The 64,792-nt window shown below is 40.2% G+C and overlaps 2 protein-coding genes across 2 annotated transcripts; one reads left to right on the top strand and one right to left on the bottom strand.

Moving 5' to 3' along the window:
• Nucleotides 1–9,373: 9,373 nt before the first annotated feature.
• LOC117501523 (coagulation factor XI-like) lies at nucleotides 9,374–16,824 on the top strand. The gene is made up of 7 exons (XM_034160414.1): nucleotides 9,374–9,486; nucleotides 10,109–10,212; nucleotides 10,319–10,481; nucleotides 14,526–14,641; nucleotides 14,720–14,852; nucleotides 16,289–16,480; nucleotides 16,701–16,824. The coding sequence occupies exons 1-7, from the start codon at nucleotides 9,374–9,376 to the stop codon at nucleotides 16,822–16,824; spliced, it is 945 nt and encodes a 314-aa protein (XP_034016305.1).
• Nucleotides 16,825–23,345: 6,521 nt separating this feature from the next.
• heyl (hes related family bHLH transcription factor with YRPW motif like) lies at nucleotides 23,346–28,188 on the bottom strand. The gene is made up of 5 exons (XM_034161563.1): nucleotides 27,691–28,188; nucleotides 25,658–25,724; nucleotides 25,468–25,551; nucleotides 24,557–24,638; nucleotides 23,346–24,462 (listed from the first exon to the last, which is right to left on the bottom strand). The coding sequence occupies exons 1-5, from the start codon at nucleotides 27,768–27,770 to the stop codon at nucleotides 23,762–23,764; spliced, it is 1,014 nt and encodes a 337-aa protein (XP_034017454.1). The 5' UTR covers nucleotides 27,771–28,188; the 3' UTR covers nucleotides 23,346–23,761.
• Between the last annotated feature and the right edge of the window lie 36,604 nt (nucleotides 28,189–64,792).

Genomic DNA, 64,792 nt, shown 5'->3' with positions numbered 1-64,792 from the left:
ACATGAACAAATTGTAATCTATTAGACAAATATGATTCAAACCACCGCAGCGCAGTGCCTTTAATACCTATGGCATGCTCTAATCTCTGTAATACAATTTTATGGTCAACAGTATCAAAAGCAGCACTGAGGTCTAACAGAACAAGCACAGAGATGAGTCCACTGTCTGAGGCCATAAGAAGATCATTTGTAACCTTCACTAATGCAGTTTCTGTACTATGATGAATTCTAAAACCTGACTGAAACTCTTCAAATAGACCATTCCTCTGCAGATGATCAGTTAGCTGTTTTACACCTACCCTTTCAAGAATTTTTGAGAGAAAAGGAAGGTTGGAGATTGGCCTATAATTAGCTAAGATAGCTGGGTCAAGTGATGGCTTTTTAAGTAATGGTTTAATTACTGCCACCTTAAAAGCCTGTGGTACATAGCCAACTAACAAATATAGATTGATCATATTTAAGATCGAAGCATTAAATAATGGTAGGGCTTCCTTGAGCAGCCTGGTAGGAATGGGGTCTAATAAACATGTTGATGGTTTGGATGAAGTAACTAATGAAAATAACTCAGACAGAACAATCGGAGAGAAAGAGTCTAACCAAATACCGGCATCACTGAAAGCAGCCAAAGATAACGATACGTCTTTGGGATGGTTATGAGTAATTTTTTCTCTAATAGTTAAAATTTTGTTAGCAAAGAAACTCATGAAGTCATTACTAGTTAAAGTTAATGGAATACTAAGCTCAATAGAGCTCTGACTCTTTGTCAGCCTGGCTACAGTGCTGAAAAGAAACCTGGGGTTGTTCTTATTTTCTTCAATTAGTGATGAGTAGTAAGATGTCCTAGCTTTACGGAGGGCTTTTTTATAGAGCAACAGACTCTTTTTCCAGGCTAAGTGAAGATCTTCTAAATTAGTGAGACGCCATTTCCTCTCCAACTTACGGGTTATCTGCTTTAAGCTACGAGTTTGTGAGTTATACCACGGAGTCAGGCACTTCTGATTTAAAGCTCTCTTTTTCAGAGGAGCTACAGCATCCAAAGTTGTCTTCAATGAGGATGTAAAACTGTTGACGAGATACTCTATCTCACTTACAGAGTTTAGGTAACTACTCTGCACTGTGTTGGTATATGGCATTAGAGAACATAAAGAAGGAATCATATCCTTAAACCTAGTTACAGCGCTTTCTGAAAGACTTCTAGTGTAATGAAACTTATTCCCCACTGCTGGGTAGTCCATCAGAGTAAATGTAAATGTTATTAAGAAACGATCAGACAGAAGGGAGTTTTCAGGGAATACTGTTAAGTCTTCTATTTCCATACCATAAGTCAGAACAAGATCTAAGATATGATTAAAGTGGTGGGTGGACTCATTTACATTTTGAGCAAAGCCAATAGAGTCTAATAATAGATTAAATGCAGTGTTGAGGCTGTCATTCTCAGCATCTGTGTGGATGTTAAAATCGCCCACTATAATTATCTTATCTGAGCTAAGCACTAAGTCAGACAAAAGGTCTGAAAATTCACAGAGAAACTCACAGTAACGACCAGGTGGACGATAGATAATAACAAATAAAACTGGTTTTTGGGACTTCCAATTTGGATGGACAAGACTAAGAGTCAAGCTTTCAAATGAATTAAAGCTCTGTCTGGGTTTTTGATTAATTAATAAGCTGGAATGGAAGATTGCTGCTAATCCTCCGCCCCGGCCCGTGCTACGAGCATTCTGGCAGTTAGTGTGACTCGGGGGTGTTGACTCATTTAAACTAACATATTCATCCTGCTGTAACCAGGTTTCTGTAAGGCAGAATAAATCAATATGTTGATCAATTATTATATCATTTACTAACAGGGACTTAGAAGAGAGAGACCTAATGTTTAATAGACCACATTTAACTGTTTTAGTCTGTGGTGCAGTTGAAGGTGCTATATTATTTTTTCTTTTTGAATTTTTATGCTTAAATAGATTTTTGCTGGTTATTGGTGGTCTGGGAGTAGACACTGTCTCTACGGGGATGGGGTAATGAGGGGATCACAAGAGAAATTTAACAGCTGTTTCAGGTCCAAATTTAGTCCAAAGAATGCACCACAGGGCACTTATATTCTCAAAAATTCCTGGGGGGGTAACCCCCCCGCTTAGTTTTCCAAAGGCCTACGGCTTTCTGGGTAACTTTTGCTGTCTCGAATATTATAGATGAATCACACTGCTGTCTTTTTTTTTCTCCTAAGCATCCATGATACTGATTCAGGATTGTTTTTCGCCATTTCTTTAACATACACTCTATAAACAAGAAAAAGTGATGGAACAGTTCGCATCAATTTTTAGTTATTTTAGTTATTTTTAGTTATTTCAACTTAACTAAAGTTTTTTCAAGGTAATTAACTCAATTGAAACATTAACTTAGTTGAAAGTTAAAATACATACATACATAGATTTACATTATGACCAACATATTTTCAATTTTCTTTCGCTCTTGTAAGAGCTACATTTATGTCTTTAAGCCTTGTTTCTGTGTACGTAGCCTTGACAACCCATTATTTATTAATGTCTATGGAAGTTTCCATGGTGTCCGATGTATGTGGGTTCGGAATTGTCTCAAGTACATTGATTTTTTTTTTTACTTTTGTAGTGGATTTCGGAGAGAACCTACACTGTGTCAGGAAGCTAGCTATGCTATGCTAGCAAGCATTGGACAGCTAACACCTTTAATTCCTTTGCTTGACTGTTGAATAGTGTATAGTTGTATAAGTTCTACTATTTTATATAGCGCCAAATCACAACATAAGTGGCCCCAAGGTGCTTCACAGAGGTAAGGTCTAACCCTAACCCCCACAGCACGTATAGGCTACAGTGGTAAGAATTGTTTGATTGTAGAAAGAAGAAACCTCAAGCAGACCAGCCTCAGAGGAGTGACCATCTGCTCTGGACATGCTACCAATAACAATCTGGCAAATACAGTAGTGTTCAGAATAATAGTAGTGCTATGTGACAAAAAAGATTAATCCAGGTTTTGAGTATATTTCTTATTGTTACATGGGAAACAAGGTACCAGTAGATTCAGTAGATTTCTCACAAATCCAACAAGACCAAGCATTCATGATATGCACACTCTTAAGGCTATGAAATTGGTCTATTAGTAAAAAAAAAAAGTAGAAAAGGGGGTGTTCACAATAATGTAGTGTGGCATTCAGTCAGTGAGTTTGTCAATTTTGTGGAACAAACAGGTGTGAATCAGGTGTCCCCTATTTAAGGATGAAGCCATCACCTGTTGAACATGTTTTTCTCTTTGAAAGCCTGAGGAAAATGGGACATTCAAGACATTGTTCAGAAGAACAGCGTAGTTTGATTAAAAAGTTTATTGGAGAGGGGAAAACTTATACGCAGGTGCCAAAATATTATATAGGCTGTTCATCTACAATGATCTCCAATGCTTTAAAATGGAAAAAAAAAACAAAAAAACAGACGCTTGGCAGTAAACGGAAAACAACCATCAAAATGGATAGAAGAATAACCAGAATCGCAAAGCCTCACCCATTGATCAGCTCCAGGATGATCAAAGACAGTCTGGAGTTACCTGTAAGTGCTGTGACAGAAGACGCCTGTGTGAAGCTAATTTATTTGCAAGAATCCCCCGCAAAGTCCCACTGTTAAATAAAAGACATATGCAGAAGAGGTTACAATTTGCCAAAGAACACATCAACTGGCCTAAAGAAAAATGGAGGAATATTTTGTGGACTGATGAGAGTAAAATTGTTCTTTTTGGGTCTAAGGGCCGCAGACAGTTTGTGAGACGACCCCCAAACTCTGAATTCAAGCCACAGGTCACAGTGAAGACAGTGAAGCATGGTGATGCAAGCATCATGATATGGGCATGTTTCTCCTACTATGGTGTTGGGCCTATATATCACATACCAGGTATCATGGATCAGTTTGGATATGTCAAAATACTTGAAGAGGTCATGTTGCCTTATGCTGAAGAGGACATGCCCTTGAAATGGGTGTTTCAACAAGACAATGACCCCAAGCACACTAGTAAACAAGCAAAATCTTGGTTCCAAACCAACAAAATTAATGTTTTGGAGTGGCCTGCCCAATCCCCGGACCTAAATCCAATTGAGAACTTCTGGGGTGACATCAAAAAAAGCTGTTTCTGAAGCAAAACCAAGAAATGTGAATGAATTGTGGAATGTTGTTAAAGAATAACAGCTGAAAGGTGCCACAATTTGGTTGACTCCATGCCTCGCAGATGTGAAGAAATCATGACAAACTGTGGTTATACAACTAAATAATAGTTTAGTGATTCACAGGATTGCTAAAAAAGCAGTTTGAACATAATAGTTTTGAGTTTGTAGCGTCAACAGCAGATGCTACTATTATTGTGAACACCCCCTTTTCTACTTTTTTTTTTTTTACTAATAACCCAATTTCATAGCCTTAAGAGTGTGCATATCATGAATGCTTGGTCTTGTTGGATTTGGGAGAATCTACTGAATCTACTGGTACATTGTTTCCCATGTAACAATAAGAAATACACTCAAAACCTGGATTAATCTTTTTAGTCACATAGTACTACTATTATTCTGAACACTACTGTAAACCAAAGCACAACAAATAACTGTCAAACATGGAAAACAGAGAAGATGCAGTGAAACATCTAGTTATTCATAAAGTCCAGTGTTCATGTGAACCGATTGTCCAAACAATCAAGCAGTAAAGAATATTGACTCCTGAAATGGAACACAATAGGGTTCATCAGTTGACAGTTCTGATTTTTATGACATCTCCGAACATCCCAGTTCATCAGAGTCCACCACGTTCTCCAGGGTGCTGCCAGTCCCCATTGAAGGCACGGCCATTTACACGATCAGCATGTCCCAACAGACGGCGCTCCATGGGTCCACACATCATCAGGGGTGGATTTATGGCAGTCCCTGTCAGCACAGTAGCTCTCCTGGGTCATCGTTGGTGGTCGTCGAGTCTCTTCACAGAATAAAGCAGAAAACAAGTCTGTGTGAGACAGAATTCTTGCTGGTTGGTAGGGGGTCAAATACTTATTTGCAGCAGTAACATACAAATAAATTATTTTAAAAATAATTGTGATTTCTGGATTTTTTTTTTTTTTTTTTTTACATTATGTCTCTCACAGTGGACATGCACCTAAGATGAAAATTTCAGACCCCTCCATGATTTCTAAGTGCGAGAACTTGCAAAACCGCAGGGTGTTCAAATACTTATTTTCCCCACTGTGTGTGTGTGTGTGTGTGTGTGTATATATATATATATATATATATATATATATATATATATATATATATATATATATATATATATATATATATATATATATACGAGGGCTGTCCGTAAAGTATAGGTCCTTTTTATTTTTTTCAAAAACTATATGGATTTCATTCATATGTTTTTACGTCAGACATGCTTGAACCCTCGTGCGCATGCGTGCGTTTTTCCACGCCTGTCGGTGACGTCATTCGTCTGTCAGCACTCCTTGTGGGAGGAGTCGTCCAGCCCCTCGTCGGAATTCCTTTGTCTGAGAAGTTGCTGAGAGACTGGCGCTTTGTTTGATCAAAATTTTTTCTAAACCTGTGAGACACATCGAAGTGGACACGGTTCGAAAAATTAAGCTGGTTTTCGGTAAAAATTTTAACAGCTGATGAGAGATTTTGAGGTGAGACTGTCGCTTTAAGGACTTTTCACGGTGCGAGACATCGCGCAACGCTCTCAGGCGGCGTCATCAGCCTGTTTCAAGCTTAAAACCTCCACATTTCAGGCTCTATTGATCCAGGACGTCGTGAGAGAACAGAGAAGTTTCAGAAGAAGTCGGTTTCAGCATTTTATCCGGATATTCCACTGTTAAAGGACATTTTTTTAATGAAAGACGTGCGGACGGGTCCACGCGTCGGGACGCAGCCGACGCGGTGCGGCGGCACAGGAAAAACACCTCCGTGTTGATAACCATTTGTAAAATCCAGGCGGCTTTTGATGGCTTTCAGTGGAGTGAGTATATGAGAAATTGTTTAACAGCTGGACATGTTCCAACTTGTCCTTAAGGCTTCCAACGGAGGTGTTTTTCCTGTGGTGGAGCGTCGCGGCGGCTGCGAGCCGACGCTGCAATCTGCCCGCACGTCTTTCATTTAAAAAAATCTCCTTTAACAGTGGAATATCCGGATAAAATGCTGAAACCGACTTCTTCTGAAACTTCTCTGTTCTCTCATGACGTCCTGGATCAATAGAGCCTGAAATGTGGAGGTTTTCAGCTTGAAACAGGCTGATGACGCTGCCTGAGAGCGTTGCGCGACGTCTCGCACCGTGAAAAGTCCTTAAAGCGACAGTCTCACCTCAAAATCTCTCATCAGCTGTTAAAATTTTTACCGAAAACCAGCTTAATTTTTCGAACCATGTCCACTTCGATGTGTCTCACAGGTTTAGAAAAAATTTTGATCAAACAACGCGCCAGTCTCTCAGCAACTTCTCAGACAAAGGAATTCCGACGAGGGGCTGGACGACTCCTCCCACAAGGAGTGCTCACAGACGAATGACGTCACCGACAGGCTTGGAAAAACTCACGCATGCGCACGAGGGTTCAAGCATGTCTGACGTAAAAACATATGAATGAAATCCATATAGTTTTTGAAAAAAATATAAAGGACCTATACTTTATGGACAGACCTCGTATATATATGTATGTATGTATGTATATATATATATATATATGTATGTATATATATGTATGTATATATATATGTATGTATATATATGTATGTATATATATGTATGTATATATATATATATGTATGTATATATATACGAGGGCTGTCAATAAAGTAACGGTCCTTTTTATTTTTTTTAAAAACTATATGGATTTCATTCATATGTTTTTACGTCAGACATGCTTGAACCCTCGTGCGCATGCGTGAGTTTTTCCACGCCTGTCGGTGACGTCATTCGCCTATGAGCACTCCTTGTGGGAGGAGTCGTCCAGCCCCTCGTCGGAATTCCTTTGTCTGAGAAGTTGCTGAGAGACTGGCGCTTTGTTTGATCAAAACTTTTTCTAAACCTGTGAGACACATCGAAGTGGACACGGTTCGAAAAATTAAGCTGGTTTTCAGTGAAAATTTTAACAGCTGATGAGAGATTTTGAGGTGATTCTGTCGCTTTAAGGACTTTTCACGGTGCGAGACGTCGCGCTGCGCTCTCAGGCAGCGTCATCAACCTGTTCAAGCTGAAAACCTCCACATTTCAGGCTCTATTGATCCAGGACGTCGTGAGAGAACAGAGAAGTTTCAGAAGAAGTCGGTTTCAGCATTTTATCCGGATATTCCACTGTTAAAGGAGATTTTTTTAATGAAAGACGTGCGGACGGATCCGCGCGTCGGGACGCAGCCGACGCGGTGCGGCGGCACAGGAAAAACACCTCCGTGTTGATAACCATTTGTAAAATCCAGGCGGCTTTTGATGGCTTTCAGTGGAGTGAGTATATGAGAAATTGTTTAACAGCAGGACATGTTCCAACTTGTCCTTAAGGCTTTCAACAGAGGTGTTTTTCCTGTGGCGGAGCGTCGCGGCGGCTGCGTCCCGACGCGCGGACCCGTCCGCACGTCTTTCATTAAAAAAATCTCCTTTAACAGTGGAATATCCGGATAAAATGCTGAAACCGACTTCTTCTGAAACTTCTCTGTTCTCTCACGACGTCCTGGATCAATAGAGCCTGAAATGTGGAGGTTTTCAGCTTGAAACAGGCTGATGACGCTGCCTGAGAGCGCTGAGCGACGTCTCGCACCGTGAAAAGTCCTTAAAGCGACAGAATCACCTCAAAATCTCTCATCAGCCGTTAAAATTTTCACTGAAAACCAGCTTAATTTTTCGAACCGTGTCCACTTCGATGTGTCTCACAGGTTTAGAAAAAATTTTGATCAAACAACGCGCCAGTCTCTCAGCAACTTCTCAGACAAAGGAATTCCGACGAGGGGCTGGACGACTCCTCCCACAAGGAGTGCTCACAGGCGAATGACGTCACCGACAGGCGTGGAAAAACTCACGCATGCGCACGAGGGTTCAAGCATGTCTGACGTAAAAACATATGAATGAAATCCATATAGTTTTTGAAAAAAATAAAAAGGACCGTAACTTTATTGACAGCCCTCGTATATATATATATGTGTATATATATATATATATATATATATATATATATATATATATATATATATATATACACATATATATATATATATATATATATATATATATATATATATATACTGCCGTTGGGATCTCAACGTCGGCATCTCCTTCTGCCTTTCTGTCGTATTCATTCCATGATGAGCTGGATCAGTGCCTGCTTGTTTGACTCATTTGACAAGAAGTCCTCCTTTTCCCCAACAAAATTTGTCACCTCTATAATGTTCACCTTGTTTGCATTCAGCTTTTGACTTCGCCGCTGATGACTGTTAAACACAACAGCTTCAACCCTGACGTTGACACCGCTTTCGATGTTTGCACAGTTGATACTGTAAGCTCCTTTTTCTCGAACCACCACGGTCTCCTCACAATCCAAATCCTGTTCGCATAAAGGATGGGTTTCGTTGCTGGCTGACCTCACAGACGTGAAATTAACAAGATTTTATCGACATTCTGGCCTCCTACAAACACCGTTTTCAATACTGCTTATGTAATTTGTACTTTGTAATTTGTACAGATGATACCATTTAGTCGCTGAATGCATCAATCAGTTGTGCAAACAGAGCAAAAGTACAAATATCAGTTGTGACAAACATTTTTTTGGTTCACTTGCAGTTGCAGAGCTGCCACCACAATTTTCATTTGGATCAGTTGGTTCTCTGTTTTGAAGATGAACAAATGTACAATTTTACTGGGTCTCCTCTACCTCATCGGGCTCTCTTTTTGTGAAGGTGCGTATACAGTGTTTAATTCTACATCTGTGGCATATTAGTGTTCAGATCATTTGAAATAAGATTCTTTTAACTGACTGTTATGTTGGTGTTGAAAAAAATGAGGTTCCTCTATGGGGTATCTGAGTTTAAACTTGGGCATCTGGTGAGGATTCCCCCTGGTCATCTCCCTAGGGAGATCTTCCAGGCACATCCAACTGTTGGAGGTCCTGAGGAATACCATTGACAGTTTCTGAAGATTATATATCTCAGCTGGTTTGGGAACACCTGGAAGAGTTAAAGGATTTTGTTGAGGAAACATCTGGTCTCAACTTCTTACTCTGCTGCCACTGTGACCTGGACCCAGATAAGAATCAGTAATAAAAGAACGAGAAACAGTCCCCCCCCCCCCCCCCCACATCTCTAGCATGTAATTGAGAACTTCATGAAAATGTGGAGTTCATAGGAGGAATGGTTCAATTATTCTACTCTCCTGATATTGAGCATTGTCGTCACCTGTGCACGGAGCACCACGCCTGCAAGTTCTTTACCTTTATTCGACCCGACTCGACAACCGATAACAGGTAAACCCCAAACTGGGCATGCACACCATACATGAGATCTGTGATTTTAAAATAATGCCTCCACTAATCTCAACCTTTTTGGGTTTTGGATTCTGGTTACCTTCCACAATCCAAGCTTTGAAAACTGAAAAAACTGAAAAATACAGCTAATTTCAAGTTGCATGTAATTTTAACCACACCTGCTCCTAATTTCCAACATGCATGTGATGATGATGTTAGCTGTGATAAGCCAAGACATGTTAAGGCGTGCAGCAAGTGGAAGCAAAATCTATATGACATTAGGAAAAAAAATAATGTTTTGATCTGTTGCATCAACATTAACCAAAATTGAATCCATTTGTTGTGATTATACTGTGCTCCGTCCTTACTGACTGATTGTTAGCTGTGACCAGGGGTGCCGAAAAGTGGAGAATAAGGAGAAAGATTGGAGGGGCCAGTGACTGACAGGGGCCCAGAGAGGACCGAATACAGTTATAATACTGACAAAATAATATAGGGGGTGGCTCAGTTAGGTTTTTTTTTCCATGGGGCCCGAAATCCCTGGCGGCACCCCTGGTTGTGACTTCTGCCTACTTCCTCGATGTGTCGCTGACCTCAGTAAACCTTCCTGTCTCTCCACCAGGCACTTCTACTGCTACATGAAGATGACTGGCTCTGGAATTCCCAGTGATCGGAAGCCACTGCTGGGTGTCACTTCTGGATTTTCTCTCAAATCCTGCAGTCCAAGTCCTTGTATGCAGCGTTCAAACATTTTCAATGATTTTTATTTCCTTGGTGAAGGTTTGCATAACCAACTCTTGCTTTTTGTGGCTTTTTTTCCTGTTGCAACCAGTAACTTGTGTGTCTCAGGTGTACCAGAACGTGGACTTCTCCGGAGCCGACTACAAAACGCTTTTCATGCCAGATTATGAGGAATGTCAAAGAATCTGCACACAAGAGCCCGTGTGTCAGTTCTTTACATTTGTTAATGAAGACTTCACACCACAGAACATCAGGTAAGGCAACAACACCTGACCCCAAGCGTGGAACTTTCTTCACTAATATACATAATAACAGAAATCTTAAATTCAGAATCAATAGCCTTTATTTGGCAAATATCCACAACAATACAAGAAATCTGACTTTGGTTTGAGCTGTACTCTCTCTGTACAGAATGTACAAATATACAATAAACACCGAATAATTCATAGTAAAAAAATGTGCAGGTAAAATAAAATGTGCAATAAGAAAAAAAAAGTGTGAAACAGACCAACAGATATTCATATATTCACATTGTAGTACTATGGTACTACAATGGTATGTTGCAGGGTACCTCTGATATAACCATGGTACATAAAATGATACTGTCAAAATACCATGGTTACACCACCATAATACTGTATGTACCACAGTACTGGGAAAAAAGGGCAATCAAAAATACAGTTTTTACAATACAGATTTATAAGTAAAGCATAAATAAGTACCAAACAATTCTGACTAAACTGAAGGTTATGCTTAATACACTTATGCAATCTAAATCATACGTCAGCATGGTTTTCGTTTTCACTGTTATGCTGACGATGTCCAGCTCTACATTTCTACCAAATCCATCACTGCTTCAACTCACTCCACTCTTACAAACTGCTTACTGAGATCAAGTCTTGGATGCAAATGAACTTTCTCAAACTCAATTGTGACAAGTTTGAAATAATCATCATCGGTCCCAAAACGCTCACCCGCACCACCCACAATTTCTGCCTCAACGTTGATAACTCCATCCTGTGTCCCTCCCCTCATATCCGCAACCTTGGAGTCATCTTTGATACCAACCTGTCTTTTGAACACCACATCAATCACATCACTAGAACTGCTTTTTTCACCTCAAGAACATTGCCCGTTCCATCCCTCACTCTCCTTTCCTGCTGCAGAAACCCTGATCATGTCTTTATTACATCCAGGTTGGACTACTGTAACAGCATCTTTTATGGTACATCTTCGAAAGTCCTCAGATTCCAGTACATTCAAAACTCAGCTGCTCGTTTGCTCACCTACACCTGTTCCCATCAACACATCACCCCTATTCTTAAGAACCTTCATTGGGTTCCTGTCCCACAGTGGATCCATTTTAAAATCCTTCTTGTTATGTTAGGGGTCCAGATGGAACCGGACCAGTACTTGGTGATGGACTTACATGCTGAGAGCAAAGAATAGAACTGGTTATGAACGAAAAGAGGTTTATTTACAATAAACAAAAGGACAATGCTGTGTTGGTTAGACGGCCCACTGAGTGGAGAGTCAGCCCACTCGTAACTGTGGAAATTAGGGTGCTGCAGGTTTCCGTTCTGGAGCTGGGACCAGGTGGGACGCACAGAGCAGAGGACAGGAACTAGGAGAAAGATGGTGAGTGACTGCGCTCGTAACACTGGAAACCTTTAACAATTCACAGTTCACTGAAGGCTTAAAACAGAAATTTTCACAATTCATGAATATCTTCAGAGGTCAAGTGCTGCACGTCTTGTGACGCAGTTCCAATTAAGCAGGACTTAACTTTAGAAAGGACTTTACGTTCTTAGTGGTGCAATATCAGAGTTCATACAGTTCTTGGAACATTTCTTGCATACAGTTCTTAGTCATGCACAGTCACTGGCAGGAATGTGTGAGAACAAAATCCCACAGAACATGAAGGAACTTAACTGTAGTGGGGTAGAGCTTTGCGCTCGGAGCTGAGAGCCAGACAGCTCCAAAGTGACGTGGTGCAGATAACCGTGGAGCCAGGAGTAGATGCAATGTGGAAGCCGCGCAGGATAGTGTCTGGGAACAACAGGAAAATCAACACCATCTAATACGGGAATTAGAGTTTGCCACGTTACCTTGAATATAGCTGGGGGGAAGCTCCGTCATCAGTGCGCATGGAAGTGTCAGGAAAGGCGAGGTCAGAATCTCAGACAGAGAATCTGGCTTCATGGCAAGAACATCGAAAAACCAAGAATCCAGCAGTGAATAAGCTGAAAGCCTGGGTTTAAGTAGCCCGCTGCTGATCAGCCGCTATGCACATCAGGTGTGTGGATAAGCCACTTATGCTTGTCAAGTGTGTGGCAGTGATAAGCAGCAGGTGTTCCTCAGCTCAGAGTGCGCTATCTGGGGGAAAAACTCACAAACTACACTCAAGGTTAAAAACAGACAGGACAGGGAGGCAGACAAAGGAAGACCATGACACTTCTCCTCGCATACAAAGCCCTCAACAATCAGGTTCCCTCCTACCTTCCTAGCATGTTTCACTGCCATACTCCTTCCCATTGCCACCGCTCCTTTGATGCCAACCAACTGGCAGTGCCACTCAGGACCAAGCGGGACAGAACCTGAGTTCATCTGGAACTCTCTCCCCAAACAGATTCATGACTATACCAATCTGTCCACCTTCAAGACTCAAGTTAAAACCCATCTTTTTAGATGTGGTTTTAATTTGTGATTTTATTTTTAATTTTTAAAAGTTTTTTTTCCTTTGTTTTAAACCTATAAAGCGTCTTTGAGCATTGTTAAAAGTGCTATATAAATCAAATGTATTAGCTATTATTAGTGCTGACACGCCAAGCTAGCTTAACGAACACAGCCATAATTACCTCCGCCAAGGAGGTTATGTTTTTGGTCACGTTTGTTTGTTTGTCTGTCTGATTGTCTGTTTGTCAGCAGGATAACTCAAAAAGGTTTGAACGGATTTTGATGAAATTTTGTGGAGTGGTTGGAAATGACAAGAGGAACAAGTGATTAAATTTTAGTGGCGATCCGGTTCACGATCCGGATCCTGATGCTAACGTGGTTGCATGTCTATGGCATTTTCAATGTTAAAACTTAGCATTAAGCAGTTGTAGCTGTCATCACGTTTGGGTGCATTTTTTTTCAAATTGTAATATTTCTTAAATTTATTTTTGTTTATATATTAACAATCTAATGATTATTATATACAATTTTAGAGAAAGAGACAAAAAGAAATAGATCACTGTGCCAAGGAGGGAATCTCTTTAGGGTCAGTGACCCTATGGCCTTGTTTAGAGAAGTGTTTCATAAATGTTAAAAAATTCATATATTTGCAGTTTAGTTGAATAATAAATTGAATTTTGTCTCTTATTTGTTTTTGTCTATAAGCACATGCAATCAGTGCTCAGATGACAGTAGCTTCTGGGAAAGGTGCAAGTTGCAATAAACTGTGATGCCAAGCGCTAAGGATACATGCTATCCAGTCACAGCAGATGAAACTTTTTTTTTACTACTGAGCAAACATCATTGTTAGACTTTTTTAGGTTCAATGATTCCATGGCGTGTAGATGTTATGGCGTCAGTGACTCCATGGCCTTGGCGGAGGTTTGCACTCTCAGTGCTTCTAGTTATCTTTTCAGTTACCTTTATATTCTGTTAGCTTTATATGTGGTTACATTTACATCTAGTTAGTTATAGTTGGGAAGCCTTAATAAGTACCAAAAAACAAAAATTATGAATTAACTGCATATTGTGCCTAATACACTTGTGGAAGCTAGTGCCGCAGATGCCAAGCTAGCTTAGCGAACATGCCACTGTTAACTTTTCAGTTACCTTTGTATTCTGTTAGCTTTATATGTGGTTACATTTACATCCAGTTAGTTATATTTGGGAAGTCTTAATTGTAAGTAGTTATCTTTTCACTTACATTTATACTGTGTTAGGTTTACATTCAGCTAGCTTTTAGATTCGGTTAGCTTCATGTTGACTTCATGGTGGTGTAGTGCTCAACACCATAAACATCATGGGTTTGGTTCTTTGTTTGTGGTGTTTCCACAATGTTGCTGTGTGTTACTTCACTTTCACGATCAAAATATGCACATTGGGGAGCCAACTGAGGACGGTTACCGGGGTGTTGCTAAGGTATCATCATCCCCATGGGTTTGCTGTAACACACACCAGGAAACATCAGACGACTTGCTTGCTGAAAAACTGCATAATATCCTCCTGATAAAATAGTTAAAGCAAACACCTGTCTTTGCTGTACTCTCCCTTTTTCTACCTGTGTTATCTTTTTGCATTTTCAGATATAAGTGTCACCTTAAATTCAGCTGGACTGTACCAAGGACCCCAATAGTAAATGCAAAAACCGGTGTTGTGTCTGGGTTCTCACACAACATAAAAAGTCCGAACACTGGCAAAGGTGTGCAAAAATTGTAGTATTGGCAAAACCTCCAGGTTGTGTGTGGTCTTGTGCTGTAGTATTTTGTGTGTTTTACAGCATGTGAGAACAAACTGTTTCCGAGCACTGAGATCACAGGAGACACCTTCGAAACTCTGCCTGCTGCCTCTCCTGAACACTGTCTCAGTTTGTGCTCCGCTCATCCTCGCTGTACCTTCTTCTCTTATGTCAGGTACCGTTTTGTGTATATAGTGTCAGAATATTCAAAATTTTATCAGTGTTGTTATGGTCCAACTTTTGGCTGTTTTTCCATTGTGTTTAGTGTCAACTTCAGTTGCCAGTTGAAGAGCAACACGGAAAACATGGTGCACGCAGCTAAACAAGGCGTCACGTCTGGGTTATCAGCAAGCTAGATAATAGTACGTATTTTCCAAAAATCTAAAACTGACACTGAAAGGTGACACATTGGGCCCAATGCAAGAACATTTTTGTAAATTTCTTGTACCTTTTTGTAACTATGGTCTTGTAGCATTCAACAGTCGTTCTTCCAGCCAGAGTAACAACCTCCAGTGCTGAGAAATGAAGCCAATGTGGAAGTGTCTGTGGGTCCTTCAATGGCCACTTGATGCTGGCTCCTAAAGGGAGTCACCCACTCTCAACACCCATGTTAAAAAGCCCAATTTTACAGCAAAAATAATCATGTTTACAACCTAGGATCACAAAAAAAAAAAAGAAAAGAAAAGCTTTGTTCTACTTTTTTGTATATTTTGCTATAACCTTTTCATGAGAATAGGCTGTTTTATTACAAATAATATGCCATGTTTACCAGTACAAACAAATGTTTTAAAAAGTTGGTGCTCCAGTACAGTACCCACAGATAGGTCACCTTAGCTACATTGATGATGGCTAATCAGGCCATCTGCAGGTCATAGCTTTAATACCTGCATCTCAGCTGTTCATTGTGAAACTCAACCACCACCCAGTCCACAAAAATATATGTTAAATTAAAACTCCTGAGCCAAGTTACATAGCCTGATAGCATTAGCTAGCTTAGTAACTAAGAGCAAGGTGGGTGTGTTTGGGCTTCATTCATCCAACAGTGGTCATGCCGATCTTGCCCACATTATAATGTCAACGTAATTCTGAAAAAAAAAAAAAGCAAACAATGAAATTAGGACATGTAATTTATGTCGGATTTTTAAGATAAAATTGCTACAAAGTAATTAAAAATTCAATCATTCATTAATACATTTATTGATTTCCTGTCACTTATCTGGGTACAATTCACAGAGGCAGCCATCCAAGCAGCTCTTCCCATGCTTCCCTATCCCTAATCAATCAATTACTAAAAAAACATTTGGATGGCAGCAGAGTATTTGTACCACTCCAACTACAGGTCTGGACTTGCTCATACATGCGAATAAACTCAAACTTCAATAAAATTGGACAATGGGGGAGGTTTTTTCAAATCGCTCATACATTTTCCAACCAATCTCGTTACTACGAGTGCTTTATTTCATGAAGCCCATTGAACCACGTGAACGTTTGAAACATTTCGTATTTGGTTGCTTTCGCCGATGACACTCTTTATTTAGTCTTTTGACACAGGTGACACCACGTCGCAATCGTCACAAAACCTCATATTACCTTGAGTTTGTTTGAAACTAGTAGTAAGTGTAAACACGACTCTCTGCCAACAGGCTGGGTTAAGGTGGCTCAGGAAGGAGTAGATTTCCAAGGATCTGATTTTAAATTTGTGCTGTTGGATGACGCCAACAAATGCCAGGAGAGTTGCACCCGCGATTACAACTGCCAGTTCTACACCTACGTCAAAACAAGCTTCTCTGACAGGACTTATTGGTACAGTATTCATGATCTGCTGCACAAATTGAACCTACAAAATGGGACTTTTAGGTGCAGCTCAAAACTATTCAGAAATCCTTTAATCAAATATTGATTATCTATCGGGTATTATTGTTGGTATAGTACGATTGTCCCATTTTGTAAATTCAAAACAAGGCATTTTTCATTACGATATTGCTCTCCGATTTAATTTTCTTCTGATGTTTTTGTCCTCTAGGCAACACTGTTATTTGAAGCGTGTCGTCACAATGCCCGCTCCCCCGAAAGTCGCCAAGTTGGCCAACCTTGTGTCCGGATTCTCACTGAAGAACTGCAATGTTCCCCCGGTGGGTGCTCATTGATCACATAATCAATAAAGATTAGCTGGAAGCAAACTGCACAGATGAGTTAGCCGACTATTTGAAGCAGGTATTCCTTTAACCTCCAAGATGGTTATTTTTTTAAACTTGTGTAAACTGGTTGATTTAACTATTTGTAGGATTATTAAAAACAAACAAACAGACAGACAAACTTCTGAAGATTTATTTATTTATTTATTTTTACTTATTCAAGTCGTGGAACATGAGCCATAAGAAAACCTTTACATTTTGGACAGATCCAGGACTAGATACTGATTCAGGATTGTTTTTCGCCATTTCTTGAACCGCTGTCTCAACAAGAAAAAGTGATGGAACAATTTGAATTGATTTTTTAAAAAGTTATTTCAACTTAAAGTTTATTTAAGCTAATTAACTCAGCTGAAAGTTAAAATAACTAAGTTGAAATAACTTAAAAAAATTTATGCAAACTGATAGATCAGTTTTTCTTGTTGAGACAGCGTTTAGAATGTAGATTTACATTCTGATGAACAAATTTTCAACGTTCTGTTGCCCTGTAAGATCTACATTGATGTCTTTAAGCCTCTTTTCTGTGTACGCAGCCTTGACAACCTGTTACGTATTAATTTCTGTGGAAGTTTCCATCTTGTCCGATGTATGTGGGTTCGGAATTTGTCTCATGTACATTGAATTATTATTTTTTTTACTTTTGTACTGGATTTTGGAGAGAAGCTACACTCTTGTCAGGAAGCTAGCTATGCTATGCTAACAAGCTTTGGGCAGCTAACAAGCTAACGCCTTTAATTCCTTCACTTGACTGTTGTTGGCTGAATAGTGTAGCTGTATAAGTTACAAGAAACTACTTCAGTTCAATTCTATTTATTTATATAGTGCCAAATCACAACATAAGTCACCCCAAGGTGCTTGATGAAGGTAAGGTCTAATCTATCTATATATACACATACATACATAAATTAATAATATTTTGCACTACATGTTTTGATACTAGAAGTTCGTAAACTAAATATAATATGATATATGGATGGTTGGACAATATTATAATATCCATCCAATGGATGGATATTATAATATTTTAAAAACAGCTCCAGCCAACTCCTGCCTTTCTCTGTTTAGCCAATAGATGGCAGTGCAGTGTACAAAAAAGTCACTCATCTTCAACCCCTCAGGGTCACAAGAAGCCTGTCCCAGCAGTCACGGGGCGTGAGGCAGGTTACACCCTGAACAGGACACCAGTCTGACATACAAACAGTCACATTCACCTTGTAAATCTTGAACATTAAAACTAACTTTAAATTTACATCTAAGCAGTAATAATGAATTCATCAATCAACTATATGCCATACTCTGTAATCAGATTTTTTTTTTCTTGCAGGTGTAAATGTCACTTTAAAGCTGTACTGCCTTTGTTTTTTTTTGTTTTTTAAGATTTAAGTCATAAAAATAATTTTCTTTGGCACCAGTATAATTTTATTCCCTAACATTTAAATAAAGGAATCATATGTCATTGCCAATATGATCAAAATGCATGCTGTCTGGAAATAATTTAGGGGGAGAAATTCAAGCAATCAGATGCCATGACCTACATTTGGTAACAACATTATAGATCATGTGATCTGCACGAGGGATTTTGAGAAGGACACAGCGACAGCCACTCAGAGTAAAGAAAGGCAGCGTGATGTCAGCTGGCTCCTCGTTCGAACAAAATAAACCAAGATGTTTTAAAATGCTCAGAAGTAGCTTATTTCTGTGTACAGTAAACTTAATGTTTCTCATATGTTTTGTCAAAGGTAGTGAGACATAAACATTTCTAAATTTAAAAACACTGTTTTTGAAACCAGATAACACCTCTGAAGTGATTTACAATCTTGTGGATGTTAGCGTGCACGCTATGGGAACCTGCATTAAGCAAGTGGGTCAGGTGACAGGTAATCTCAAAACCTTATGCACAGACATGCACTTCCTCCTGCAGTTCATCTGCCGGATGGCATGAACTTTTTGAAGTTCGACTATCCAGGAGGGACTCTGAGTAGAACCGCTGCTTCTTCGCAGCTGAGGTAGTTAGGTCATCTGGTGACGATGCCCCCTGGTTGTCTCCCTAGGGAGGTCTTCCAGGCACGTCCAACTGAGAGGAGGCCCCGTGTAAGACCCAGGACATGCTGGAGGGAAAATATTTTCCAGGTGGCTTGGGAACGCCTCAGGATCCCCCAGGAAGAGTTACAGGACTTGGCCAAGAATAGGAAAGGATGGAATGAGCTTCTTGGTCTACTGCTACCACAACCTGGACCCGGAACGGCGGCTAAAAATTAATGAATTATGTACAGCTCACAGTATGACTTGGATGTTAAATAGAATGAATAAGACATTTTTTAATTTGATTCAGTAACTTTAGCCAAACTCAAAACTATCAGATTGGTGCACCCCTGGTAAATACAGTAAGTCCTCAGTCAACCTATCGGTTAAAGATGGATCAGAACAAACTTTGCTTCCTTTTATGCTAATGGCTGTGCAAAGATCCAAAACTGCCAGTACTGCATCTGTTCAAAGACCTTCTCTGAACATCCCCTGTCCCCCCAAAAGTCTTGAAATGTCTAGTTTCTCCATTTGGACTTCTGTGCAGTACATGACGCATACATTTTAATGTCACACACTAAGTCTAATAAAATCTTGGTTGTAATCACTGGCTGTGTTGCTGGTTGTTTCTTCACCTAGTTTTCAGGGTTTGTTTGTTCCACTGCTGCCATTTCCCTCCAAACAAATGCTCCCACTGCTGCTTCCCTTAATTCAGCACGGAGTGAAGGAACATAGCCTGCTGGCTCACAATGCTGTTCAAAACCTTCACCTGTAAATACACATGGTAAGTTTCTTGTAAAATGTCATGGCCAGCTGTAAACATTAAATGGAACAAAGTGTTGTGACTGACAAAAACATTGTAGGACAAATGTGCTTAATTCACTGTACATTTAAGTACATGCCTGAAAAGCACTTTGATAGGGTTTGGCAGGATTGACCCCAAAAATGCAGACATTCACCAGACAGGTGTACGGGAAAAAAGTCAACGGTTTGTTTACCCTGTGCTGATGAGTCCAAAGGTATTGAGCAGTCCAAACAGACAGGAGCACAGAATGAGAGTCAGCAACAACACCAGGGTAAGTAGATATGCACAAATGCAGAAAAAACTAACCAAACAAGAATGCAATGGAACAGAAAAACCCAGCAAGTGAGGACCACACTGTGACAAACTTAACTAGTGACAGAGACGAGTAGACGAGTGACAGGTGGTGTGATTGGGACTGTGAAGCAGCTGTAAGGGAGAACCAGTGACAGAGACACACACACAAACACACACAGTGCTGACAGAGTGACACAAACCACAAAGAACTCTGGGGGTGAGTAGAAACAAACACATACCATAACTAAATACCAAACTACAAGGGGAACCACAAAGTAACAAAGTCCCAAAACCAAGGAATAAAAGCTAAAGTGGAACTGAAAAATAACTAAAGCATGCAAAACAACACAACTAACAGATAAGACACAGTCAGGGGCAGACCACAACACACAGGAACATACAAGACAGGCAGCGTTGCCAGGTCTGCGACCCCCCTTCCCCCCAAAATATTTGTGTTTCTTTTGAAGTGTTGTTGCTGCCTATTTTTGGTCACTGTTTGGGTAGACATATTTTGCACAGATTACCTATCATCTATTAAGAACAACCATAATACCTAACTTGTGTCACCGAATCCAACCTCAAGATTCTTTAAAGTTTTGGCATGGTATAATCAACACTAGCAAGTTTCGTCACAATCCAAGAAGTCCTTGTGGATGTGGTTTGGCAGGGACATGTTTTGAGTTCTGGTACTGGGCTGGTTTGAAGTTGCTCCAAGCAACCCTACACACAGCAAGTGAGCAAGTGGCCTGTAATTTGTTAATAGTGTTAATTTATTTAACTTACACCTTTTTACATAACCAGTAACTGCATGAACAAATGGAGTATGTGGTGTGCACTTACATGGCCTTCATACTTTTGGGTACGTCAGTCTGTGCCACTGTCCTTTTTTTGGGCAGTGCCTTCTGTGTTGAATTTAGAATGCACTTGTACTGAGTCAGATGTTACTGGGCACATTACCTGGTTGTTGGCATGCTTATATGGTCAGCACCTCTTCGTCTATGAGCCAGTCATCAATTTAGACCCAGTTGGTACCACATGGGGTGATGAAACAGCACTTAGAGTCCAGCCTCAGTGTACCATGGCCTACAGAAAAATGTATGATAACCATCCGAGGGTGGTAGCTGTAGCCAGCTAGGGGCCAGTGAACAATTACACAGAGGTAAAAATGGTTCAAGAAATTATCTCCACCTACAGGTTGTCTCATGCGCATCATGCAGTGGAGAACACATTTGGAATCTTGTGTCAAAAGTAGTTATTTATAATATATATTGTAATGGATTGGTAAAACAGTTGCACTTTCATTCCTTCTGATGAGTTAGATAATGTATCTGTAAAATTATGTTTATCATAGATGTAACATCACGTCATAACAGTTCAGATGCCCTGCGTGCAGTGACACACAGTAACACAGTGTTTTCGAGTTGAGTTGCGCAATGTTCACAACTAGTTCACAAATTAATGCATGCCAGAAGTTTTGAACATTTCAAAATTTTCTTTGCATAGACATGCAGCCACGCACAGTTTACAACAGTTTACAGTGTGTTTTGCGTGCCAGTGCACAGATTCAATTTGTGCAAGTGTTAGGTGCCTTAACCCTATTCCTATCGTTCTATCAGTTTAATTGATGTCACTGTACATTTAACTTTAAAAGTTTCTGTCCCTATATGTCACCACTATTTGTCCAACAAGACTCATTCTTGAAAACAGGGAAATGTTTGGCACTGACTCTGCACAAATGCATAAAAACATTTAAAAGTACAAAAACACATACTGTTTTGTCACAAATAAAGTTGTATTCAGTTGATATGTTGCATACAAACAGAGGAAAAAGGGTGAACTACACCTCCTGAGATCAGGACGGGTGTCTTAAGGGGGACTTTTGCCAAAAAAAAAAAGAAGCTGAATTAGTATTTAAGTGACATGCTATTGATGTTTGTACCGAAATAAAAGCCCCAGGATCTCTGAGTTCTTTGTAAAGCCCTGCGCCTGCACACTTCCCACTTCCTTCCTTCTTGCTCCTTCCAGTCTTCTCCCTCCCCCGTGGGAAATAAGTCACATGACGACTGTTGCCGTCTTCTCTCGAAGCTGCAGCAGCGACTCGACTGTCTCCTCCCGCTCCGAGGCTCCGGGCCAGTGCCAGCATGTGTCTGTGTGCCTGCCCCCTCCACAAACATTCCACCACCATACTGTCCATCCGACCACCAGCCGGCCTCGCACGAGAGCCACGCCGCCACCGCGGTTCAGTCCTGACGCCAGTCCTGAAGACTTGCATATTGCAGCTTGCACACAACACCGCAAACAAAACACTCAGGGCACATGCAGACACACACAGGGCACTTGATATTGGCTTAAGCGCACACGAGCACCACTTGCTCAAATAAACAATATGCGCTTTGAAGAATGCGCACATTTGGAGACCGCAGACCACAGATATTGCATCCTGACATAGATCAAAGCATGCTGTGATAGTAAACACACACACACACACACGCACACACACACACACACACACACACACACACACACACACACACACACACACACACACACACACACACACACACACACACACACACACGAGCCTTTGGAGTTGGCTCATACTTCTGGAGCTCTTTTGGTGATGCATGGCACAAATATGCTGATCGTCTTGAGAAACAAGTCATTATAATTGTCATTTTTAATCATTTGGGGTTTCTTAGGCGCGCACAAGACTTTTAGTGGTTCACACCATTTCTCTTCCTGCACTTTCAACCTTCAGTCCGTCTCATCCCCCCGCCCCGCCCCCCGACTCTATATTCCCTTTCTTGTTGAAAGTCTCAATTCAAGTCAACCACAACCCTACAGATCTTTGTTTTCCCTCTGTGCGCAGCCACACTTTTGCCCTTTTGCTCACTGCATCCATTGTTGAGGAGACAGCGGTGCAGACGTATAAGTGTGGGGGGGCGGGGGGGAGATATCCGCTGGTCTACCGCAAGATTGGAAATCGAGACGGCCAAGGAGAGGAACATCCATCGACTGATATGAGCTTAAAGTAAATTACAGAGTCCTGTCAATTAGAGAGCAAAGCGATGAGTCTGTTTGCCTCGCCGTGGCATCCCAAAAACATCACCAGCTTCCACCATATTTATCCTCTACAGCCACAAAACCACAGCTCTCATCAGACATCAGCGGAGACAGCTCCGATATGGGGTCGGTGGTTATGGCTGGAGAACATGCAAGCGCCATTTGCAGACGTGTGATACGCATAAGCGATGAACACGTCGTTTTCAAGTGTTCATCAAAGCGGTTAAAGTTTCTCTGCGGTGACATGCAGCCCACACTCAGAAAATTCACTCAGTAAAAACATGGACAACGGTGAAGGCACTTAGTGTTTTATAAGGAGATTTGCAAAGTATAATCAAAAGTATAATACGAAAAGAAAAAAAAAATCACAGTTAAAACATCAGTTAGAACTCAACGTCTCGGTTGAGAACTGCATATGGCTCCATTGGACACGTCTGTGTGTGCATTTGTCAAGCATCTTCACAAATATAAATTTATCCAAAACTTTTTTTTTTGTATCCATCCACACTACTCATCATTCTTCCATTAATCTTTCTGTGATTATCTGAAGTTTTTCCAAGTCTGTTATGGCTTGTAAAGTCTCTCAAAAGCAGATGCAATCATCAAACGTCAACTAATTCTTCCTGCCAAGGTGTCCTAGTTGCTACACGGTGCGCACTGGTGCTCCATTGTAAAAGTCTGTTTGGAAAACAAAACTGGGTTTGACCCTCAGAAAGCTCCAATCTCAGTGCTCCATCCCTGGGCAGACTTGGCTGATCTAGCCAAGCCTCTTCGCTGTGCTGTGGGAGACCCCAAAGGAGCGAAAGGCCTGAAAGAAATTTGCAGAGGAGAAGAAGTGGATGATGATGAACTAGAGGAAGAGGAGGAGGAGGAGGGAGAAGAAGAGGAAGGAGTGGGGAGAGGAAGAGGCGAGGCTGTGGAAGTGCTGTGGGGAGATGGTTGGTTTGGTCTGTGGGCAGCAGAGGGGGCTAAGGCCTGGGAGGGTGTGAGGGTGGGCACCCTGTGCACGGCGGTCAGCGCAGTGGGTGTGAGGAGTGGTAGTGTGCCCTGCTGGCAGCCAGTCAGGGGGGCGTGCCGGAGAGAGGTTGGTGACTGATAGCTCCCAAGCAAGGCCAGATCCCTTCGCCCACTGGGGAAAGTGGGTGAGGAGGAGGCTGGAGAGGAGTGGGAGATCTGAGCGAAAGATGCCCACGGCCAAGGAGAGAAGGGCAGGACGGAGGCTGGATGCGACTGCAGGAGGAGAGGGTCGAGCTCGCTTGCACAGTGGGACAGGTGGGAGACCAGGCGGACTCCAATCGGATCTGGAGACTCCCCTTCCAGGGAGCTGAGGTACCGCACCACCTCCCCGACACACTCCCTAAATCCAAGCGTCCTGTAATCGACCGCCAAAGCCCTTGCATCAAAGTACCCTGAAAGAAAAAACAAGGAATGAAAGAACAATTTAGCATTCTGGATCTTCTTGTGTCACTGTGTCACAGAGAACTGCACCAACTGGTTCCTCACCTTTACCCCCCATGGCATGCAAAAGCTTGAGGTGGTCCACAGTCATCTGCAGAATCTCCGCTTTCTCCAGCTTTGATGATCCCTGAAGAAAGAATGACAGACACCATCAAATCTTAAAGTTTTTCAAATCTAATCTCAAAAAGGTCTTTTACTTTCTGTAGCAAGGATAAATCAGAAAATGAAATATGTTTTTACTAGATTAGCTAGTATAGATTCTTCTTTGGATACCTTGCAGAGCATTGTTCTTATGAGCAGGAAGTCCGGTGTTTGAACCCTACCGGAGCCCCAAGCGTATGCCACTTGGTTACAATTGCCATTGTTGGCAGTATGTGCCAGATGGCCATATGTAGTTATAAGTGAAGGAACTTAATGCTTTAAAGTACCTGTGACCTAGGGACAAGGTCAAAAAAATGGCAGGGAGATATGTAGGAACGATAAATCCCAATTGAAATACGTTCCTACTAGTTTGGCTAGTATAGATTCCTCTTTGGATACCTTGCAGAGGATCGGTTTTGTGAGCAGGAAGTCTTGTGTTTGAACCCTATTGGAGCCCCAAGTGTATGTAACGTGGTTACAATTGGCATTGTTGGCAGTATGTGCCAGATGACATATGTAGTTACAGGTGAAGGATCTTAATGCTTTAAAGCACCTGTGACCTAGGGACAAGGTCACAAAATGGCGGGAAGATATGTAACAAGGTAAAATCCAGACTGACACATGGTTTGGTTAGTGTCGATTCCCCTATGGCAAACTTTGTAGCGCAACACTCTTGTGAGCTTGACATCTGGTGGTCGAACACCAACAAATCCAAAACAATATGCCACCCGGTTATTTTTCTCATCCAAATAATGGCATGAAAACACCTAATAAGAAATCCCGTTCATGATTTTTTATTGCAGTTAGCGAACTACCTGCTTCTCAAAAGCACTGGGCACCAGCCTCCTGAGCTCCGACAGGCTGTGGTTGATCCGGTCCCGGCGCCTCTTCTCTATGATCTATATGTGACAAAGAGCAGAGAGATGAAGAACTACGAATTAAGATCCTTTCAAGTTTTTGGCAAACCTGACACAGAAACGCAAGTCCAGCTTTTAATCCACTCACCCCTCTTCTCTTCTTTCGTGCAAGAACCTGCGAAGCGGTGCCAGGGGACATGGACCCAGTGACGGGGCTGCACGATAGACACACACAAAAAGAGAGAATGTGGCATTGGCACAGACAGAAACAGGATAACTCTTGCATATTGTTGTTATTACCATCCCTAATATGACACAGAGGCACGATGGCACGTCATATCCCCTCAATTGAATTTGCGTACAGAACAGCGTAGGAAAACGCGGGAGAAGAGATTGTTTTTGGTTTAATGCATTTCTGGACATTATTGTCAGCGAAACGTCATGCTGCTCTTCTTTCCATCTGAAGAACGATGATTATATGGCCGCCCGAAGGCGATGTCGTTCGCTCGCGCGGGGCTCCATGCGGTACGTTGGGGGGCTCCTCTTAGCTTCTCGGAGTTTGCTCAATATGGATCGTGTTTGTTTGGGAACTCTAAACTTTGTAGGCCTGGAAAGAGGCTGACAGCTTGGAGACGCCTTCAAACCTTCCCAACGAAGACGTACTGCATTGGAATTTGATTACATTTCAGCGTGCAGGCTGCCAGCTGTGTGTTTTTGTTTAGGTCTCACGTTTGAAGATGTGGTCTTAAGAAGGGCAGTGCTGTCTTCTGTTTGCATGTTGTATGGCAATTTGATTTACCCAAACCATCTTTGGTATTACTGGCTTGCTGGGTATTTGAAAGTGATGTAACTAGTTTTTGCTGTACATACTTTTGTTTAGACGCACTGCTTCAAATAAATGCCAGTGAATATTCTGTTTGAATTTTTGTTAAATTCCAGGAAAGGACGGCGGTTAATGCACCTAAAATGCAAAAAGTTATGAGGAGCATGAAGTTTGCAGAATTTTACTTCATGTCACGTTTCCTGCAGGTCCTGGGCTTCAAAAGATTTAGATAAGCACACTTCCTTATTATTACTACTATTATTAATATTGTTTTTCTGCATATAATTTTATACAAGAAATTTGCATTAATACGTATAAACTGACTGCCTTAATGTCACATATTTCCTGCAGGACTTGAGCTTCAAAATAGGATTCAGATAAGCACACTTTCTTATTATTACTGTTATTATTATTGTTTTTTCTGCATAGAATTTCATTCATGAAGTTTGCATTAATATGAACTGACTGCCTTAATAAAGTTTCTGACCGTGAATGATGCCACTCATATGAAGCAAAATCAATAACTTTACACTATGGATATTGCATATTTAAGATTATAGTAAATAATTTCAATAATTATAAAATGCATCTTATATTTAAAATTAGGTTACACGTTCTCACTGCCTTTTTAAAACAAAGCACATAGTCAGTGATGAACACAGAGAGAACATTTCCATTATTTGCAAATTAAAAAGTACAAATTTTGTTTGATATTTTTGTATTTTATTAAAAAAATGTGCATAATCCTTTGTTGTGAAAACATGTAAAGAAAAATTTAAATATGTATGTATGTTGTACATGTTTCGAATGTGTCGAAATACCATCATTTTATTGTTTCGCATTGAGATACATAAGAAAATGTTGTTATTTGGACACATTCTAAATACGTGCAGCTCTATTTGCATATTTAAATCATATAAATCCAACAGACTTTTTTTCAGTATAATTCTAAACGTATAAAGCATGAAAACAACTTGATTTTTACTGCTGCTGCTGTGATGTGACCTAACTTAAAGTTACGTTTGGGTTTGTTAGGAGGTGTGTGAATTACTTTTCATGCAGGCAAAAAGTAAGTAAGTGCAAACTTTGGTGTTATTTTTTTATTTTTTTTTACAAAGTATTGGAATTTTGCATTTTGCTCGATACGCTGCGCCAGTTTTTTTTTTTTTTTCCAAGTTAAAAACAAAACGTTTCCTGCAGCTTTTCAAATGATGTTAAATTTTCACTGCCGGATACGTGGAGCCACCGATTGCAGCGTGGAATTACCCCACCCCCACCCCCCACCCCCCCCCACCCATGATGCATGATGGGACAAAAAGTTTTGAAATGATCTGCAGGTGTGTTTGGCAGACGCTCACCAATAACTGTCTTCTTGTCCCACGTCAATAAACTCGTCTGTGTCCGAGTCTGGGGAGCTGTAGTCCTGAGGTCTCTTCATATCTCCTTCCAGTTCTGCCTGGCTGATGGACGGACCGATGGACGGACGGATGGATTTTGGAGCGGATGGGATGGGGCTCCTTTGCTTCCCTCTGGACACAACGGTCACCCTGCGTGTCCCTCGCTCGCTCGGTCTCTCTCACTGTTGCTTATAAAGATGTCCCGAGTCCCCACGTCACTGTTTTGTTGTTGCTTGTGTCCTCTCTCCTTGTGTCTGTGACTCAGCCGTGCCACTTGACAGACCCCCACCCCCCCAGGGCCTATGACAACTAAGAAAATCCACAAGTTGCTTCAGTCTTTTACTCTCCCGCTGGCATCCAATCACACTCCCTCTCCACTTCACTCTCTCTCTGTCACAGTCACCCAATGACAAGCGGGACTTTGGCAGTCGGGGTAGGGTTGCCAGTTTTGGCTCCCCACCCCACCCTCGCCTCTTCTCCCTGTCCCTCCTCCAGTCCTTCACCATGCCCTTCCCTGACTTGTCGCTCTACTCCCGCCGTCATCTTTTCACCCCCTTTTTTCTCAGTCATCCTCAGTCAATTATCCTCATCTTTCTTTTCTCTTCCTTCTCTTTCTCTTCCTCTAACTACACTCCTTCGTAGAACAATGGCAGAGGGACAGGGAGACGTGAGGACTGTGGGAATGATCGCCTGTGAAAATACTTGATACCTCCTAAGACTGTGTGATTCTGCACAAATCACAGCTCTCACACAATTACAGGTGAGTATATCGTGACAGGCCGCTGCGTGACTGTTTGTGAGGCGTACGTGCAGAGAGGGAGCACTAAATATCGTAACTTACGTGAAAACACCACAAATGAGGTTGGGGAGGTGACGGTCTGAAGCAGCCACCGCAACAACGCCGCGGCCCATTTTGAAAGCTGAAAATCTTCAGCAGCCCACAAAATTTTTTAATCACAATTTTGATCAACACAAGACATGAAGGATGTATTTCCATAAAATTACAAGAGCAAACAGAGATTTCTAACATCTGCTAATCGGGATCCAGATTACCTCCAAAATTCAGTGAAGTCTTCCATGTCAATATCTATCTGTGGTGCAGATTTGGTGAGAATCCATGAAGTAATTTTTACGTAATCCTTCAAAACCTGTATAAAGGGAAATCTTGATCCAGAATCCAGATCCGGATCACTTTCAAAATTTAATGGAGTCTTCCATGTCCTAATATCTATCTGTGGTGCAAATTTGGTGAGAATCCATGAAGTAATTTTTACGTAATCCTTCAAAACCTGTATAAAGGGAAATCTTGATCCAGAATCCAGATCCGGATCACTTTCAAAATTTAATGGAGTCTTCCATGTCCTAATATCTATCTGTGGTGCAAATTTGGTGAGAATCCATGAAGTAATTTTTACGTAATCCTTCAAAACCTATATAAAGGGAAATCTTGATCCAAAATCCAGATCCGGATCACCTCCAAAATTTAATGGAGTCTTCCATGTCCTAATATCTATCTGTGGTGCAGATTTGGTGAGAATCCATGAAGTAATTTTTACGTAATCCTTCAAAACCTGTATAAAGGGAAATCTTGATCCAGAATCCAGATCCGGATCACTTTCAAAATTTAATGGAGTCTTCCATGTCCTAATATCTATCTGTGGTGCAAATTTGGTGAGAATCCATGAAGTAATTTTTACGTAATCCTTCAAAACCTATATAAAGGGAAATCTTGATCCAGAATCCGGATCCGGATCACTTCCAAAATTTAATGGAGTCTTCCATGTCCTAATATCTATCTGTGGTGGAAATTTGGTGAGAATCCGTGAAGTAATTTTTACATAATCCTTCAAATGTTATATAAAGGGAAATCTTGATCCAAAATCCAGATCTGGATCACCTCCAAAATTTAATGGAGTCTTCCATGTCCTAATATCGATCTGTGGTGCCCATTTGGTGAGAAACTGTGAAGTACTTTTTACATAATCCTTCAGACCCCATATAAAGGGAAATCTTGATCAGAATCTGGATCTGGATCACCTCCAAAATTTAATGGGGTCTTCCATGGCCTAATCTGTGGTGAAAGTCAAAATCTGTGCAGTAGTTTTGACATAATCGTGCTAACAGTAATCCTTCAAACCCTATATAAAGGGAAATCTTGATCAGAATCCGGATCTGGATCACCTCCAAAATTTTATGGAATCTTCCATGGCCTAATATCTATCTGTGGTAAAAGCTTCGTCAAAATCTGTGCAGTAGTTTTGACGTAATCTTGCTAAAAGTAATCCTTCAAAGCCTATATACTGAAAATTTCATCAAAATCCGTGCAGCAGTTTTGGCGTAATAATGCTAAAAGACAGGCAGACAAATAAATAAATAAACGCTGATGATTTTATTATGTCCTTGGCGGATGCAACTAGGCAAGTAGTGGTTGTGGCCAAGCGGCGGCTGGTGCACTTGGTTTCAGTGCAAAAGTTTCTTGATTCAAACCCCAGCCCTGCCACATTTCTCCATGTAATATAGAATTGCATCAGGAAGGACATCCGGTGTAAAAACTGTGTCAAATCAACATGCAGGTCCACCTTCTGTTTTATTGCCTCCACCAAGGAAGCAAATGTTTTCACCAGTGTTTGTCTGTTTGTTTGACTCTTAGCAGGATAACCCAGAGTATGTTCTGGAAGTGAGATTCAGAATAATGTTTGACACTTAGCAACATTTAACTCAAAAACATTTTGAGAGGACACTGATGAAATTCAGTGAGCAGATGGATAAAGTCTCAGAAAATTAAAGATTTGAATTTGAATTTGATCTTATGTTTTGGATCCAGATCCCAGAGGTTTTAAACAATATGAGAACATCCCTTAGGTTTGTTAAACAGTAACTTAAAACCAGCAAATGCTGCCATTTTCATTCATTTCTAAAGAATAGGTCTGGTTGTTATGTTCCTTTTTTGGCTAAAAAAACAAGGAAAATGGCACCAAGCAGACTGAGGTAATGAGCGTGCCTCAAAATGACGGGTGTTGTCGCGTCAGCCGGTTCAATGCTTTAAAAACAAATGTATTGTACAAATACACTCCCTTCACCTGTACTGCTACATTATTATCCAGGCTAGGCTCACAAAAACTGTCTATGCTAGCTTAAGAAGTTGGCTATCATAGCTATGATACATCATCTTATTTTCTGGAATTCTGACCAACTGGAGTATAAATCATGTTCACAAGTGTGTTTATCCTGGATAGTACAAATACCAGACCCAGGACACCAGAACTAGGCTTTGGGATGGAAACAAACTGAAAATCAAGCTAATTTCAAGCTACGTGCAACTTTGACCACACCTACTCCTAATTTCCATCATGCAGTTGATGATATGATTAGTCTAGATCACAGTTCCAGATATGTCCACCAGCGTTCCTGTTAGAAACGTATATGTGATATTTCATAAACAAAACAATGTTGCTTTTTGCAATGATTTGGTCGGTCAAAGTTTAATCAGTTGACGCTTATAAGCCCTTAAGATACACTGTGTGATTTAATAATTCAACTGTAATTAAAAGTAAGCATCACCGAAAATTATTTAATTTTGGTTTCTCTCGTTTTGCTAAGATAACCTAATTTAAAATGAATGGAATATGAAGCTAACGGAACATAAATTAATCTGAATATATAAGATAAATAAAGCTAATGAACTGATTTTAAAGCTAAATGAATATGATAATTGAATTTAATATGAGTTTAATATGATAGTCAAATTATACAAAGCTAACAACATGAAGCTAACAGAATATAAGACAAGCCAAATTAATCTAAAATGTATGAAATATGAAGCTAACAAAATATAAATCAGTCTGAATATAAGGTAAACAAAGCTAAAATAAACTACATAAAGCTAAATGAATATGATAACTGAATTTAAAATTAACTTAATATGAGTCAAGGAAAACAAAGCTAACAACATAAAGCTAACAGAATATCAGACTGAATCTGAAATGAATGTAATAAGAAGCTAACAGATAATCAATCTAAATATAAGCTAAATGAAGCCAGTGAACTGATTGTAAAAGCTAAATTAACATGAAAACTGAATTTAATAATACAAAGTAATATAAACCTAACAACATGAACATGAAATGAATAAAATGAATTAAAAATTAAGCTAACCAAATATAAATCAGTCTGAATATCAGCTAAATAAAGCTAAAATAAACTGAACATAAAGCTAAATGAATATGGTACTCAATTTAAAATTAACTTAATATGAGTTAAGTAATACAAAGTCAACAAAATGTAAGACAAGTTAACTGAATCTTTAAAAAATGTGACCTGTGGCTAGAGAGACCATTAATCTGAACACTCTGTCTCAGTAGATGCTGGGTACAATGTCTACAAAAAAGACATCATTCACTTTCTCATTTTTTTTATTGTATTATAGTAACATCAATTCAAAATAATTACAATTCATCCAGGCGCCTGTTTTGCTTCGTCGCCCCCGCCACCAGCTAATTTTTTGCTTTTTTTTATGTCATCACATGTCATCATTGACATCAGACGCCTGACAGTGGTCCTCCTCAGGACAGCCAAAGGCTTTGCAGTAAAACACTGTTGTGTTTTAGACAATGACCTTTTGATCTTAGCTCTATGACCTTGACATGAGTTGTGTTCCTGGAGGACAGGCCATTGAATTTATCGACCTAGGCCCCGTTTCATAAAGCAGTCTAATCTTGTTTAGTCAGGTAAACTCACTTAATTGACTAATTTTTTTTTCCGTTAGTTGTTGCACAAAGCGCTGAAGTGTTTAGGCTGGTACAGAGGATGCTAATGGTCTCTTTCTGCTTCGTGGCAAAGCTTAAACGCCTCAAAGCATGAGTTCTTTCATGCCCCTGAACATGAATCTTCATATCAAACCGTTTGACACATTTGACAAGTTTTTCTTCTTCTTAAATAATAAAATCAGCAAACCTAGTTACTGCATATGAAAGTGATTGAGAACAACGGTAAACAATGTTAGCAACGAGGAGGGAAAAAAAAAGCCAGCATCAGCGCACCGACTTTAAAACTCCGCCTTAAAGAGAAGAAGAGCAGGTCATGAGGGTCAAGAGGGGAATCAACCAGTGAGTGTTTGAACATGTGGGTTCTCGCTGGACAAGATAACGCTTGCTGTACCCTGACAAACACACACACACACACACACACACACACACACACACACACACACACACACACACACACACACACACACACACACACACACACACACACACACACACACACACACGTGCACTAGCTTCGTTACAAATCTCAGTTCCTCTACCACCGTGGGAAGATTGCTGGTGCAGAATTGCCATGGCAACAAAAGATCCAGGCGCCAGTTGTTCTTGCAGTGCCTAAAGTGACCCACTGGTGTGTGTGTGTGTGTATACATCTATATATGTAGTATGTGTGTGTGCGTGTGTTTGTGCGTGAACAAGAGAAACTAAGTGCCATTCCCAGTTTCACACAATACCCAGCTGAGTTGGTCTCTTCCTGCTTGGCAGACTGGAAGGGTGTGTTACTTTAAACAAACTACAATGCGTTTGCACTCACAAAACTGATGCATTGGATGAACTTAATTTAATTTTGAGCAGGATTTCCATCTAATAAATATATGTAGCCCCAATTCAAATAAAGCGCATCCATGCAAGATAATTTAATTTAATTTAGTTGGGGCTATATACATTTATTAGCTCGATGGAAATCCTGCCCATTATTGAATTGCGTTCATCCAATGAGTCATTTGTTTGTGTGAGGCACTCAAAAAACTGACTCAGTGGATTGGATTCCATCTAATAAACATATATAGTCCCACTAAATTAAATGACATTATCTTGCATGAATGTGTTTTATTTGAGTTGGGGCTACATATATTTATTAACTAGATGGAAATCCTGCCCATTATTGAATTGAGTTCATCCAATGAGTCATTTGTTTGTGTGATGCACTCAAAAAAACTGACTCATTGGATTGAATTCCATCTTATAAACATATATAGTCCCAACTAAATTAAATGACATTATCTTGCATAGATGTGCTTTATTTGAGTTGGGGCTACATATATTTATTAGATGGAAATCCTGCTCATTATTGAATTGCATTCATCCAATGAGTCACTTGTTTGTGTGATACACTCAAAAACACTGACTCAGTGGATTGGATTCCATCTAATAAACATATATAGTCCCAACTAAATTAAATTACATTATCTTGCATGGATATGTCTTATTTGTGTTGGGGCTACATATATTTTTTAGCTAGATGGAAATCCTGCCCATTATTGAATTGACTATATCCAATGAGTCATTTGTTTGTGTGATACTCTCAGAAAACTGACTCACTGGATTAGATTCCATCTAATAATCATATATATATATATATATATATATATATATATATATATATATATATATATATATATATATATATATATATATATATATATATATATATATAGTCCCAGCTAAATTAAATTACATTATCTTGCATGGATGTGTTTTATTTGAGTTGGGGCTACATATATTTATTAGATGGAAATCCAGCCCGTTATTGAATTGAGTTCATCCAATGAGTCATTTGTTTGTGTGATACTTTCAAAAAACTGACTCACTGGATTGGATTCCATCTCATAAACATATATATAGTCCCAAATTGATTTACATTATCTTGCATGGATGTGTTTTATTTGAGTTGGAGCTACATATATTTATTACATGGAAATCCTGTACATAATTGAATTGAGTTCATCCAAAGACCCATTTCTTGAGTGTGTGCAAAGTGTTAACTTTCAGTTCTATGCATCCCGTTTCACTGCCAGATGCATTTTTTAATTTACTGCTTTGATTTGGACCATCTCCTCTTATAAACCTCTTCAGATGTCACTTTGTGTCCGCTGCACCGAGACGCTTTTTAAACAACCTTATGGTTTTTACTCCCATTGGCTACAAGCAATGCACATGCTAGTGCACGTGCGGACCGTGCACTGTTGCCTTTAAATGTCAAATTCAAGAACTAGTTCTATTCCATTCATGTGTGTCTTTAATATGTTTCAGCACCAGATCAGCTGGGATGTTTCTGGAGCATTTGTTTCGAATCAGGTGGTGATGTATTGAGGTCCCATTTGGCGCAGCTTGTGATGTCTTTGTTTTGATTCAGACTCCACAACAATATTGAAATATTCCAGAACAGTGGTTGGAGTTAGCTGTTACTAATTTGCAGAACTGGTGAAATTTTTCACACCATCCCTGGCGGTGATATTTCGTTTATGTCATGCATATAGCACCAAATCACAACAAAGCTGCCTCAAGGCGCTTCACATGAGTAAGCTCTAACCTTACCAACCCGTAGAGCAAGCGCACAGGTGACAATGGTAAGGAAAAACTCCCTCTGATGATTTCAGGAAGAAACCTCAAGCAGACCAGACTCAAAGGGGTGACCCTCTTTTTAGGCCATTCTAGCTACCTCTGGGTCCATTTTTACTTTCCCGTTCTGTTGAATGTTTTGTCATGTATTTGCCCATATAGTAGACATCGTTTTTACCACAGTTGCTAGCTTCTTAGTTGGGTAGAGCGATGAGTATTGTGACCTTTCTGCTTTCTGAACACTTGAGTGAGTTTGTGACGGAGTGAGTTCTGCGTGAGTTTTGACCACAGCTGTTCGTAATTTTTGATAACTTATCCAGAATAAGTACTAGTATAGGCTTGCTAGTATACGTTTTACTAAGCATCCATAACTTGTTAGCTGACATTTATTTGAAGGCAGGTGTTTTCACAAAACATCCAGCAGGTGGCAGACGTGTATGAGATATTATATATGTAAAATAATGTTGTTCTTAATTGGGTCCATCAAAGTTCACCAGATACAATAACGTTTTTTGGTTTGGTTGTTTTTTTTGGGGGGGGGGGGGGCATGTACTGCACTGCATTCACCATGGAACCACCTTGGGTTCTGGATGGCAACCACCAAAGCAGACAACCAGTCCATCCCCACCTCTCAAAAGGTGAAATGTGCACATCCCCTTGACTTCTCCAGCTAGCGGGGTTCTCACCACTGAGTCATCTGTATGCTGGATCATGTATGGAAAAATTCACCACATGGCTAAAATATCTTAGCTAATGCTCCATCACCATGCAATCAAAACATCTCAACTGCACCTCCCAAAGTGACTGTCCTTTGGACACAGTCATTCCAGCAATAACTAACGATCCTTCAAAGAGACCTAGTACCAAAGACATCTTGATGTCATGTTCAGTCACTGGTCAACATCTGAGCCTCACAAACATACAGTCAGACAGAAAGCATCAAGACCTTAAAGACCTGGACCTTCATTCTTCTACAATGAGATCCACATTGCCAAACACTTCTGTCCAGCACCATCAAGACTCCATGAGCTCTTCCCAAGCGTCTCTTAATTTCAATGGCCAAGACCCCAGAGACATGATTTTCCCTTGAAGTTCAAGACTTTCACTACATACAGATGCACTTCTGATGGTTGAGGATAATCAAATCCAGACACTCCGATTCTTCACTCAGCCTCTCAAGTGCCGCAACCAGGGTATCCACTGATTCTGCCAAGATCATGGCATTATCCATGAAGTCAAAGTCAGTTATTTGTTTCTCTCTAACAAAGGCACCTAAACTGCTGGTTTCCCAGTGGCGGATGTAAGAGGGTGGGATTGAGGGGGGTTAACCCCCCCCGGCCCGCCATGCCACTGGCCAGAGGTGTGATAAAATATAGGAAATGTCTTGCATAAACAAAGGCTGATTGATGACTACAGCTGCATGCAGAATTAAATTTCCACTGTTTAAAATAAAAATTCTGTATTAAAAATTATTATTCAAGAGTCAGTATTTATCTTCCTACACAAAAAATGAGCCATTGTCTCAGCGAGAAAAAGTGATGACACAATTTGCATAGATTTTTTTAAAGCTATTTCAACTTAACCAAAGTTATTTCAACGTAACTAGAGAATTCTTGTGGCATTAACTCAGTTGAAAGTTGAAATAACTAAGCTGAAATAACTTTAAAAAAAAACAATGTAAATTGTTACATAAATTTTTCTTGTTGAAACAGAAGTTCCTTTTTTAGAGTGTAGATTGCCTTAGAATGCAGGGAAAAGGCTGTGTACTTTTAAAGCAGAACAGTCATGGAAGTCTGTGCAGTCATTTAACACTCAAAACACAGCTATCAACTATCAGCATTCTCTAAATTTTCTTTAGTGAGATCAATGGTGTCATGTGTGCAAACATCACCTATTTGCGTGTTGCCTCCCACAGTTTTGGGCACTTGGGTGGACAAACCCCAAATTACATAGACACAAAGTCAAATGCACGGAATGGACAATGTGCGCTGTTTTGCACATTTAAAAGATGCAATCCTCAGTGCGCTCCTTTGGGGCCAGATTATTATTTTTTGTGATAATCGAGCCCTATATGTTCTATAAATTTGTTTAAGTTACAAGATGATTGGTTTTATTGTTTTTGACTTATTGTCTGTACAAGCTGGATGGTGCGGACTAATTCATCCAGTCCATTACTGCAGTCCAAGTCCTATGCAGTTACCAGCGCAGGGAATTTTTTCTTCCCTCCCTCTTCGCTCGCATTTTGTTATTTCATACATGTAAAGAAATGAGCTAACATAAAACACGTGCGTGTGTGTGATACACAAGTGTCAGTAATCAGTGCGACCATCACCAGGAGGCCCTATGGTGTGGTGAGCATGAGTCAGGCCTAACAGAAAATCCCTTTTCCTCCCACTATCCCCTCCCAACCCCTCCACATATCCTTTCATTACTAATCAGTCCTTAATTCAGATCTGGATCTCATTGCAGCATTAGAAAACTGGGAAGAAAAGAGTTGGAAAGAAAAGAGACATCTATGAAGTCAGGCTTCAGTCTCTTATTCACTTTAATTTTTATCACCCATCCACCCTCCTCCTCTTCAAAGAATAACTTTCCTCCCTCTTTTGCCCTTAAAAGAAATTGCACCCATTGTTTTTGTCTGGCTGCACGTCCCGTTTTAAACGGCGTTCCGGGATGAATCACACTCCGCGAACAGCGCGTTCATGAAGCGTAGCGTGATTCAGAAGATTAATGAAGGAATAAATATTGAAAGAAGTTAATTATGAGAATGGCTTCGTGTTGTCGAGATGCGATGGGAGGGTTGAGGGAGAAAACATGAGAGGGCTGGCACCGGATGGCGGGATGGAATTCTGGTAGATTTCTGGCGATCTTGCTCGGCCACTTCAGTCCTCTGCCTCCCATCCCTCCAAACCACAACAAGGCAGCATCCCTTTATTGAAATTAACAAGCTCATACTTTTACAATTTGCACACACACGTATGCACGCACACACGCACGCAGGGCTCCGATACTGTGAGCTGAGTCCGTGCACACAGCTCGCTCACACGAATGCAGACGGCGCAAACCCACAATTTATAAGGCACAAACACTCAGCGGCAATTATTGTTCCTGATGCAGAACTGTTGCTATTGTTTGAAAGTCTGTGAAATGGAACCGGCTCAGCGGGCTGCGCCGTTTGTAACTGATTCTCCGCATTTGGGTCAAGTTAAGTGGATCGACGTCCTGTCGCATGCTGGTTTGGTTGTTTGTGCTCTTGTTTTTTGACATATTTTCACGATGTTTGAACACAAACACCACGGTGTAAGTGAGCACTCAAAATCCGATATCTGAAGTTCATTAGGAAGAAAATAAAGGGATTTTGTCGTTGTCCTCGTGGAGTTTGGGGGGGGGGGGGGGGGTTGCATGTTTGTGTGTCCACTTGCATAATGAACAACCATTGCTTTGACTGTGCTGATGTTCCACGGCTCAGTCCTTCTCCAAGATCAACCACAGCTGAGTTGTAAATGACCGTATTTTCCAGAGTATACATTTTGCTAGTTTGGGAGGCCCTGCGACTTATACTCCAGTGCAACTTATATACCAACAAGAGCAATCTGAGATTTCTGACGTCTGCCAATCCGGATCCAGATCACCTCCAAAATTCAGTGAAGTCTTCCATGCGTGAAGTCATTTTTTTTTTTTTTTACGCTATCCTTCAAAGTCTATACAAAGTGAAATCTTGATCCAGAATCCAGATCCAGATCTGGATCATCTCCTAAATTTAATGGAGTGTTTCATGCCCTAATATCTATTTGTGGTGACAATTTCGTCAAAATCCGTGCAGTAGTTTTGACAAAATCCTGCTAACAGGCAGACAGACAAATGATGACAGATGATTTCATTGCATCCTTGGCGGACGTAAAAATTCACAAATTCATAATAGTAATTATGACTATTTATATAGAACTTTCCCAAAAATCAAAGCACTAAATAAAATAAACTCCAATACTAAAGGAATAAATGGCATAAATAAAAAATACACTACAAAAATGCACAAAAATCCCAAATTCCTAAAAATCCCACCATCCCAAATCCCAAGAAGAAGTTGCGACTCATAATCCGGTGTCACAGACCAAACGGTCCCCTAAAAATTGGTCCACCCTGCCTTCACTGTACATGCGTCATTTGGGACAATAGCTGAATTTGTGTGGAAATGATTGTTGTAGAAAAGCTTCAGATATCTGGCGCTGAGATAGATGATGATGGGAGTGCAGGTTGAAGCAGAAAGGAGGTGATAATCGGTGAACCGCGGCTGACACAGAGAAATGACGCATGCGCAGTGAAGGTGAGGGACCGATTTTTAGGGGGGGACCGTTCAGTTGGTGACGGTACAACTAATATATGGGTTTTCCTCTTCAACATGCATTTTTTTTTTGACAGGTGCGATTTATACTCCAGGAAATACAGTATTAAAAGACCTTTTTACCATGGAGATATTGCTCCCCCCCCCCCCCTTTTGTAAATGCATTATCTCTCGTGTCTCTAATTAACTTAAACGTTTTACACAAGGTAGGATATTACTTATTACTTAGATATGTTCACTGACCCACTGTAAGGGCAACCTCCCAAAAAGCAAAATATCTCTGTTAAAGTCTCAAAACTGTCTTCTGCTGAAGAGTGCAACCAGAGACTGTATATATGCTGGACAAAGCCTACATGATGTTGCCCAGAGGTTTACTATAGAGACCCAGAACAGCCGATATGAAGCCTGTGTTTTGGACGTCGCTATGTTGAGAGCCCCTCCCCCATGATTCATGATGAACTCATTAATGCATAAAGGGGTGGAGCATTGGTGGCTCAGTGTGTGACTAAAGAAGCCTGAACACGCTCCTCTCTTCGAGTCTGACCCACCAGCTCAGATGCTACTCAGTTCGGGTGTTTACTAAATTATATTTTTGGGGACTGCGCAGCAGTTCCTCTAATGATTATACGAGCATAATAAAAACAATATCATAACTAAATATTAATAATAATTCTGATAATAATAATAACAAAACATTTATTTCAAAGACATTTATATTCACTTTCACTTTTTGGAGTGTAAGTTCTAGAATTTAATGTTTTTAAATCTTTTTTTTTAAATAATGTAACAGATTATTTCTGATCTTTTTATTTATTATTTATTATTATTAGATTATTTCTGATGTTGAATTCAGAAAATAAAACAAAAAACATGAGACCTCCACCCACCATCAAGTGATAATTTGATCCCAGACACAAATACTGCTCAAATATTCTGACTCACACATGAATACGAGACACTCGTATATTCTTCCTCATGCATGCATATATATAAATACTCATACAAAAAAGATGCGCATCTGCAGAACAATATATGTGCGTGAGGGTCAATATATGTATGCTCACTGGCCACTTTATTAGGTACACTTTGCTCGTGCCAGACTGGGCCCCCTGTTACATTCAGACCTGCTTTAATTCTGTGTGGCATAGATTCATCAAGGTGCTGGAAACATTCTTCAGAGATGTTGATCCACGTGGACATGATAACTTCAGGAAGATGTCACATCATTACACCATAACCAGAAGCCAGAATTATTCATACAAGCCAAATTCTGTCCCTGCTGTCTGATTGTGGCTGCAGAAATCAAGACTCATCAGACCAGAACCACTAACAGACCCTTACGATCACAACTAAGGATCTGATTATGGAGGCATCAGACAGAAATGTGACATCATCCACCTTTAAATCAGCGCTCCATTACCCTTCTCTAATAAAAAAAAGTTTACCGTTGATCAGAGAACAAAACCGTAGGCTTCTTTATGTCAGTTTTAGTGTGTGTATGAGTGACAATATATATATGAGGTTTAGGGAGGGATAATAAATGTACACGTGAAAGAGATTTTATATGTATGAGTGACAATGAATGTATGTGTGTACGTTTGAGGAAGAATATACTGCATGTGTACGTCAAATAATGAATAATGGTTTGCATGACCTCTTGTAGAAATCTCCTTTATTTAAATAATGCTGCTAACAAAATTCAGTTTCTTGTTCCCTGTGATTAACAGGACAATCTGGAGGGGGTACGGAAAATTTCACAAGTAACACTGAAAAGCTCTGAAATTCTGTGTTCTGGTAGATGCAGATGATCAGTGAACCTCCTAGTTGGCTTGTATCAACATGCACAATGTCCAAAACATAAAAAAACCCAGACAGGCCAATAAACCTGCTTATTCCAGTTAAGGGTAACGGTGGGCTGGAGCCTATTCCAGGGGTCATTGGACAGTCCACCCATCTATTGCAGGGCCAACACATATACGTAGATGGAAAATCAAACTAACCGATGAAATCTTCCAAAAACTAAAAAAAAACAAACAAAAAAAAACCTCACACTGAAAAATTCAGTTTCAAATGATTGATATCAGCAACTTCACTGCAAAAACTGTCCCTCTCAAAATAAGCCAAATAATCCAAAATCTAGCCAAATTGTCTTGCATTAAGCAAAGAAAATCTGCCAATGGGGTAAGAAAAATTTACTTGATTAGAATTCTCAAAACTAGCAAAATGTCTAGGCACTGAATAATCAAAATGTGGCTTAAAACTAAACAAAAATTCTTATTTTAAGATCAGCCTCTGTCTTAAAATAAGGAAAACAATCTTGTTCCTTTGCTTGGATGATTTGAAATCCAATGCTTTTCCTTCTTACTGGTTAAATACAGCTCGATATTAACTGGAAAACTTACTAAGAAAAAGTTTTTGTCTTATGTAAAAAAAAATGCTTGACAAGATCACTTTTCTATTTAGACAAAAAAAAAAGTATCAGTTTTTGCAGTGTTGGTGGATGCAAAAACATCACATATGAAGCAAGTGTGTTTACCGCATATTAAAATACATGAATTAAATTTCTAATCCCACTTACTCCAATCGAGGGTCACGGGGCCTGGAACCTATCCCAGCAGTCATAGGGCTTGAGGCAAGGTAGACCTTGGACAGGACCCGGGTCTATCACAGGGCCACACATATCGACATATTTACACCTACGGTCAATTTAGAGTCACAAATTCATCTAAATGTCTTTAGAAGTGAGTAGAAACTGAAGCACCCGGAGGGAACCCACACAAACACGCAGAGAACATGCAGACTCCATCAGAATGGAGAAGAAAAAGGATTTAAGTGACTTTGTACGTGGCGTGGTTGTTGGTGCCAGACGGGCTGTTCTGAGTATTTCAGAAACTGCTGATCTACTGGGATTTTCACATACTGGGGGACTGGTCTGATGAGTCTTGATTTTCATCTCTAAACCCTAGAAATAGCTTTAGAGATAACTCTAGAGATAACTCTTGGGCTGAGAGAGCATGGTCCAAAATTTTTTTGTCCATTTGTGTGGACAAAAAAATGTCTTCTTGATGTCAGAGAACAGAGGAGAATGGGCAGACTGTGTGATGCTCTCCTGAGTCAGTAAGAGCCATGAAGGTCCTCCAGTGGGGGGCACCCAGTGATCTTCTCTGCCATTTTGCTAACCCCTACTGCTTCCGTACTGTCCCAATTCTTTCTGATTTGGGGGTTGTCGATCAGTCCAGGTCTGGAAGTATACACTGATAATGCACTTTGCATGTCCAACACACTATGCAACCATCCTCATGGACAATTTTGAAGTTGCGGCGCCGTCTTGAAACCGAGACTTCCGGTTAGTGAGCCTCTCGCTCGCGTGTTTGGTGTCATTAGAAACAACAGCTTGTTATGACGCCTCACAGAGCAGCTAACCGATTGGATGTTACAACGCCTCATGGAGCGGCTAACCAATCGGATGTTAGGATGCTGCACGGAGTGCTAACCGATTGGATGTTACGACGCTTCATGGCATGCTAACCGATCGGATGTTACGACGCCTCATGGAGTGGCTAACCAATCGGATGTTATGACGCCTCACAGAGCAGTGACCAATCAAAGCTGGATGCTTTTTAAACAATGTCTCCGGAAGTCTTGGTTGTTTTTGGCTTCGGCATCCTTCATTAGTGCCGTGTGACCGGGGCTTTACATTCGTTGCTAGGAAAGTTCAACCGCCAAAATACCAACATTCTGGGTACAATGAACATGTTTTCACTATTATTTGATTTCTTTGTGTGACTGACATTGTTATTCAAGCATGCAAAAGGCGATTCCTGCCTCCACACAACTCCAAACAGCGATGAGAAAGTTTCTTGCCAGTTCTTGTTGTTGAACTAAACCGCGTCTCCCTAACCAGACAGAGTTGTGATGTCATCACACACGCGCGTAGGCACTGCTCTATTGCAACTTGAAAATCCCCCATTGGCAGCCACCCAGGCAAACCACTGGTCCTTCCCCACATCCTAAAAGTATCCAGCTGTCTGCTGCAGCCAGGTGAGGTTCCCCGGGTCTCTTCTATATGCTGGAGTCCTCAGCACAGAGACACCTGTGCACTAGGTCATGCTCAAGGAAACACTCCACATGGCTGCAGCAGTACTGCTAATGCTCCCTCTCAATGCAGGCAGTAGGCTCGCCTCAGATGTAGTCAAATCGCTGTACCCAAACAGGACGGTTCTTTACTGGCTGGAAGCCCTACGGGGTGATTGTGGAAGGCCAAATGCCATTAAAAGAGCCCTGCATGTTGCCCTGGTACATGCAAGTGCCGCTGACATCCACCCATAAAATCAGTTGATTCTTTAACGGTATGAGGCCTTTATTAGAGTTGGTTTGTGGCTGTGTGCTCAGTCAGTGGGGTCAACATTGGACTGGCATGGGAACTGGCAACAAAATGCTTTGGTACCATCCAAGCGGGACCCATGAGGGAATTATCTGTCCTTCAAGTGCTAAAGGAATGCCTGCGACCTGTCTGCTCCTCTCCTGTATTTACTGGGAATAAGCTGGATATACGACTCACTCCCGGGACATTCCTGGGAATGCTAAAATGGTAAATAAAAGGTAAATGGACTGCATTTATATAGCGCTTTTCCATGGCCATGCAAGGCGCCCACTACACACCGGGAGCAACTAGGGGATTTAGGACCCTTAGTGTTTTCCAATCAGGTTGGGATTTAACGAGGATCCTCTGATCTCAAGCCCAACGCTTTTACCATTATACCATCACCTCGCCTAGCTAGGTTTGTTTCTGGTAATGTCCACTCTTCAGGTTTATTCCAGAAGGCTGGAGTTGAGTGTTTTTGGAGGTTTTTTTTGTTGTTGTTGTTGTTTGTAACACATATATGTTTTTGAGGTAGTGGCTGCTACGCTGCAAGGTGACAAGAGGGCAAGAACATTACAGCAAAGGGTCATGCTGCCCGTCAGAGGGAGAGCCAGAGGAGTCTACCCGCCTCCTCATCCGGCTTCCCTGTGCAAAGATAAATAAAGAGGCTAAAAGCCGAAGAGAAGAGGCAGAAAAGAGCTTTTGTGGCTTCCGAGTGGGGTCCCTTTCATGGCAGTTCCCACAGCACTGGGCCTGTGATGACATTCACACACACACACACACACACACACACACACACACACACACACACACACACACACACACACACACACACACACACACACACACACACACACACACACATGCACACACTGACGGGCCCTGTGACTGTGGTGACTTTCGCTGGTGCCGGGGCCCCAGACGGGATGGCTAGGGCCCCAAGAGCCACAGGCAGCCATTGTGCTGTCACCGCGGAAACCAGCTTCTTTATGTCAGACATGTTTTTCTGTTTGTTTTCTTTTTTATGTCTTTAATGTGGGCAAGGGGGAATGTTTCCCCCCTCTCCTCCCCCACCCCACCCCCACCACCCCACTGCTCTGCGTTATTTCCCCCCCAGTACCCATCTTCCCTCCTCCTCCTCCACTCCCTCCTCCCGCCAATCTATCCACATTTGTTTCTCTTCTTTTCCTCCCTCCTCTTCCAGTCCCATACGCCCTTAAGTTGTCTCCCCTGTTCTCCCCCTAGAGATCGTCATTTGTAAAGCTCTTTGCTCAGACAGCCCGTATCTTTGTCGTGGTGTTGCGGCCTCCCTCTCACTCAGCTCCTTTTTATCTACAGTTCATGAGGTTTTGGCACAAATCGGCACTTTTTTTTTCCTTCCGAACGTTGGAAAAAAATTAAATAAAATAAAAAAAATAACAACGTACACCCAACTCTGAAACAACAAAACCTAAATCCAAAAAAGAATTCCAGCTTTCCCACGCTAAGCCAATTTTCTTCGCAAGATAAACAAACAGCCAATAACCGAATTAAATAAAAAGGGAGGGTGAAAAAAAGGAATCTGGTTATGATTTGAGTACTCGCGAAAAAAAAAAGCCAACAGAGGATGCCCTGAAGTCATCCAGTCAGGAAAACAAACCTGAAAGAAAGCCAACTGTTACTATTTTCAGCGCTTGAAGAATGTCATTTGCTGCAACGACTCCAAGGCACGCCGTCGTCCGTCCGTAATCAGTTCATTCTGACTGCGCTCCTTCACCACATCATACGCAGGACACGATCTTTAATGAGCCAAAGAGAAAAAAAAAAGAGAAAAAAACAACACAAAGGCAAAATGAAAAATGAAAGAGTTGAGTCCAATCTGTCCTCCGCGCGTTCCGCGTGCGACCGTGCCTGATTTCAGCATCTCCAGTCCCGGCTAATATTAAGAGCTGCTGTGGACTTTTTTTTTTTTTTGCTTGAGCGTTTGAAATGGTAAGATGACGTTCGCTCGGCAGCTTTTGAGACTGCGGTTGACTTGCGTCAAGCTGCGGCGTGGTGAATTTTGCAGAGATAAAAGGCGCAAAACGTGCAAAATATTGTCGCGCATCGACGTGAAAACATGCAGTCCGGGATTTCAAAGTTCACAGAGCGGCACATCTGCACGAATTAAAGCTGTGCTGCACGAACTCTTTTAAATTAACTTCTTTCAACTCAGGATAAAAAAAAGTTGCTGTCATGTTTTGGATTAACTCCATTTATGAAACATTATTTGGTTCAACTTTGGCTAACGCTATTCACGGTTTTAGAGTATCCCAGAATCCTTTGCGCACTGGGGAGGGAGGCTTGATAATGACTCAGCTTAATGCTAACTTTAAATTGAAAATGCCATAGACATGCTAACGCATTAGCATCGGTCCCGTTTTACATTTATAAAATACATCTATCAACTGTTTCAGAAAACTATAACAGGTTGGTTTAACATAAAAAAGGTAAATATTACACACAGACATATGCTCTTTAGGGTTTCAGCGGGGAAAAATTAAGATAAAGCGAAATAAAACAAAGAACCAACGAAGCAGCAGATCGAAGATCGAAGCACTGCTTCATTGGTTCAAGGTTCAAAGCAAAGCCATGCTACAGAAACACTTATGCAAATGTAGAGAAATGATCATTTTCCTGACAAACACCCCCAGGCTATTGATGTCAATAGATCGAATAATTTCTTAAGGATACTCGAACCGGTTCCAGACACACAACCCTAACAGCAGCACACTTTAAAAAAAATAATAAAATAAAATAAAACTCACATTAAAAACTCACGATTATCTTAGTTAAACACCTAAATATATATTTCGGTTGAACTCACCTCCATAACAACGCAATATTGCAAACAAGTTGCCGCAAATACTTGTTTGCACTGACAACGAAATCTTGGCCTCCCCAGCGAGAACGTGATTATGCACGAGATTTGACACCATAAAGACGTCTATACTGGACAAACTCTCTGGGACATCACTCGATGGTTTTTGGAAGATCAGTAGGATGCGAACAGTAAGCTTCGATGGGCTCTGATGAAGGTCACCTAGAAGAAGAAAAAAGTTGCAGTTCCTTGACTGGCCACTTGAGGCTGGCTCCAAAAGTGAGCAGGCTCCCATTAAAGTCCATGTTAAAGTGTCCAACTTGAGAGCAGAAATAAACATGTTTACAACCTGGTTCAAAAAAAGGACTTAAAAAAAGGTTTTGCACGGTTTCTTCCATCATGACAACTGTACAGGGGCAATTTTTTTCTTATGTCTTTAGTTTAACACGTTTTAGCCATAAAGTTGTGTGTAATTAGTGGCATGGTCACTTTGAGTGACGGTGGCTGAGCTGAGTTGTGACTGTCTTTTTATCAGATGCCAGTCAATGCGCACGCTAGCTGTTTTGGAGGCTTGTATCTGTCATTTGGAGCATTTTATGACAGACACCTGGAATAATATGACTTGTTGTGTGATGAAATGTCCTAATGGATCATCTAAGACATCCTTGCTGCAATATTTGCAGTGATTGAAATTCTTCTCTTAATTAATGTTGTATATGCTAATGGCGTTAGCACAAAAATCTGCTGCTGCTACAAATACTGAATGGTTTGCACTACTGCACTTTCCACTTTTACTATTACCTCAGACACTACACTGTAAATACTTGTGCACTTTTCTGTCCTTATTGTCGAAATCTCCTGTCATCACAGAGAGAAGGTGAGAAACGAAATTTCGAATCCTTGTATGTCTAGTACATGTGAAGAACTGACAATAAAGCTGACTTTGACTTTGACTTTTAGCAGCTGTCTGTAGCCTCATCATTTAAGCCCCATTAATGCATGATTACTGTAAAAATAAATGACTCATAGTTTTTAACGCCCACACCAAAGCTATAGAATCAGCTAGTGGTCCCAAAAAATATGGCTGAATAAACACTCAAACCAAGGTTAGCCTGTTAGCTTAGCTGGTTCAGACTAGAAGATAGAGGCGTGTTCAGGCTTCTTTTGTCAGACAATGGAGCTGCCCACGCTCCATCCCTCTATTTATTTATGGTTTAGTTGTGATGTAGTCAGAGTCAACGCTGCCACAGTTGCCAACATGGCAACACCCAGATATGGGCTTCAAATTAGCTGTTTCGGTGTCGCAGACTGAACAGTGCCCCCCAAAAATCGGTTAACATCACCAAGCTACTGATTCCTGCTAAAAGTGCTAACAATGCTAACATAGAAATTCAACAACACGAAATTTTCACTTGACAGACATATCACAGCAGAGTTCTTAGATTATTTCTTAATACAATTAACCACACAGCAAGCCATATTATCTCAGATATTTGTAATAAAATGCTCAGAAAGGACATACACATTCACTCCAAAACAGCTACAAGCACTGCTAGCAGGTCTCTGGCTTTAGCTATCACTCAAAGCAGCTCTGTCCCTAATTACTCGTAACTTTATGGGTTAATATCTTAAACTTCAACTTCAACTTATTTTCATTTATATAGCGCCAAATCACAACAGAGTTGCCTCAAAGCGCTTCACACAGGTAAGGTCTACCCTTACCAACACCCAGAGCAACAGTGGTAAGGAATCCATCATAATCCAAACAGATGGATTATGTGGATTATATGGAATATATAAACTGAAACCATTTTTTTATGCTAGGCTGTTTATTTCTCCTCTAAAGTTGGAAATTTTAACATGGGGATCTACAGGGAGCAACTTTCTTTTGGAGTGAGCTTCTAGAGGCCAGTCAAGGAACTGCAACTTTTGCCGTTTATGCTTTTTTTTTTTTTTTTCATTTAATAGGACCATAAGTTGAGACTTAATTAAATCACTTACTCAAATGATATATTAAGTTGGACTGACTTAAAACTGGACTTTAAATCTACTCTCAGTCTTGTGTTCAATATATTAAAAATGATAATTTTCTTGAAAAATAAACTTTAATGGCGTTTGCGATTGTTTTAACACCTTTTGCTAACCAACCTACCTGAGCTTTATCATCTTGAGATGGGGAGAAATTTGGAGTTCAGTGTCTTGCTAGAAACTGCAATTTTATTTGACTCAATATTTTAAGTCACTTATAAATCAATTTTTCCAACTTATTTCAACTTAAGGTGATCGCCAGCCACGAGCCCCAAGCTTCACTAAAAGACCCAGAATTTAGGTAAAGTTGAGGCTGCGGCACGCTCCGTTTCCTAATACAATGAATTAAAAGAGTAAAAAGCGTAGAACTATACTATGCCAGTATGCCAGCAATACAAAAAAGGAAAATAAGTTCATTTTAAGTCTTGACTTGAAAGTCTCCACAGAATCTAACTGTTTTATTGACGCAGATCATTCCACAGAACCGGGGCATGATAAGAGAAAACTCTATGACCTGCAGACCTCTTATTCACCTTAGGGACACAAAGTAGTCCTGCAACCTGAGATAGCAAAGCCCGGGCCGGTACGTAAGGTTTAATTAGGTCAGCTAGGTAGGGAGGTGCCAGTCCGTGAACAATTTTATAGACGAGTAGCAGAACCTTAAAATTTGTTCTCACTGGGACAGGAAGCCAGTGAAGGGATGCCAAAATGGGTGTAATGTGGTCGAACTTTCTGCTTCGTGTCAAAAAGTGTGGCTGCAGCATTTTGAACCAATTGGAGAGCCCTAATGCTAGAGTGCAGTAAACCAGAAAAAGAATATTGCAGTAGTCCAATCTAGAAGAGATAAACACGTGGATCAGGGTCTCAGCATCAGCCAAAGACAGGATGGGATGAATCTTTGCTATATTTCGCAGGTGGAAGAAAGCAGTCCTCGTAATATTTCTAATGTGGAGGTCAAAGGACAACGTAGGATCAAAAATTACCCCAAGGTTCCTCACTTTGTCAGTGTGATGTATGACACACGAGTTTAGGCTAAGTGTTAACTGGTCAAATTGATGCTGATGTCTCACTGGACCAAGAACCATCATTTCAGTCTTATCAGAGTTTAAAAGTGGGAAGTTTCTAGACATCCAACTTCTCACTGATGCAAGGCAATCTTCTAAGGATTTTATGTGAACGAGATTACCAGCCATTATCGGCATGTATAACTGAGTATCATCAGCATAGCAGTGAAAGGTAATCCCAAAACGCTGCAATATGTGCCCAAGGGGTGCTATATAAAGAGAGAAAAGCAGGGGGCCTAAAACGGACCCCTGTGGAACCCCAAATTTCATGTCATTAAGGTTAGAGGTAGTGTTACTGTACAAAACAGTGACAACGACTCAAGACGTTGTGGTTTGCACTTTCTTGGACTTGCTTACAAAATGCAGCTGCTTATTTTGTGTTTGCTTAGAAGAGCAAAGTTACTTCTTTTTTTGCTTGTTTTCACAATCATGGTCAGTTGTTTTCTTTCAAGAAAGCTGGCTACAGTGGCTGTTGATTTATGTCAAATCTCAGTTTATTGTACCGCCGTGACTGTTAATTGGATTTATTCAATTAAGATTCAGACCATGAGTTATATGTTTTACATGTATACCGATTGCAGACAATTTGCATTCGACAAATCCAGAACCTGTGAGATCCTTGTACGTGTCTCCCGTGTATCCATATTTTCTGACAGCCTTTCACTCCTTAAATTCCAGTATGACTTTACACCTCAGATTACAGCTTTATCGGGAGCCATCCAGCTGACACATCGGTCTGACGGCAGCTCAGAAGTACAGGCATAAGCCCCTAGAAACCGGCATTAAAAAATCGTGCCGCCGCCTCAGTGCTGGCCGGGGTAATTTTAGCATTCCAGGAAGGGGATTATAGTGAGTGTGCAGGAAGAGAAAAGAGGGGTTGGAGCAAAGAAATGCCAAAGAGCATTTTATGAGGGTGTTCTAAAGGAAAGCTTCCAATAGCACAGTCAGCTGAGCGAGCTGGTGCCACTTTAATGGTCTTTATTGTGACTTTTGTTGTTAAAGTTACGGCAACTGCAATAAAATTTGCATTGATAAACAGCAATACTAAAATACATATTAAAAAATTCTGCCATTTTTGATGCTGTAGTGGCTAAAAAGAGGAGGCTTTTTTAAATAATACAATACAAACGATAACATTAATGACAACAATATTTTTTTAAGCTGTCTGATATAATGCAATATCATATATATATATATATATATATATATATATATATATATATATATATATATATATATATATATATATATATATATGTGTGTGTGTGTGTGTGTTTGTGTGCGCTTGTCAAATACAGTATTTTGTAGTACAATTTATATAGGTAGTGCAAAAAGAGCCAATATTCTTAGAATGCCAGAAAATCCAGTAGCAGGTGACAGTGGCAGGTGGGTAATTTGACTGGGGTAGGACACACACCTGTCAAATGGGAATGTAGGCATCCTAACGCAAATTCAAGGAGGACAGAAACCTCACTTGATCTTGATTTTCAGTATGAACACAGGCTGTGAAAGTGGGTCTTCATAAGCCTTCTGAATACTTGGGTTTTCAGCAAGATGTGTCAGAAAATTGCATCCATATTATTGCATGAGTTTATCAAGTGAACACAGTTTTCTGATATTTCTTCTGGAATTTCGGAGTTGTCTTGAATGCAGCATTAGTATGAAGTTGTTAGTGAAGCTGGAGGTCACGCCTTTTACATTAAACAATAATTAAATGACACACAGTGTATAATCTCGCCATATTTACGTGTCTTTTTTCTTTGGCAAGCTTTCATTTTAATTCCCAACGTTAACGTTGCGTTGTGGCTGGCTGTCTCTGACTCTAGTGAGGTGTCATGAAGCACTGTTTTTGACCCAATTGGACCTGGAAATCACAACTTTGACACCAAACAACACTTGAATAAACCAAAATGTAACTTCATCATATGTATCACCACTTGTTAACCTTTCCCCTTTGGATGGCTTTCATTTATACCACCATCAGAGGAGGCAAAGATGGCACTGTTGGCATCAATACTGTTTCAATTTCCACACTGCACATTTGTGCTTGTTGTGCGTTGATCTTATATATCAAGATAATTGGCAAAGCTTCTGGGGAAAACCTGGTCTTGTTAGGAGAGACGGCATCCATCCCACTTTGGATGGAGCAGCTCTCATTTCTAGAAATCTGGCCAATTTTCTTAAATCCTCCAAACCGTGACTATCTAGGGTTGGGACCAGGAAGCAGAGTTGTAGTCTTACACACCTCTCTGCAGCTTCTCTCCCCCTGCCATCCCCTCATTACCCCATCCCCGTAGAGACGGTGCCTGCTCCCAGACCACCAATAACGAGCAAAAATCTATTTAAGCATAAAAATTCAAAAAGAAAAAAATAATATAGCACCTTCAACTGCACCACAGACTAAAACAGTTAAATGTGGTCTTTTAAACATTAGGTCTCTCTCTTCTAAGTCCCTGTTAGTAAATGATATAATAATTGATCAACATATTGATTTATTCTGCCTTACAGAAACCTGGTTACAGCAGGATGAATATGTTAGTTTAAATGAGTCAACACCCCCGAGTCACACTAACTGCCAGAATGCTCGTAGCACGGGCCGAGGCGGAGGATTAGCAGCAATCTTCCATTCCAGCTTATTAATTAATCAAAAACCCAGCCAGAGCTTTAATTCATTTGAAAGCTTGACTCTTAGTCTTGTCCATCCAAATTGGAAGTCCCAAAAACCAGTTTTATTTGTTATTATCTATCGTCCACCTGGTCGTTACTGTGAGTTTCTCTGTGAATTTTCAGACCTTTTGTCTGGCTTAGTGCTTAACTCAGATAAGATAATTATAGTGGGCGATTTTAACATCCACACAGATGCTGAGAATGACAGCCTCAACATTGCATTTAATCTATTATTAGACTCAATTGGCTTTGCTCAAAGTGTAAATGAGTCCACCCACCACGTTAATCATATCTTAGATCTTGTTCTGACTTATGGTATGGAAATTGAAGACTTAACAGTATTCCCTGAAAACTCCCTTCTGTCTGATCATTTCTTAATAACATTTACATTTACTCTGATGGACTACCCAGCAGTGGGGAATAAGTTTCATTACACTAGAAGTCTTTCAGAAAGCGCTGTAACTAGGTTTAAGCTTATGATTCCTTCTTTATGTTCTCTAATGCCATATACCAACACAGTGCAGAGTAGCTACCTAAACTCTGTAAGTGAGATAGAGTATCTCATCAGTAGTTTTACATCCTCATTGAAGACAACTTTGGATGCTGTAGCTCCTCTGAAAAAGAGAGCTTTAAATCAGAAGTGCCTGACTCCGTGGTATAACTCACAAACTCACAGCTTAAGCAGATAACCCGTAAGTTGGAGAGGAAATGGCGTCTCACTAATTTAGAAGATCTTCACTTAGCCTGGAAAAATAGTCTGTTGCTCTATAAAAAAAGCCCTCCGTAAAGCTAGGACATCTTACTACTCATCACTAATTGAAGAAAATAAGAACAACCCCAGGTTTCTTTTCAGCACTGTAGCCAGGCTGACAAAGAGTCAGAGCTCTATTGAGCCGAGTATTCCTTTAACTTTAACTAGTAATGACTTCATGACTTTCTTTGCTAATAAAATTTTAACTATTAGAGAAAAAATTACTCATAACCATCCCAAAGACGTATCGTTATCTTTGGCCTCTTTCAGTGATGCCGGTATTTGGTTAGACTCTTTCTCTCAGATTGTTCTGTCTGAGTTATTTTCATTAGTTACGTCATCCAAACCATCAACATGTCTATTAGACCCCATTCCTACCAGTCTGCTCAAGGAAGCCCTACCATTATTTAATGCTTCGATCTTAAATATGATCAATCTATCTTTATTAGTTGGCTATGTACCACAGGCTTTTAAGGTGGCAGTAATTAAACCATTACTTAAAAAGCCATCACTTGACCCAGCTATCTTAGCTAATTATAGGCCAATCTCCAACCTTCCTTTTCTCTCAAAAATTCTTGAAAGGGTAGTTGTAAAACAGCTAACTGATCATCTGCAGAGGAATGGTCTATTTGAAGAGTTTCAGTCAGGTTTTAGAATTCATCATAGTACAGAAACAGCATTAGTGAAGGTTACAAATGATCTTCTTATGGCCTCAGACAGTGGACTCATCTCTGTGCTTGTTCTGTTAGACCTCAGTGCTGCTTTTGATACTGTTGACCATAAAATTTTATTAGAGAGATTAGAGCATGCCATAGGTATTAAAGGCACTGCGCTGCGGTGGTTTGAATCATATTTATCTAATAGATTACAATTTGTTCATGGAAATGGGGAATCTTCTTCACAGACTAAGGTTAATTATGGAGTTCCACAAGGTTCTGTGCTAGGACCAATTTTATTCACTTTATACATGCTTCCCTTAGGCAGTATTATTAGACGGCATTGCTGAAATTTTCATTGTTACGCAGATGATACCCAGCTTTATCTATCCATGAAGCCAGAGGACACACACCAATTAGCTAAACTGCAGGATTGTCTTACAGACATAAAGACATGGATGACCTCTAATTTCCTGCTTTTAAACTCAGATAAAACTGAAGTTATTGTACTTGGCCCCACAAATCTTAAAAACATGGTGTCTCACCAGATCCTTACTCTGGATGGCATTACCCTGACCTCTAGTAATACTGTGAGAAATCTTGGAGTCATTTTTGATCAGGATATGTCATTCAAAGCGCATATTAAACAAATATGTAGGACTGCTTTTTTGCATTTATGCAATATCTCTAAAATTAAAAAGGTCTTGTCTCAGAGTGATGCTGAAAAACTAATTCATGCATTTATTTCCTCTAGGCTGGACTATTGTAATTCATTATTATCAGGTTGTCCTAAAAGTTCCCTGAAAAGCCTTCAGTTAATTCAAAATGCTGCAGCTAGAGTACTAACGGGGACTAGAAGGAGAGAGCATATCTCACCCATATTGGCCTCTCTTCATTGGCTTCCTGTTAATTCTACAATAGAATTTAAAATTCTTCTTCTTACTTATAAGGTTTTGAATAATCAGGTCCCATCTTATCTTAGGGACCTCACAGTACCATATCACCCCAATAGAGCGCTTCGCTCTCAGACTGCAGGCTTACTTGTAGTTCCTAAGGTTTGTAAGAGTAGAATGGGAGGCAGAGCCTTCAGCTTTCAGGCTTCTCTCCTGTAGAACCAGCTCCCAATTCAGATCAGGGAGACAGACACCCTCTCTACTTTTAAGATTAGGCTTAAAACTTTCCTTTTTGCTAAAGCTTATAGTTAGGGCTGGATCAGGTGACCCTGAACCATCCCTTAGTTATGCTGCTATAGACTTAGACTGCTGAGGGGTTCCCATGATGCACTGAGTGTTTCTTTCTCTTTTTGCTCTGTATGCACCACTCTGCATTTAATCATTAGTGATTGATCTGTGCTCCCCTCCACAGCATGTCTTTTTCCTGGTTCTCTCCCTCAGCCCCAACCAGTCCCAGCAGAAGACTGCCCCTCCCTGAGCCTGGTTCTGCTGGAGGTTTCTTCCTGTTAAAAGGGAGTTTTTCCTTCCCACTGTAGCCAAGTGCTTGCTCACAGGGGTTCGTTTTGACCATTGGGGTTTTACATAATTATTGTATGGCCTTGACTTACAATATAAAGCGCCTTGGGGCAACTGTTTGTTGTGATTTGGCGCTATATAAAAAAATTGATTGATTGATTGATTGATTGCTCCCCTCCACAGCATGTCTTTTTCCTGGTTCTCTCCCTCAGCCCCAACCAGTCCCAGCAGAAGACTGCCCTTCCCTGAGCTTGGTTCTGCTGGAGGTTTCTTCCTGTTAAAAGGGAGTTTTTCCTTCCCATTGTCGCCAAGTGCTTGTTCACAGGGGGTCGTTTTGACCATTGGGGTTTTTCCGTAATTATTGTATGGCTTTGCCTTACAATATAAAGCACCTTGGGGCAACTGTTTGTTGTGATTTGGCGCTATATAAATAAAATTGATTGATTGAGATATATATATATATATATATATATATATATATATATATATATATATATATATATATATATATATATATATATATATATATATAAACCTGTTAAGGCTTCTGTGGCCACTGTTACCATGGCTGCTACACACTCCAAGCAGTTCAAATTTGCATGCAAACTGCGTATTCGCCATTTTGACAGTCTCTGAGTGAGAAATCCCTCATTTGTTGACAAATAGAACAAATGGTACTTAGAGGATCATTCACCAAAGTTATAACAAATAATTCTATGTACATTTGGGAGATTGAGCCTTTTATGTAGTAGATTTAAACCAAACTGTTCAGAATGCTGACATCCATTATGGGAAAACCCCTCATTGTTATGAAGTGAAAGCAAGACTGGGGTCAAGTGGTTTTGGTGACATTCTGTTATTCGCCAGAAACCATCAGATGTTTGGAACTGATTTTTGGGCTTTAAAGGAATAAAAGAAAAGAGAAACGACACAGGAAGGGGGAGAGGAGAGGGAAAGACAGGATCACTATGTCTGACAGATTATACTAAGGTACGTTCTTTGATTCTCTATCCTTAACAGAAAGTTTCCTGTTGCATGCCACTCATTTCACTTGACTGTGTTTCTTTTGGAAATTGCATTGACCATTTCTTGGAAAACGTAGACCAGTGGCATAGTACTTCACTTAAGCAATAAACAAACACAAAATATGCAAAAGTTATTGAAAACATAAGCCAATTGCATGGTATATTCACTAGTAATAATCCAGTCACTTAACATTTTCAAATTATGCTGTATTTTAAGTTGCATACAATATTCTCCCCAGTTTATACACTATACTCTCTACTAACACTTGATGCAGACAAAAGACATGACTGAGTGACTCAGTGATTGTGACTTTGATGCAGTGACTCATAAAGTCCTATTATTAGGTAAGAATTATGATTTCCTTTAAAGAGTGTTCCACTATATTTGTCCCATTGTTACATATTATATCCCAGAAATAATCAAAATGATGTTTCTACCCATTGTAAAAGCTCCCGCCATTTTTATGTATTTTGTAACCAATACATTACATGTTACATGTGCTTTAAAAGAATACTTTTTGCTTTATTTAAAACCATCAAAATGGCAAGGAAGGAAACGTGCATTAATAGGAAAATCAAAGGTATGTTTGCAGAGTGTTTAATTGAGGAAAATGTTATCAGCTGAAGAAAAGGAAGAAGAACTGGCAAAGTAAAAGGAAAGAATGAAAAAGTCATATTGTTTAAAAACTGGTGAAGAAAAAGAAGAGCTCCTGCAGGATAAAAGAGAAAGAGCATCCAAGCTGAGGAAAGAAAAGGTGAATCCAAGAAGTGCCAGACAAAGAACTGTTGACATCCTTTATGTGAAAGACAATGTCACAAAAGCTATTGTATATAAAGAGGCTTTAATGTGATAATATTAGTTACCGTTCTCCTTTTAATAGTTGTAATCGATAATAGCATTTACTGTGACGTAGTGATGGGTAGTCAACACGCTAGTGACAGTTAAATGAGAAACTTTGTAACTTTGTCATATCTAATGCTGCTCTGTTACTTTTTTCTCTTTGGCCAGCTTTCATTTATATAACCAATGGAGGAGATGAAGGGCAGTGTTGGTATTGATACTGTTGTAAATGAGTATCAAATCCAATTGTAGGTACATATATATATATATATATATATATATATATATATATATATATATATATATATATATATATATATATATATATATATATATATATATATATATATATATATATGAAATAACAATGTCCAAGAAACAGAACCTGAAGACTTACAAATGGGAGGAAACTGTCCAACATTTTGAAAGCGTCATTTGTTGTTTGTGTTGCAGTTTTTTATGGTTCCATCTGTGTGGTTTCTCACATCTGGGAAATTCTGTGTATCTACGTAAATTCACAGCTGTCTGTTTCGACATCACACATTCACAAGATAATGTTGTGACAAAGCTTTACACGGACATCTGTGGAAACTCTCTCACTCACGTAAGCACACATACTTTTGTTATTGCTAACTCTCCCTGTCACGGAGTACCTCTTTTCAGTCACATTTGGCAGCTCTCTGGGACATCATGACAATTTGTGGGATCCCCATGAACTTGCTGGATGTACACAGATGCTACAAGTGCTGAATCTGTGATTCCTCCCCACTCTTCATCCCCCAGTGAATACTGGCATTCATCAGGGTTGTGTTCTGGTTCCTACAATGTTCAATACTTGCATGTTACTGGGTAATAGGTAGGTGTTCTGGAAATCAATGGCTTATTTGCCTTTGTTGTTGAGGAAAGCTTTATTAGCCTTGACTTCATGGATGATGCTGTGATTTTTGTGGAATCAGTTTCTGATTGCAGCACTTAAGAAGTTAAGTGAGGAATCAGTGTGTGTGCGATTGTTCTGGATCAAGACTAAGTTGCAGGCTTTCAATGACTCACTGGACTCAGCCATCAGAAGTGTACCTCTATGTGGTAAAAGTAATGAACTTGTAGAGATATTCACTTACTGTATCTCAGTAATGACATTCATGTGTCTGCGTACTTGGCCTTTTAGATCAAGAGGTGCATGGGAAGACCTCATGGAGTCATGAGGTCAATGGACAAAGGAGTTTGATGATGCCAATTTCTTTGAAGGAGAATGAAAGTCCAAGTCTTTTAGGTCTTAGTGATTCCTTAGTGTATGGTTCTAAGGCGAGGGCTAGATGCCTTTTGTAGTAGTCATCTTCAGCATGTCCTTGGCTACCACTGCTTTGACTTTGTGTCAAATGAGTGATTACTTAGGGAGACTAAGATTAAGAGTGAGTATCACTTGCATCATGAGGAAGTATCACCTTTGAGATTTTGGCCATGTGGTGCATTTCTTTGTGCATGATCCAGCACATAGGTGCCTGAGTGTTGAGAACTCCAGTGGCTGGAGAAGTTCAAAGGGACACCACGCTTCAATTGGATGCAGTGGTTAGATGATTAATTGAGAGATGTGGGGATGGACAGGTTGTCTGCTTTCGGTGTGGTGGACACGGCCTCCAGCATACACTCCCAGATTTCACCTTAGTTGTCAGGGAGATGATGCCTGGGATGGCCTTGTCCCTAACTTGAGTGTTCATACCTATTCCTGCCAGTAGAAGACACGGATGCATGTCCTCAACCTGACCTATGTTGAAACACTTGACATGTTGGCTCTGCAAAAAACGTGGTGTTTCTCAGACATGAAAACACTGTTGACGATAACCAACTTGCTGTATATAGTACAGAAGACTTTGATCTTTGGACGTGGCTGTGGCAAAGGCAGTCAGCCAGTGCAGCGGCTCCGCACTACCGGAAGCTTGTGGTCTGGGTCGGCTCCATTTACTACTCTGCTGTGGCGCTAAATATACAATAATAAAAAGGCCGGCAGATTTATTTGAGGCTGTGATACATTTCCTCTCCATGAGGGACGAAAGTAGAGAGACAGGCGTCTCCAGATCACTGAAAACCATTAAGTGATAATTACAGACAGAGATAGACAGCAAAACGGTTTTCCTCTTGCTCTTCTCTTACGCTTTCTTTTTCCTGTCGGAGGAGAGTGGCATCGCCCAATAGAAGAGGGCTGCTGTGTTCCAGTCAGTGAGGAGCTGTGATCACTTTTTATCTCATAGGAAATGAATCAAATAGAGCTCCAATGATATGGTTTGTTGGGGAAGCCTATGGAGATTTTTGATACAATACTGATATTAGCAAGTAAATAATTTATGATATTGATATATCTGCATATCATATCAATATATACATAGAAAATGGCAATGATTTCTAACATTTCCTTATCAAACCTTTATGACAAAGAAATGTCATTGAGGCTTCTTTACAGTTTAAATGTGAACATTATTAAAAAAAAAAAATACAACAACAAACTAAAGTACTTCACACTGCCTTAACTCAGACTGGTAGTCATTATGTTACATTGCTCAGCATTTGCATAAAATACACTTCCTGTCCACTTTAGCCCCACCTGCTGGCAGCATAATGACCGCTTGTCTCTTGAGGCTGTAATTTCAATTTTTTTTCAATTTATTTTCATTTATATAGCGCTAAATCACAACAGAGTTGCCTCAAAGCGCTTCACACAGGTAAGGTCTAACTTTACCAACCCCCAGAGCAACAGTGGTAAGGAAAAACTCCCTCTGAGGAAGAAACCTCAAGCAGACCAGACTCAAAGGGGTGACCCTCTGCTTGGGCCATGCTACAGACATAAATTACAGAACAATTCACAGAACAATTCACAGACGAATATACAAGAAATGCTATTGGCGCACAGGACAGGAGGATTGCCAACACGAATACAACTCTCATCTCTGGATGGCGCTGCACCTTAAACAGAGAGAAAAAACAGATTAAGGCATCAGAAAGACAAAAAATACTCTATAATTTGCCAGCATTAAACAACAAGAAAAACAGAGAAATACTAAGGTGATCGCCGGCCACTAGCCCTAAACTTCACTAAAAGACCCAGAATTTAGATAAAGTTAAGGCCGCAGCACACTCCAATTACTAATAAATGAATTAAAAGAGTGAAAAGCGTAAAACAAAACTGTACCAGTATGCTAGCCATATGAAAGGGAAAATAAGTGTGTCTTAAGCCTGGACTTGAAAATCCAGACTGACTATACGAATGGTAGGTAGTTGCGTTGCCTCTATCTCTTCTAGCTAATGTGTCCAAAGGGTGATGGGGTCCCAGCCATGCTTGACAGCATTGTAAGCAATGCCAGTGGAGTTCTGGGCAAACTACATAAGACACTTTTTTCCCCAAAGACAAAGTGTTTTTCTGTATTTTTTATTGGGATAATGAAAGTTTTAATATCCTCAAAAATTACCCTGATACCGATATGCTTGTGAAAGGCTCATATCGGCCGATATTAGCAACAAATATATCGATGGGGCTCTAAAATCAAACACTCATTACTGTGATTGCGCCTGCTCAGATGTGAAACATGGCATTTATACATCAAGCCATAAAAGAAAATTCAAATTCAAGCATCGTGTCTGTCTTTCAAGTGCACTTTGTACACAACATGAGCATGCACGCACACACACACACACACACACACACACACACACACACACACACACACACACACACACACACACACACACACACACACACACACACACACACACACACACACACACACACACACACATACATGTGCTCGACTTCACCACCAGTCCACCGCACTTCTCTCAAAGCTCTTTGATCCCCGGTCGAGGGTCCTCTCCGCGGTGCCTCTGTCTGAATTCCACAGATTCTGGGATAATTCAAACGTTTCACGGCACATACTTGGTCCCCTCAGGAGACAGCGGCAGAGATGGAAAATGTCACCATGGTCCCCGGCTTGTTCTCCCTCCATTGTCCCAAGTCTTTAATCAGGCGCTCTCTGCGGCTCGCGCTGCCACCGCGGTGTGTTGTCTCAGCCTGGGAAAATGCCGGTCTAAGTGGCTGTTATGCGCAGAGACGCAGACCACAGAGATCCAGAGGGTGCTGCTGGAGCCCTCTGTGCCAGCCGCGGGTCTCACACAATGAGCAAGGTCCCAAATCAGACTGCATCTTTACATAACGGCTGTCACGATATCATTCACCGTTTTTGTCCAGGCCTTGATCAGCACATCACACAACTGAAATCAACCAAAAAAACAATCATAAATCATCTAATATTATGTGCTCCAAGGGGTGTAGACATAAAAGAAACTGACACACACATATGGAGGTGCACATGGAAACCTCAGCGTGGCTGATGATCACTGTGGAGGATCTCTCGAGTAACCAAATCTATGCTTTTGTGTTTCTATAAACTGGTTAGAAGTCAAGACCATGGCCTCAGTTTTGGGACTTGTGCCGGCGTTGTGCAGCTGATCATCCGACGGTTCAGTTGGACAGAAGTCCCCATCAGGTCAACTTTAAATGTACCAAGCGCTGGTATATACTAGTTTATATTTAGTGCGCGTATGCGTGAATAGATTTTATGAGGTGCTATAAATTTCATTTTCAAAAAGAGGCTCATATACGCCTACCCTGTGGTTTCTCCAGGCCTCCACGAAGCCTTTGTTTTATCCCCCAGTTTACCATGGGAAAATATTTGAAACAAATAAGTCGCCTGGTCGGCATCCATCAGCGTTTAAAAAAAAAAAAAAAAACACTTCTAAGAACTGGGGATTGTGCTGAGAGGGTGTGGCGTGGTGCTGCAATGAAGGAACTACTTGTTTACTCTAGCTGTGTCTGAAAATAAAAGAAGGGGGACTATATTCACTTTGGCATAGAAGGCAAATAAACAAGCGTTCTTGAGCAGACAATGTCAGCGTGAGTTGCCCGCGATGGTGCGGCGGCATGCTGGACCTTCTTGAAGGAGGGCAACGCTTTGACCTTTGTTCATTAAAAGCATCATAACGTGTCATCAGTCCTGTACATGAGGTTATACACAAAATAAATAAATGAACAAAACCCACTTCATAACTTTAAAAAAGTTCATTAGGAACAATTTTTTTAAAATGAACATTCATGTTTGTTCTTTTTTTTTTTATTTGAGCAGGATAAATGCAAATAATTATCTTAAATATTTTAAATCTATTTTTATGGGTCAGTGTTTGCTATAATATAATATAATATATGGCTTAGTGGGTACCTCATAGAAGGAGAAGGTCCTGGGTTCGCGGCCAGCCTGGTCCTTTCTGTGTGGTGTTTGCTTGGGTTCCCTATGGGTGCTTACCATTTCAAAGATATGCAGGTTAAGTGACTTAAGAACTTTAAACTGACCGCAGATATGAATGTGTTGGCCCTGCAATGGATTGGTGAACTGCACAGGGTGAACCCTACCTCTCGCCCATTGACTGCTGGGATGAATATGAATCAATAATATACAAGTAGTAAGAGAATACATGGCAAATTTTAAAAACATTTTGACAAAATCAAAATAATTCAAATAAGATAAGTGTTAATATGATGCTTTAATCTTTCATGCATTTATGCCATATTTAGGCCACACTGTGACATACCATACTCAGTAAATACCAAAAACCTTCATGAGAAATATAGTTATTTAATATTTCTAAATATTAAAATAAAATATATTACTTTTTTACCTTTGCAAAAACATAATTTTTTGTGATAAAAGTGCAAAATATAATTTTTCTGGTGTCCCACAATTATTTAATCAGTTTTTTAAAATAACATCAATGCATGTATTTTCAGACGGTATTTCCCTGAAGCATGATCAAAGTATTACAAACTGTATGTAACTGTATGTACTGTAAGTCAAGTGCCATTAAAGAGATTTGTACCATACAAGTAGCCACAATATTTACTTCAGTTAGATGAAATACTGTACCCAGTATAAGAATGTAAGGAGACAATACACTTCACTTGATTTTTTTTTTTTTTTGCTTGCTCCATGTTTATTCTTCATCAGTAACAAAACGTGTCATTCCTCAGCCCAACCCCAAAACTCTTTATATCTTTTCTATTCTGTAGCTGTCTATGACAATAATTGAATAATAACAAAAAATATAAAAATAATTGAAAAAACTGAAAAAATACAGCTGTTTTCTTATGGAAATTCAGTAGTATCATGAAAAATGTGTTTGTAAAGGTCAAAATGGCAAATCATTTACATATTTAGCAGTTTTCCTTAGTTTTATACCTAAATTCTATCTATCTATCTATCTATCTATCTATCTATCTATCTATCTATCTATCTATCTATCTATCTATCTATCTATCTATCTATCTATCTATCTATCTATCTATCTATCACGTATCCTTGTTTAGGTTTTTAATCAGAGCCACGTGTGCTCTATGTGCTGATTGGATGATAAATGTGTCACGTCACTGCTGTGACGGAAGCGTAAAACTTCAGATGCCAAAAGGAAGCTTTCTGCTTTCTGAATCAGAAAGAGGCCTTTTTAGCCATTTTATTTATTTTTAACACATTTGTCAGAAAAGGATTCACTCTACTCAGCGTTCCAACACAGTGCTCTATAGTGACACCTGCTGGATAAACAAAAGTAGCGCATCAGTCTGTTCCTACACACACACACAAAATAGATTCTATTTGTTTGGAAAACGCTTGTTGGCAAAGCACAATGTTACTTTTCCAGATAATATTCTGTTTGTGTGAACAAATGCATATATACATGAAATTGGAGCAACAGTCCTGTTTTAGCTATGTAGTTGTCATCTGTTATTGATTTACTTTTTGTACAGCCAAAGATGTCATGTTTTCACTTGGACCTTATTAAAAAAAAGTTTTGTAATGTGTGTGTGTGTGTGTCCGAAGGGCCACTGTGGGGGTGACCGTTTATAATCTGGACAGGTGAAATGAAGCACCAACACCGACAGACTTAGCTAACAGGCTAACCTTAGTTTGGGTGTGTTCACTCCTTGTTTGTTTGTATTTGTTTGTTTTTTTCGTATATCGTTATAACACTTTTACAGAGGATTCATATCCTGACAGGCAAGAACTGATTCAAATTTAAAGGTCACTGGTCAAAAATCAAAATCAGGAAAAATCTTGGAAAAATTGGAAATTCCCTATCCTTTAACACTGAACAAATTTTCAAAAAATTTATAACTGTCAGAAAAGATTTAATTTGGTATCCTTTATCGACTGACAAAGTGTGATCTGGATCCTGATCAGACTTTGTAGCAGATAGCTGCTACAAATGCTAACACTATTAGCATCTTACCAACAAGCTCAGTTAACAAGCTAACCTTGGTTTTGGTGTTTATGACATCATATTTTTGGGTGCTGAATGGTGACTCTCATAACAGTTTTGCTTTGTTATGAGCATTAATGACTTGCTTATTTCCTCAGGAACCATCGATTAACTGAACCTAAAGTCATGAAGCCACTGATAGCTGCTAAAAATACTGACACACCGTTAGCATCCCAAATGACATCATATGATAATTTTACTCAACGCAAGTAGCACAAGCACTTCTTAGATGCTTTGTTTAGAGAATTAACTCTACAACAACCTGTATTATAACAGATATTTG

This window comes from Thalassophryne amazonica, chromosome 20 (genome assembly GCF_902500255.1).
Source record: "Thalassophryne amazonica chromosome 20, fThaAma1.1, whole genome shotgun sequence".
In the NCBI taxonomy this organism is placed as follows: Eukaryota; Metazoa; Chordata; class Actinopteri; order Batrachoidiformes; family Batrachoididae; genus Thalassophryne; species Thalassophryne amazonica.
This window is presented reverse-complemented; position numbering and strand designations above follow the sequence as displayed.

What these genes read in the sequence shown, in the direction of transcription:
- LOC117501523 (XM_034160414.1), top strand. Translation starts at nt 9,374, where the DNA reads ATGGTTCAATTATTCTACTCTCCTGATATTGAGCATTGTCGTCACCTG. An exon ending in AAGTCCGAACACTGGCAAAG is followed by an intron (nt 14,642 to 14,719) that starts GTGTGCAAAAAT and finishes TGTGTTTTACAG; the next exon opens with CATGTGAGAACAAACTGTTT. An exon ending in TTCTCTGACAGGACTTATTG is followed by an intron (nt 16,481 to 16,700) that starts GTACAGTATTCA and finishes TTTGTCCTCTAG; the next exon opens with GCAACACTGTTATTTGAAGC.
- heyl (XM_034161563.1), bottom strand. Translation starts at nt 27,770, where the DNA reads ATGAAGAGACCTCAGGACTACAGCTCCCCAGACTCGGACACAGACGAG. An exon ending in GGACAAGAAGACAGTTATTG is followed by an intron (nt 25,725 to 27,690) that starts GTGAGCGTCTGC and finishes TCTATCGTGCAG; the next exon opens with CCCCGTCACTGGGTCCATGT. An exon ending in CCAGTGCTTTTGAGAAGCAG is followed by an intron (nt 24,639 to 25,467) that starts GTAGTTCGCTAA and finishes TTCTTTCTTCAG; the next exon opens with GGATCATCAAAGCTGGAGAA.